Raw genomic sequence first — 60,948 nt, 5'->3', positions numbered from 1 at the left:
TATGCTGAAACTATGAGTAACTTAGATAATTCTCAGGAGATTCGATGATAAAACAATGGAAAAGACTCTTTACAGTTGCTGGCATTATTTGGAATACAACATTGTTTTACTCTCTTGTGACTGGAAATAGACAATCAAGAGAATTGGATGCTATCATTTCAAACTACCTTTTAAAAGTAGCTGAATTTATGTGTATACATATATTTATTCAAAAATATTCAGCTAGAATATATATATGTGTGTGTGTGTGTATGTATTATGTCTGGGGGTGGGGTGTGTATGTGTGTATATTGTGTGTATATGTTCTAAACAACAAACATGTGTGTGGTGTGTATATAAATAATTTTAAGGGATATATATGAAACCATAAAAGACCTCCCAATAGCCAAAACAATCCTGAAAATAGAACTATGCTTAAGAATTTATAATCCCAGATCTTAAACTATAGTAATAGCTATAGTAATAAAAACAATATGGTTCTGACCCAAAAATAAATGTGTAGATAGATAGAACAAAATTGAAGACCCAAACATGAATATAGACAATTTTGGCCATTTAATATTTGACAAAGTTGCTGTGGTAGTTTGAATGTAATTGACCTCCAAACTCATAAGGAATGGCACTATTGGGAGTTGTGACTTTGTTGGAGTAGGTACAGCCTTGTTGGGGGAAGTATGTCACTCTGGGGATGGATTTTGAGGTCTCATATATGCCCAAGCCACACCTAGTACCTGTTGCTTTCTGATCAAGATGTAACCAGTACCATGTCTGCCTGCATGCCACCATGTCCCACCATGATGATAATGAACTGATCCTCTGGGACTGTGAGTGAGTCATCCCAATTAAATATTTTTCTTATAAGTGCTGCCATGGTTGTGGTATCTCTCCACAGCAATAGAAACACTAACTAAGACAGAAGTTGGTACCAAGGACTGGGGTATTGCTGTGATAGGCCAGATGATGTTTTCGTTTGGAGTAAAATGGACTTTGGTACTTTGGGATGCTTTAAGCACTGCAAATGAGCCAGGTGTGGTGGGGCATACCTTTAATCTCAGCACTCAGAAGGCAGAGGCTGGCAGATCTCATAGTTTGAGGTCAGCCTAGTCTACAGAGCAAGTTTCAGGACAGCCAAGCTTGGGCAATGAAGGACAGAAAACTGGTGAAGATGGAATTGAATGAGGAGATTATATTCCAGCCCCAGAAAGTAGCAAAACTTGGCATCTTTGGCCATGTGGTTCTGACTTTAGAGTCAAAGATAAAAGAAACAAGTTATGAAATTTGCCTCTATGCCTAAGGAAAGCTGCTGATGCCAGGAATGTGGCAGGGTGTCCCTGAATAGAGGCCTAGAGAGGCCATTTCATGAAGCTGTGAAATTGAAGCCTGGGTCACTTTGGAGATGCCAAGATGTTAGAGATGCACAACGTGTAGGTTGAAGCATCAGAGACTAAAGGAGAAACAGCGTGGAGAAACAGGTTACTAATCCTCAGCAAAACCACCCTGCTCATCACAGACACTCAGTATCACAGGCTGTGAGAGATCCCTCTTAAACACAGGTGAGGAGGACAAAGATTGCACCTCCATATTCTTCAGTTTAGGGTAAACTCTTAAAAAGGAACTGAGCTGTGATATAATCATTTAATCTGATAATCGTGAGTATGGATATATGCATACATTTAAACATTCATGCAATTTTTTTGGTTTTTTTAATTTAACGTAATTTCTTTATTGATTCTTTGGGAATTTCATATCATGTACCCTAATTCCACTCACCTCCCAGTACCCTCATATCTTCCCCTCAGCCCTGCAGCAATCCACCCCAAAAATCTTTAAAAATCAAACCAAACCAAACACACAGACAAAAAAAAAAATACCCTCTTCAGTACTTCATCTTTCCCACCTCTCTAACACCTTTTCATTAGCTGTGGTAGCATTGGGAGCCATGGTGAGTCACACAGTATACACTTTTGTCCAATCAGCTTTACTTGCAAATGTTCATTGCAATGAATCACTGATTTGTTTCAAGGCCTCTGGTGTCTGACACACCATCTTCACTGGGTCCTCTCTGGAACTCCTCCGGGATATCCCACAGCTGCCCTGAGACATGGAGATTCTGCAGGTATTGTTCCACAGGACCAGTCCTTTCACAAGCTCCAGAAGGTACCAAATGGGGTAGATGTTAGAGTGGGCCAGCCCCAGACCCAGCTGTGGGCCTAATCCATAACTGAGCTGGTCAGTCCAGGCTCTCCAGACCTCCCAAGTCATGCCAGGGGTGGAGACAGCTCTCCTACACCCATATCAATAAGGTCAGTTTTCCCTTGCCTGTGGTGAGGGGTGGAGCCATCTCTCCTGAGTGCAGGAACCAGATCTCCCATGAGGGTCGACACCAGCTTTCTTGCTACAGTGTCCATCAAAAGGCAGGATCAGCTTTCCCAGGGCCAGCAAAGGGTGGGGTTGGCTCAACATGGTCCTCTGTTTTCATCATGCATGGTTCCTATGAGACCCCTGAGGTGACACAGGCCACAGACACAAATACAGATCTCATTTGCTGCTGAACCATGGACCCAAACATGACCCTCTACAGCAACCTGGGCCTGGACAGCATTGGCTCCAGGTAGAAGAACAGGCCATTAAGATCAGGATGTCTCTGGCAGCAGTGTGTTCCCCAGCCATCAACAAGACTACAGGTTGCAACCCCAACCCTGGGCTTCTGTATGACCTTTGGTGGCAACATGGACCTTGGACTTCAACAAACACCCCAGCAGTGTAGCAACTACAGTAGGACCATGGACACAGACATGGTCCTTGGCAGTGGTTAGATATGAATCTCACCATGGCCCCAGGCAGCAGATTGGCATGGCCCCCATAGCAGTATGGTCCTCAGACACTAGCATAGCCCCAGACGTCAAACATCCTCATGGCCTTCAATGATAACAGGAGTCTTGGACATCATCACAGACCCAGTCTGCAATAGGACCACAAACCCAGACATCCTCCACCAGCTACAGCCCTGGCATGGAGTCACCATGACATTGGATATGTACCACTCATATCTGTATGGCCCTGGATGTAGCACGGTTCTTGGACACCAACATGGATTCAGGTGACTGATCTGACCTCAAGATTCCCACATGACCCTTGGGGGAAACAAAAGCCAAGGACATCAACTTAGACCTTGGCTGCTATAGAGCCAAGGACACAGACATGACCCTCGGCAGCAGCCAGGACCCTGACGACCAATGGAATCATAGGCCATATATATCTGTGTGGCCCTGGCTGTAGCATTATTCCCAAACTCCAACAGGGCCACAGGTTGGAACCCAGACTCTGGACCTCTACATGGGTCTAGCTGCGAGTGGGACAACAGAATTCATACTTTGTATAGGACCTGAGTAATTATCAGAATTTGGGGATAAGTAGCTAGCACCTGCCTGCATTCTTGCAGTCTTATCCTGAAATTTTTGACAATTGCTCCTAGGTCCATACAAAATATGAATTCTTATATCAATGATTTATTTCCCCACTGTAACTTGTGTCCTCCACTTAAAATTTCTCATTTTCTCCAGAGATTCTTCATGGCATTTTTCACTTCTACATTTCTCAGAGTGTAAATGAGGGGGTTGAACATGGGTGTCAAAATGCAATAAAACACAGCTACAATTTTGTCTATGGACAGAGTAGATGACGGCCTCATGTAAATAAATATACAGGGCACAAAGAACAAAGCAACAACAGTGAAGTGGGCCCCACAGGTAGACAGAGCTTTCCGTCTACCCTCTGCACTGTGGGACCTCAAGGAGCGCAAGATGACAATGTACGAGGCAGCCAGCATGAGGAAGTTCAGCAGGCAGATCACACCACTGTTGGCCACCACCAGCAGGCCAATGACATATGTATTGGTGCAGGCCAGCTCCAGTAAAGGGTACAAGTCACACACAAAGTGATTGATTACATTGGGTCCACAGAAGGGCAATTGAAGAACCAGAAAGAGCTGAACCAATGAATGCAGGAAACCACCCAGCCAAGCCACTGCCACCAGCACCACACAGAGGTGCTTGGTCATGGTGGTTGTATAGTGTAGGGGCTTGCAGATGGCTACATAGCGGTCAAAGGCCATCACTGTGAGCAGAATGATCTCAGTTCCTCCCAATAAATGAGCCACAAAGAACTGGGCCAAGCAGCCCTCAAAAGAGATGGCTCTTCCCTCATGCAGGGAGTCAGCAATGAGTTTGGGTGTCATACAAGAGGAATAACAAGTATCAATAAAGGACAAATATGAAAGGAAAAAATACATAGGGGAGCCCAGGGTGGGGCTGAAAATGATAGTGATAATTATAAGTAGGTTGCCTCCAATAGAGACCAAATAGACAAACAGAAAAAGCACAAACAACATCCTCTGCACCTGGGGGTTCTGGGAGAGTCCCAGCATGAAAAATTCTGTGATGTTGCGTGGATTATCCATGAAGTCCCAGCAGCATCCAGAGATTTACCTGGGAAGTTCAGCTACTGTCTCTTTGAAACATTTCAAGAGATTGGGGGCTGGAGGAAAACAGTTTGTATGGAAGATAATTAATCTAAATTCTAGATCCCTAAGTAAAGACCCATTAGTAATGTAAATCAAGTTATTTCCAGCTAGTTATTTTAAGTAAGTGTAAAGTAAAATAAATACCTGTCAAACTACTGCAATTTTTGTTTTGGGGCATGTAAGAAACAGTTCTTTTTAGCGTGTGTCTCTGTGTGTGTGTGTGTGTGTGAGAGAGAGAGAGAGAGAGAGAGAGAGAGAGAGACAGAGAGAGAGAGAGACAGAGAGAGAGAGAGAGAGAGACAGAGAGAGAGAGAGAGATGCATGCATATATGGTTGTTCACCTGTGTGTGTGCAGAGGTTGACATCAGGTGTCTTTCTCAGTCGCTCCCCATCTTATGTTGAGACAAAGTCTCTCTCATTTGAACCCAAAGCTTTCAGAGTCAGCTAACCTAGTTAGAAAGCTTGCCCTAATGGCACTGAGCTCTCTTTCTCCTGCATGCTGTGGCAACACCTGTCAGCTTTTACTAAAGTGATAGGAATCTGAATTCTGGTCCTCACACTCACACAGGAAGCACATTTCTTGCTGGGTCATCACCTCAGTTCTCATTTTTTTTATTTTAATGGGGTTTTGTTTGTTTGTTTGTTTGGTTGGTTGGTTGGTCTAGGGTTTTTTTTTTTATAGACAGGGTTACTCTGTATAGACCTGGTATAATAGGTATAAAATATTCTGGTACACACTGTTGAGTTGAAAGTCAATGAAATCATAGAATATTTAGACCTTTTCATAACCAGGTATTTTTTCATTTTAAATAAAGCAAATTTCTTCTTAGAATAGTTTTGAAAGACAGAGGAGGGTAAGATACCAGAGTTTGGCCTGAGTTCAGTGTTACTTGGATTGTAAGACATTTTATCCTTAAAAAAAGCACTGAACAAAATTATAATTATAACTCCACTGAAAGAAGAACACAGCTTTAAGTAGGTCAAAGACAAGTACGAGAAAATTTAAACCTGCTGTCTTAGTAAAGATAGTCCTACTGATAGATTTATGAAATAATTCAAATCTTACAAAGCCAAATCCATTCTTTCTCTTTTTCCTTAAAAGCTGGTAGAGTGGGCAGTATTATTACTGATTCACACCAGGAAAGGTATCTCTAGTCACTCACTAAGATGTTATTCTGCCACCTTGAGAAGAGATGGGAAACCTGCGGTCTACATGATTCAAGAATGAGCACACATAGTATTCTGCCTCCAAATCTTTTCGACATTTGCGTGTTAATCCTTTAATATATGTCATTAACATAGCATAAATCATGTGTCTCAAAAGCAAGAGATAAAACTATATATGAATTAAAGATATCTATGAGATCCTTGTTAAACGTGCCTAGATAGACTGCATGCATCTCATTTCTCAGTGTTAGAATAAGGATAAATTTTAATTTTAATATAATGGAGAAATTAATCTTTATATCAGGAGTGAGGATGTCTTGCTATTTAAACAGTTGAATATTTTATAAAGTTAAGAATTTTGTACTGTATATTAAACAATTACATTGTATTCACAGAAATATATTTGAAATTTTAGTATTAAAAATATTTTTTCTATGAGGAAGAGAGGATGTCTTCATGGAGGTTTTGTAAAGGTATCCTGCAGTACAGTGCTGGCACTATACTTCATGACTATATATGAAATATATAGTCTATTATATATTTTATGAAGATCCAGATGAAAGGAGTTTGAAGGTTCAAAACACAAAGAAAATTTAAAGAGAAGGAAAGCATCATCACCTTTGTGTGATCAGTGCATGCTATACACTTCTGTTGAAATATCACACCACATTCTGCTGATGTAAACTATTATCACATACTCAGCAAAATTTGAATATGGTAGGGAAAACCACATTATATACCATAAAAATATTATGATTCAGGCAGTGGTGGTGCACACCTTTAATCCCAGCACTTGAGAGGTAGAGGTGGGTAGAGCTCTGTAAGTCTGAGGTCAGCCTGGTCTACAAGAGCTAGTTTCAGAACAGACTCCAAGACTATAGAAAAACCCTGTCTCAAAAAAAAACAAATAAATAGAGAATTTATTATGCAATATGTTGTAAACAATAGTCAGCTTAATAATAAATTAAATCCAAACTTTCATTAAAAATAACTAGCTGTAGACATTTTCTCTACTTTCTTTTGTAGTGTGACCTCTAACTCACAACTCCTCTTTCCAATTCAAATGGACATTTCCTCAGTTTGAACTTATTCAACCCTATCTCTACTTACTCTCCAAGTTTCATGTACTATCTCCCAAAAGCCTATAACCCACCCTTACCTATCTCATAACTTGATCACCACATCTAATCAAATTTTGTTCCTATTAGAGGTTGGAGATATTGCTCAGTGGGTTAGAGAACTTACTGTTCAAGCCTGAGGACCTAAGTGCAGATTCCTAGCACCCAGGTAAAAAGAAAGACATTGCCAGGCATTTTTGTAACCTCCAGCTCTGTGGAAGTTAAAGGAAAGAGGGTAACTGCAACTTTCTAGCTACCAACTTAACTCCAGGTTCAGTGAGAAACCTTTCTCATGGGGAAAAAAGTGGAGATTGGTAGATTACACCTGGCATTCTTCTCTTGCCTCTACACACCTACACATACATGTATGAATACACCATACTCATACATATGCGAACATGCACACATGTGCATGCACAAGGAGAGAATCCCTTCATTATTCTTTCATTTATTCTTGTATTTATTCTAAAACTTTCCACAAACCACTACCAAGGAACAACTATCCTCAATTTTTGGTGAAGGTCAATTCTTGAAATGAGCTGATGCTCCAGTATTATCATAGACAGTCTCTTCTACCTTATCACTCACTCAAATACTGGCTCAGCCATAAACATTGTAGTCTTAGTGACATTTGTCAGTCATCCAATCATATCATTACCCATTTTAATTGCCTAAAGCTCTCTTTACCATTGAAATAAAATTTCAACATTTTGGCCACATCACTAGGTTGTTGTTGGTGGTGGTGGTGTGCCCATATTATTCTTTAGCTTCTATTCTTGAATATTGCCATGTGCTATGGTCATGCCACACTGCTCTAAACTCCCTCACTAAGCTATGATCAGTCATAATTTTCCAAATACAATATCTGAGAAATGACCCTGGCCTTATAACCATTCTATTCCAGTAGATTCCTTTAAAACTGGGTGCTAATACCATTCATCTCTGTAAGAAATTTAATCTCTTCCCCTATATTATAAAACCACTAATGCTCATTTAGTAGTCAGATGTATCTCCATTCTAGCTATTTGTATCCTGTGTCTCATTAAAGCACAAAAAATTATTTTCATTAAAATATCTATATTGCCAGACCTCCAATGGTTCATAATGAAATGGATGCTGAATGATTGAAAACGAAAACCAAAAGATTTAGGAAACTTAATAAAATCAAAAGTTAAGCAGTTTAGACCTTCTTAGCAAAATTCTTTTACATCTTGACATAGCAAGTGACAAAATAAAATGGATTCCTTCCACATCATCTGGTCTTTCTTCTCCTGTACTGAATGTTGCAGTCATTAAATGCCTATCTGGGATTAATGAAAATTCCCACAAGGAGAGAAACTCAATGAGAAGTTACAGTTTATTATTTTCTTTTCTAGTTTGGAAATCTATCATAGTCTAAGCAACCTTTTTCACAAACCAAAAAAAAAAAAAAAAGAATTTCATCCATGTTTGAGCTGCAGGATACCACTTAGATTGTCACGTCCCAGTTTTTTCCTTCAAAAGTTCATAAAGGAAAGGATTTTTAGGATTGTGATGGCCATTTTTGTTTGTCAACTTGACTATATCTGGAATTAGCTAAAACCCAGATGGCTGGGCACAGCTGTAAGGGGTTTTTTTCTTAACTAAAATCATTTGAAATGGGTAAACTCACTTCTAATCCAGATCTTTGAGTTGGGAAGATTAAACAGATCTTTTGGGGCAGGAAGATCCACATAGAAGAGGTAATCTCACTCTCTCTTTGCCTGATTACTCTTGCTCTCACTGGCAATTCTATTTCTTCACTGGCATTTTAGAGCCACCTTCTTCAGAATTCCAGAATATACTGAAACCAACTGACACATCCAACCTTGTGGACTGAACAATTGCTGGGTTCTTGGACTTTCCATCAATACACAGGCATTGTTGACTAGCTGGACGACAGTGTGTAAACCATTCTAATACCTCATGTATATGGGGATATTAGAATTGTATATATATGCATGTATGTATAGTTATGTGTGCATATGTACACACACATATACACAAACAGAGACAGAAAGAGAGAGAGAGAAAAATAGAGAGAGAGAGAGAGAGAGAGAGAGAGAGATTCATTCATTCTGTAAGTTTTATTCCTCTAGAGCAGTGGTTTTCAATCTTCCTAACGCTGCAACCCTTTAATAAATTTAAGTTTCTCATGCTGTGGTGACACCCAACCATAAAATTATTTTTGTTATTATTTTATAACTGTGATTTTGTTATTGTTATGAATCATAATACAAATGTCTGATATGCAGGATATCTGATACGCAGTCACAAAGGGGTTACAACCCACAGACTGAGAACCACTGTTCCAGAGAACATTGATTAAGATAATGGTTATCTTACCTAACCCTTTTGATTCTTAAAGGTTAAAAATTTGACTCAGAATGACTAAGTAGCCATTTCAAGTTATTTGCCCCAGACAGTTTTGAAGGGTCACATAAGAAAATATATGAGCACACTGTGGCCACCAAAAACCTTCCAAACAAAATCAAGTTGTTAAACTAGACTGTCTCATTTCTAAGTTCAAACTTTTATATCAAGTATAAAAGAGAATTTCAGAAACATCATTGAAATTTCAGAGAGAAAAGTAAACTTAGAGTTATTTTAATAGCCAAAGAGGGGAGTGAACTCAGTCAGTAAAATGCTTGTAGTGCAAGCAAAGGGACCTAAGCTCAGCTCTCTGCCATTCATGTTAAAAGATAAACAGCACACATCTGCAGCTCCAACACTGGGAATAATTCTAACATTAACCTCTGCCTTCCACAAGAACATGTATTCATGCGAGTGCACATGCACACACACACACACACACACGAACATAGTCAACACATATATACCACACACACAATTTTCAAATAGACTATGTTGTTGCATTATAATATAAAAACAAACATAAAATAGAACTAAGCAAAAAGTTAACAACACAGGAAAACTTACTTGTGGTGAAAATTGAAAGTCTTAACTAATAATTTTATCCTCGTGCTGAAGGTTTGAAATTTTCTGAAGTTTCAGTTGTAATTTTGGGCTCTGACTATAAAAGTAGTTCCCAACATGCTTCATGTTACAACACAGCCTCATCTTGCCTACAGGTGCCCTAAACCCTGGACTGTGCTTTTCCGGCTCTCTGAAGCCAGGAGTAAGAAGAGAATTGGGGAAATAGATGGCTGTTTTTCCTCTCTAAAGATCTCAGCCCTGAAGCCCGATGTTTGACATCTTGGATGAAGTTACTGATAGATGATCAGCCAGAGTAGGAACGGTGTCACTCTGTTTTCATTCCTGTTCTGAAAACCAGAGTAAGTTGAAGATGTCTTCGCTAGGTGTCTGAAATGAAGATCCAACTCTTAAAAGAAAACAGTCTCTTCCACATCCCAAGCTGGAAAAAGTTGGCACTAAACCAGTAATTTAAGTATGATAGTCCTTCGAGGCCCTGTCTTGGCCAACGCCCAGGTGTGATATTATAGAGAGGTGGACAAAGTCTGAAAGAACTTGTGACCCCAGATTTTCCAGCTTTGCAAAGTCACACTTTACCATCCAAATAAAAGTTCAGTGCCCAGTCTTAGATGCCTGTGGGTTTATTCTCACCCAGATCTTCATTCCTAGCTTTTCTATTTGGGCAAATGATTCAATTTGCAAGCTTGTGTCTTGAAGCAAGTCCTGAAGAGACACCTACTTTTCTGCTGCCTTCACTTTGAGCTGGCAAAACAATAAGAAATGAATATTTGTGGTTGAGCTATTTCAAATTAGTATTCTTATTGTAGCCTCTCAGGTAAACTAAGAATGTACATTGCATGAATGCCTGAAACTACCAAAAGATGTCATGGTGATACACATGTTGGCAAGGGTGTATAGCAATAGGATCTCTTAAATCATTGCTAGTTGTAGTGAATATTGATCTAACCACTTTTAGAAGCAATTGAGCATTAACTTTAACAACAATTTTACACCTAACTACATATGCCAGAGAAACCTTTCCAAACTTAAGATAAGGTATACAACAGCACCTATATATGAAAAGTTATAAGCTTACATGTGTCTTGTTGAACCAAGACACACTTACAAGAAAATAGTAAAATAATTATAATACACTCATTCATTAAGTTATTGTATAATAGTAAGTGGTAAAATATATGCGTGGCTCTTTGAAATATGTTAAGAGAAAATCACAAGTCATAATACTATTTGTATATGTTACTCTTTAAGAAAATCAGGGACAAGAGAAGCCAATGTGTTAGTGAGTAACACACACACACACAATATATAACAAAGTTTTAAAAATTAAAATTATATATGTGTGTGTGTGTGTGTGTGTGTGTGTGTGTGTGTACGCACACACGCAGAAAGCAGAAAACTAGTAAGGGACAATGCAGTGCATGGAAAGTGAACAAAAAGAGATAAAAAGCATATTATGGGAAAAAGAACAATAGAGCAGGAAGGATTACATGAGAAGAAGATAGGAGGGCAGACTAGAGGACAGAGTATGGAGAAGTAAGACTTAACATGAAAGACATTTGAAAATGGTTTACGGAAAGCTTCTTAACATACATACATCATGGCAGTCTCCGCCAGCCTTCAGGAAGTGAGATACCTGTCTTCAGGCTGTGCCCCACCATCACCATGCACTGAACTCGGTCCCTCCAAAACCCACTCTGACACCCAAACCCCATGCATCTGAACATCCTCCATGTGGTCAGTCTTCCACCACAACCCTAACAGACTACATAGGAACAGGCACAAACCTCACCCATTGGAAAAACAGCAGACTACATGGGCACAGGTGTAAACTACAGTAGCTGGAAGAATAGGCACAGGTATAAGCCATACCAGATGGAAGAAAAAGTAAGTAAATGCCAGTGTAACAATACATTCAAGCACTGAAAGTGCAGTATGGCACCACCAGAACCCAGTGATCCTGGGTTCAGCGAGACCTGAACATTCCAACGCAACTGAAACACAAGCAAATGAACTTAAAAGTATTTTATGAAAATGATAGGCTCTGAAATAGGAAATGAAAAGTTCCCTTAGGGAAGTTGAGGAAAAGAAACAAAAGAATAGAAGAAATCAATAAATTCCTTAAAGAAATAAAAAAAAAACAAGAAAAACCAATAAAACAGATGAAGTAAACAGTTAAATACTTGAAAATTGAAATAAAAACAGTAAAGAAAACACAAATCCAGGGAGTTCTGGAAAAGGAGAATCTGGGGAAGTGAATAGGAACTACAGATGTATTCATTACCAATAGAATACAAGAGATGAAAGTGAAGATTTCAAGCATTGAAGATACAATAGAGGAAATAGATTCAGCAGTCAAAGAAAATGTTAAATCCCATAAGTTCCTAACACAAAACATTCAGGAAATCTGAGACTCCATGAAAAAAACCTAAGAATAATATGGATAGAAGAAAGAGAAGAATTCCAACTTAAAAGCACAGAAAACATATTCAACAAAATCACAGAAGAAAACTTCCCCAACCTAAAGAAGGACATGCCTATAAATGTACAAGAAGCTTACATAACACCAACTAGAATGAACCAAAGGAAAGAAAAGTTCTCTCACCATATAATAATTAAAACATTAAACATACAGAATAGGAAAAGAATTTTGAGAGCTTCAAAGGAAAAAAGTCAAGTAACAAATTAAAGCAGACCTACCAGAATTACATCCAACTACTCAATGGAGATTCTAAAAGCCAGAAGGACCTGGAAAGACATTCTACAGACAATAAGGGGCAATGGATGCCAACCCAGACTACTATACACAACAAAATTTTCAATCAACAAAGATAGAGAAAACAAGACTCTTTTATAACAAAACCAGATTTAAATGATACCTATCCAAAAATACAGCACTGCAGAAAGTACTAGAAGGAACTCAGTTACATTCACAAAAAAACCCACAGGCAATAGATAATTTCACAACAGCAAAATTCAAAGAAGTGAAACATACACACTACTACCACCACCACCAAAACCAAAAAATTAGCAGGAATTAACAATCACTGGTCAAGAACATCTATTAATATCAATGGACTCAATTTGCCAATAAAAGGACAGGCTGACAAAATGGATATGAAAACAGGATTCATCCTTCTGCTGCACACAAGAAATACACCATAACTTCTAAGACACAAATCCTCAGAGTAAAGGGTTGGAAAAAATTTTTCCATCAAATGGACCTAAGATACAAGCCAGTGTACCTATCGTATATCTATACGATAACGTATAACAAAAGGTACTTCAAATTAAATTAACCAAAAGAGATGAAGAAGGACATTTCATATTTCATCAAAGGAAAAAAATTCATCAGGATGAAGTCTCAATTCTGAACATCTATGCCCCACATACAAAGGTGTAAAAGAAACATTTCAAAAGTTTAAATCACACATCAAACTCCCACATGTTAATAGTGTGAGACTTTAACCAACACCCCACTTTCACCAACAGACAGGTATTCCAGACAGAAACTTAACAGAGAAACAATGGAACTAACAGATGTTATGACTCAAATGATCCTAATAGACATCTACAGAATATTTCACCCCAACACAAAAGAATATACCTTCTTCTCAGCATCTCATAGAACATTCTCTGGAACTGACCACATATCAGTCACAAAACAAATCTAAACAGATACTAAAAATTTGAAATAACTCCTTGTATATTATCAGACCACTATGGGCTAAAGTTAGAGATCAACAACAACACAAGCTACAAGAAGCCTACAAACTCATGAAAACAGAACAACTCTCAACTGAACCACCACTGGGTCAAGGAAAAAATAAAGAAATTAAAAACTTTCTAGAATTCAATAAAAATGAATTTAAAACATACACAAACTTATGGGGCATAAGGAAAGCAGTGCTAAGAGGAAAGTTCATAGCACTAAGTTTTTACATAATTAGGAGAAATTTCACACAAGTGACTTAACAACACACCTGAAAGCTCTAGAACAAAAAGAAGCAAACTCATGCAGAAAGACTAGATGACAGGAAATAAACTCAGGGCTGAAATCAATAAAGTCGAAATAAATAGAACAATACAAAGAATCAATGAAACAAACAGTTGGTTCTTTGAGAAAACCAACAAGATACACAAATCTTTATCCAAACTAGCCAAAAGGCAGACAGAGAATATCCAAATTAAGAAAATCAGAAATGAAAAGGAGGACATAACAACAGACTCTGAGGAAAAACAGAAAATCATTAGTTCATACTTCAAGAACCTGTACTCCACAAAATTGGAAAATCTTAAAGAAATGGAAAACTTTCTTGAGAGATACACATACCAAACTTAAATCAAGTTCAGATAAACAGCTTAAACAGACTTGTAACCCCCAAGAAAACAGAAACAGTTATTAAAAGTCTCCCAACCAAAAAGAACTCAGGGCCAGATGGTTTCAGCCAGATGGTTTCTATCAGAATTTCAAAGAACAGCTAATACAAAATCTCCTCAAATTGTTCCACACAATAGAAACAGAAAGAATATGACCAAATTTATTTTATGAGTACACAGTTACCCTGATACTGAAACCAAGCAAAGATGTACAAAAGAAAGAGAATTATAGACCAATCTACTTCATGAACATTGATGCAAAAGTACTCAAAACAATACTAGCAAACTGAATCTAAGAACACATAAAAAAAATCATCCACCATTATCAAGTTGACTTCATCCCAGAGATGCAGGATGTTTCAACATAGGAAAATTTGTCAATGTAATCTACCATATAAACAAACTGAAAAAAAAACACATATTTATTTCATTAGAATCTGCAAAGCCTTAGCTCTAACTTCTTATTGGCTAACTCTTACATCTTAATTTAACCCATCTCTGTTAATCTGTGCATCATCATGAGGTCATGGCCTACCAGCAAAATTTTGCTGTGTCTATCTTTGGCGGTGGCACCAAGACTTCACCCTAACTCCACCTTCTTCCTCCCAGAATTCAATTTAGTTTTTCTTGCCTAGCTAAGTTCTGCCTTGTTATAGGTCCAAAGCAGTTTCTTTATTTACTAATGGTAATCAAAGCATACAGAGGGGAATTGCACATCACAATAACAACTAGTCTGGCAAGGTTTGCCCAGTAGTGCAATAGTGGCATCAATATTATGACAGTAACCAACCACCTGCTTAGATTTCAGACCTACTTCATGAGACAGAACTCATTTGTGTTATGACCAACATAGCAAAGAACACATTGCTAGGTATATCATAGGCACATCTGCAACACAAGTCCTGTACCTAAGGTTCAGAGATCATTGTAGAAGAGGGACCCCATAAGAGCCAGAGAAGCAAGGCGTTTGCTGTGAGGTTGTCTCCTAGAAATGTCAGAAATTACAACCATCAAGTCTCACCCTTCATGGCTGCCTTAACAAAGCTGAACAAAGATGACACCAATGGACATGCTAGCATGGAAGAGGGAAAGCTCACTAGGCTTCAACCCTAGACAAAGAACTGCTGGCAACTGAGGCATGCTGAGAGTGGGAGAAGTAGTCTTTGCTTGGGAAGAGCACACCAACTGGTTATCCAAAACCAAATGGTCAGCCCTGAAAACATAAAAATACAATTAACATTTATACAGGCTGAATGGGCTGTGTTTATTTATTTTAAATACATACACACATACACACACACACACACACACACACACACACATATATATATATATACATATATATTAAAGAAAAAGAGGACATAAATTTTACAGGAAGTGGGGTAGGATGCTACATGGGATGGTTGGAAGGGAGGAGATGAAAGGGGAAATTATTTTCAAAAGCAGTACTTAGGTGCTGTTAATGCAGGATTTTAGTTGCTTTTTCTCAACCTTCTACCAATCTGCCCTTGACATTGGACTTACAATAATTCTACTACTCCAGGTACTGGTGCACTCTTAAAAAAAAATTCTGATTTTTAGTTATTGATTCATACACCCAGAAGAAACTCAGTTTTTGGGTCAAGGATTCATGTTCTCTGTCTCTGTCTCTGTCTCTCTCTCTCTCCCACACACACACACACATTTTATCACTACAATATTCAAGGTGCAGGGAAGCATTTGATATGATTCTGAATAGTTTTGGTGAATCTAATATAATTTAATTATATTTGTTTATTTACAGTTACTTTGAATCTATGACATTTGTTTGTTCTTTCATATATTCATTCATTTACAATAGCTTTGTTATTTTCTCAGAGTTTTGAATTCTGTTTGTATTGTGTTACTACACAGCTTCTAAGTCCCAAGATAAGAAAATATATTTCTGTAACATCTTTTAGTTGCTTTCATTGTTTTCATTTTCCATAACTAGTATATATTCATTCACTCATTTGATCAGTTAATATTAATGGAATACCAACAAAGTGCCAAAAAATGTAGCAGATACTTGAGATACATCGGAAAACAAAACTATGAACACTGGCTCTTCATTTTCCTCTTTTTTTGTCTCCTTCCTCAATCTTCCCAGACTGGCTTGGGATACTGAAGAAGTTCACATTTCCAGACTTGCCAATCTACCTCAAGGCCATTCTGGCACTAGAATATCCCTCTTACTCCACTCTAGATATCTTCACTGTTTTCTATGGACATAAATATGAGGGAATGTAAATTTCAATAAGACCATTGTCAAACAAGGCAGAGATCTAGGGAGACCTGAGCTACCCCCCAACTTCCCATCTACTGTCCCTGTTTTGCCCAAATTTTCTACTTTTCTTCCCAAGTCGTCTTCCTCCATGCAAGTCTCTTCATGGCATTTTTTACCTCAGAGTTCCTGAAAGAGTAAATAATGGGGTTCAAGAGAGGTGTGACAACTGTATAAAACACAGCCACGATCTTGTCCACAGGGAAGGTGATGCAGGGTCTCATATAGACAAAAGAACAGGGTATGAAGAACAGACCCACCACAGCAAGGTGAGAGGCACAGGTAGAGAGTGCCCTACGCCGTCCTTCTGCCGTGTGGCTCCTCAGGGAATGCAGGATGACCACATAAGAAGCCAGAAGCACTGCAAAGCTGATCACTGAGATGGAGCCACCATTGATGATGATTAGCAGACTAATGAGGAAGGTGTCTGAGCAAGCCAACTTCAACATTGGGTGGACGTCACAGAAGTAGTGGTCAATGATGTTGGGACCACAAAAGGGCAGTTGGAAAATGAGGAACGCTTGTCCAGCAGAATGCAACAAGCCCCCACTCCATGCTGCCCCTACCAGTAGGCCACATACTCTTCGATTCATGATGGTGACATAGTGCAAAGGCTTGCAGATGGCCACATAGCGGTCATAGGCCATCACTGTCAAAAGAAAGATTTCAGTGCCACCAAAGAAATGGAGGAAAAATATCTGTGTGATGCAGCCCTGAAGGGAAATGACTTTCCTTTTGAGCAAAGAGTCAAAGATGAGCTTGGGGGCTGTGACAGAACAGTAACAGAGCTCTACCAATGACAAGTAGCTGAGGAAGAAATACATAGGGGAAGAGAGTCCTTTGCTGGTCATAACAGTTACCACAATGAGGCCATTGCCCAGCACAATGGCTACATATATCAGGAGAAACATCACAAAAATAACCTTCTGTACATGCTGACTCTGGGAAAACCCCAGAAAAATTATTTCTGTTATATTGCTTGTAACTGCCATGTTTTAAAGCACTGTTTCTGAGAACCTAGAATCACAGAAATTAGAATCAGAATTCACCAGAAATGAGAGGCATTCTCTTGGCTTTCTGGTCTGGTCTCTCTTCTCCCTCCCTCCCTCCCTCTCTTTCTTTCTCCCTGTTTCCCTCCATCTGTCTCTTCTTCCCTCCCTTGTTCCTTTCCTCCCTACCTCCCTGTTTGATTTGGGTTTTTTCAAAGTAAAGATTCCATGACACAGTGATTAAAATAGCAATTACCAACTGCTGGATATTAGTCTCAGGTTGAAATTTGACTTTGTAATTCTCTTCATACATAGGAATTACCTGACTATCCTCAAAAATGGAGGGAAGATATGCATGATCCAGCTCAAATCTTGAATCTCTGACTCGTAGTGACTTAACTGATGACACAGTCCTGCCCAACAACAGAACAGGATCACATTCTACAAGGAGTGATTTCTCAACTCTAATTATTCTGCAGTTGGCAAAACTTACCAGCCTCCAGAATTTATATATGCTAAAGTCAAATTATATTGTATCAAAGCATAATTGAGTATACTTCAATCTACATTATCTTAAAGTACTCTTGCAGTGTAGGCATGCATAACATTACATTTAGAAATGTTCAGTGTTCCAGGATTCTGATACAGGAATCTTCCACCCAACACATGCACAGAAATGATGTGTATAGAGGCCAGAGGTAACTCTCAGGTGAAATTCCTCAGAAGTGCCATTCACATTATTTTTTGAGACAGTGTTTCTCACTGGATCATGGGTCTTGCGCATTCTGCTAGATTAGCTGGCCAGTAAACCTGAAATATCCACCTGTCTCTGCCTCCTCAGCACTGAGATTATAAATAAGTACCATCACATCTTGTTTTTTACCTGGTTGTTCGGAATCAAATTCAGGTCCTCATTCTTTCATGGCGAGCACTTTCCCAACTGACCTATCTCCTATCCCTGATTTCATTTGGATTGGGCTGGACTGGGCTGGTTTGGCTTAGTTTGAGTTTAAGATTATTGATATGTAATATATCTTTATAATACAAATATCTTAAAAAGCTATAAATTAAATGCATTTGGGTGGGACAACAATAAAGGAGCCAACATCTAAGAGGAACTAAAAACGTGTTTGAGGGAATTTCATAAAGGGTCATCAGCCAAGTTAAACATGGACAAAAATGATGACATATCACCTATGGGGTATAAATAATTTTAATTATAATTTCTTATTTATTGGAGACAAAGTAAAAGACTGAAAGATAAGTGAACATTCTTATCAGGCAGAAAGCTAACTGGATACTTCTAGGATTTGTAGCTAATGAAACTTTAAACAGAATTGAACATAGAAGCTTAAATTAAATTCACCCAATAAACAATTTCCTTGAGAACCTTTCAGATCTTTCTAATGAATCCAACACCTACTTTGTGACTTCCTGCCTGACACTTCTTATCTTAGAATCTCATGTTCTGTGCTGTTCTGAAAGATGAAATTGACCCAGCTGCCCGTGTCCAGTATTCCCTCTCTCCAACTTTTTCTCCAAAGACATATCAATGAGGTGTAGATAAATAAAACACAGGGACCTCTTCCTCCATTTTATTTTGCTCAATAATCATAAACTGTGCTGCACTAGCACTCAATCACTGAATACCATCTCCAGACCCAAAATTCAGGTTTCTGCATAGGCTGAGCTCCATTCAGGCTCAGATGACGTTAATACCTTTGTGTCCTCTAGAAAATGTCAGTCTTAGCCAAGGTGCTTAAATTTCTCAAAAGAATATTTTTTAAAAAAAAATGTAGCAGCAATTATTTATAAAACTATCATTGCAAATTATTCAACCAGAATCTTGTTTTAAAAAAAAACTAACTCTATCATCTGCTCTAAATCAAGCTGCAAGCTTTTTAGTCAGACGACAAGACTCTGACAAAATGATACATAAGGCGATCTCATCTGCTAATAGAGAGCAATTCTGAGACAGGCTTTCCGTTTATGAAAGCTTGTGAAGCAGGGATATCAACAATGAAATAAGCCAGTGAAGGGATTAGGTGTGCTGTGCAGCTGGTAGAGTGCTTACCTAGCATGTAGAAAGCTCCAGCATCACATAAAACTGGATGTGATGGTTCATTCCCATAATCCCAGCACTTGGAGGTGAAGTCAAGAAGATCAGAAGTTCAAGATGATCCTCGGCTACCTAGAAAGTACAAGGCCAACCTGGGATATGTGAGACCTTGTTAAAGACTGAAGGAGATAGGGAAATAAGAAGGAAGGGGTAGAAGAAATGTGCCAGTGTTTGAAAGGCCCCACCCTAGTGTCTGTTCATCCTCGGAAGAGCTCAGTGAATGCAAGACTTGAAATCTGCTCCACCCAAAGAGACTCACCAGTTGTCATTAATGCTGATACCCCTGTGTGTCAACTCTAACACTTAATGACCTCATTCGGAAAATGACAGGGAAATACAATGGGACAATTCTACCCTAAAGCCTATGAAAAGGAAGTTAGAAATGTTTGCTGGACCAAAAGTCCTGAACCATTTAGGTGTGAGGGATGAAGAATTTAAATCAGAGAGCTGAATTTCCTGAGCATAGCATGCCCAGGGAGTTCCTAACAACAGCAAAAGCCAAGTTCATATTTACTTCATTCAGAGTTAAGAGAGCTCTCTCTAATTAATCCAATTAGAAAGCCAAGATTTCTACTTGCCCCTTATGATTGGCCCCGGCTGATCTGGCCCCAAAGGTCCTCCATTCTGTATTCTGAGGTGAGTGACAGAGAAGGATCCACCATCTCAGCCCACTAGGACATCCTTGTGGGGGCTCCAGGTGGCCTCTGCTACCCTCTCACACCTCATTGTACCCATGATGTCAACAATTGCCAAGAAAACTTCAGACAAAGAAATCCAGGCTACCTCACACACATACTTTAAACAACACAGACATAGAATGATCTCTGAGATCATCTACTCAATCATTGTGAAGATGAGAGAGTAACCAATGTGGACATAGTAGCACAGCTACGCCAACTGTCTCTTAATAACTGTTGTAAGAGTCTTACAATTATATATTTTTACAATTATAAGCATTTGCCAGCAAATTCCCAAACATGGTGGAGGGGCATCAGAAAGAGTAGAGTTTCTTTACTACAAGGTGTAATTTCCAAAGCAACAGCACACTGAATTTGCATTTCTGTATCTTTCTACTTTTCTAATGTCTCATATAGGGAAAGTGACAACAACGGGCATTCCCAATTGATAGATTGAGCAAAGAGAGCTCAGAAAGGTAAGGAAAATTGTTCAAACCTATAAAACTCATAAATGATTCTATTGAATCAGAAAGAGGAGGAAGAGGAGAAAGAGAAGGAGAAGAAGAAGGAGAAGAAGAAAGGAATGTAGAATAATTAGAACAAGAATGAACTGGAACAGAAATTTGTAACAGAGAATTGGAATTGAAACAGAATAAGAGCTAAAAATCTGTAGACAATTAGGACAAGAAAATAATAATTTAAAAAAAAACAGTGAACAAACCTGACTGGAACTACAAGCATGTGAGCTCATTCCATTTCCTCTTAGGCTAGAAATTTTCTAAGTTCCTTTCACTACACTGAGGCAACCTAACCAAATCCCGGGAGAAAGTCAGCAGAGCTGGACTCTGGTGGCTTTTGATAAATAAAAATATTCACAGCAAAATAAAAATAAAGGTTAGAGATAACCTTAATTTTCTTCATTGTACTGAAACTTTCATTGGGCATAAATACATTAAAAGAGTGTGTTGAATACCTTAAGCAAATATGATTGAAATGATGCTTCATTTTTATTTAAGAGTTATTTATATTTTCTGGGAATTTTATACATGAGCACATTGCATCTTTATCACCCCTTCTCCTTCTTTTACACCAAGTCCTCCACACCCCTTCCCAAATCATAATCTCTTTTTAAATTGTTCCAGTTATATACACATGCATAAGTGTGTGTACACACACACACACACACATATATATACATATATATGTATATATATATATATATATATATATTCACACCTGTATATATAACCTACTGAGTTCATTTAGCTTTGCTCATATGTTGTGTTCCCAACCATGACCACTTTGAATTGGACAACCTATGTGGAAATTTGTGCCTGAAGACAATTGACCCTTAGCAAATAATAACTTCATACACCTCTTCATCTAGGAGTAGAACCATGTGGAATTTTCCCCAGCTTCATTGGCACATCAACAAAAAAATAATTCAAAATAAATAAAATCTGTCCCTACTATATACAAGGCTCTGAGTTAAAATTCAGGTTCCTATCTCTAACTCACCAATAATAAAATAATTAAGCACATGACTTTCACAAACCTATATTTATACCCAAAATACCTTGAATACTTTATATGTTCAATTAGAAAGTTCCATATTTTAGGACTTTATAGTCTACATACGGTTTTAAAGAGTTTAGTAATTGTGCTGGCAAAAGGGCAAGTGTGATAAACAGAAGCACCACAAAAGTATTTATTATTCAATATTTAAAGTAGATTGCTTAAAATACTAATAGTATAGGTTTCAAATATTGATTTTGAAATCTTCAAGCAAATACAACAAATGTATACAATCAGAAGAGTTCATCTGTTTTAATTTTGCTTAATCATTCAGTTATGCTTACTCACAAGATTATAATTTGTGTTCAGTTCTAAAGATTTAATGTTTCTGTCATGAATAAGATATCATATATACAACATGTATATTATATTATTAAAGTATTTAATGTCATTGTCAATTATGCCTAATATAAAGAAAAGTAGTTCGTTTCACAGCTCTTAAAATAAAGAATCCAATTATCACAGCACATCTCCAAACATTTTATTGGGTTTATTTATTTTTTTTTAATTAAAAATTTCCACCTCCTCCCCTTCTCCCTATTCCCTCTCCCACTCCATCTCCCCCTCCCTCTACAGTCCTAAGAGCAGTCAGAGTTCCCTGCCTTGTGGGAAATCCAAGGTCCTTCCCCCTCCATCCAGGTCTAGGAAGGCGAGCATCCAGACAGACTAGGCTCCCACCAAGCCAGTACATGCAGTAGAATCAGAATGCAGAGTCATTGTCCTTGGCTTCTCAGTCAGCCCTCATTGCCAGCCACATTCAGAGAGTCCGGTTTGATCACATGCTCCATCAGTCCCAGTCCAGCTGGGACTCCCATTAGATCAGTTCCACCATCTCAGTGGGTGGACGCACCCCTCGTGGTCCTGACTTCCTTGCTCATGTTCTCCCTCCTTCTGCTCCTCATTTGGACCTTGGGAGCTCAGTCCAGTGCTCCAATGTGGGTCTCTGTCTCTATCTCTATCCATCGCCAGATGAAGGTTCTATGGTGATATGCAAGATATTCATCAGTGTGGCTATAGCATAGGGCCAGTTCAGGTGCCCTCTCCTCAGCTGCCTAAGGAACAAGTTGGGAACATCTCCTTGGACACCTGGGAACCCCTCTGGTGTCAAGTCTCTCCAAACATTTTATTGGATTTATTTTAAATCTAATTTTTACATTTCAATGTTTCTGTAATGGTTTATTGTTATCAATATATACTACATAAATCACAACTTTAATTTTTATTAATATCCATCCAGATAGTTATGCAAACCAATCACAGTTACTCTCCCTGCCTGCTCTACTTTATGTTACTAATAAATTGTTGTGACAAATGTATATATTTTAAAATTTTTGAAAACTTCCACACATTGTCTTTCTATCCCTAGCACTTCAGTGAGCAAATCCTAATCCAAAGATGCTCTCTAAGATAGATGGTGTCATTTTCAAGTTAGCAAACTAATATTTACACAATCCCACTGCTTCGTCTAGAAAGTCTGATCCAGAGCATGTATCACATTCAGTTGTCATCAGCTCATAAAGGGAAAAAAGCTCTTTTGTGTGATATAGCATGCCATTTCTTAGCCACTTGTTTCTCTCTTTTTTTCTCTAATAAAAAATAGATGGGAAAGACTCACAAGGTTCAACCTAGAAATCATCATTAGGAATTCTTTTTTTTTTAAAGTGGAAAACAAAAATACATTCATTATGAAGCTTGCATCCCTAAGAGGGAAGCCAGAGTGAACTGCTGGAAACACTGTTGACAGCCCAAAGAGAAGCTGAGGGAAACAGAGAAGACAGAGAATGCTAGAAAGCTGCATAAGCCTATCAGTGCCCCCAATCAGCAGGAAGTAGCCTGGAAAACAATGCTCACATTCCCAAGAAATGGATTATGGATGTTTTTCTTTCTTTAGAGAGTTGATTAGAAGTTGTTAAAAATAATGGTCAGGAAGAAAGCTAAACAAAGGAGACTAGATTCAGAATTTTTTTTTTGAAAAAAAGGGAGAAGTGCTATGGAACAATGGGCTGGAGAGAAACCTCTGTCAACAACTGGGTTTGCACACAGTTCTACATGTGATAAAATGTAACATGTAGCATCTTAGAGACATGTTCACTTAAGCATCTTCGGGGATACAGTTGAGTCCTGCTACTCAATTAACTTCTTCCTGAATAAACAATTTAAAAAGAAACTTCAACTGTAGGCATTTGTTGAAGGATGTTCAGAGGAAACCTAGGCTCCTACATGTGATTTCCTGGAGAGTCTAGACAGGATTTCCACAGCCAGCCATTGCTAACAGCTGGATCTTATTGTGGTCTGCCAAGCAACAAAAGGCATCTTCAATCTCTCATTAGAAAACAAATGTTTCGAAGGAATAAGAATAAAATAAAACAAAACAAAAACTAACACACAGGAATAGAACAAAACAAAGGAAAAGAACCAAAAAAAAAAAAGAAAGAAAGACAAATGACACAGATATGGAAGCAGAGAAACACTCATTAAACACTTAGGAATCCCATAAAAACACTAAACAGGAAGTTTTATATATATGCAAAAGACCTGTGACATTAAAAAGAATATTCATATATACATTTAAAAGAGTGTGTGAATGTGTGTATGTGTGTGTGTGTGTGTGTATGCGTGTGTGTGTGTGTGTGTGTGTGTGTGTGTGTGTGTGTAGACAGGGCTTTTTTGTGTAACAGTCCTGTCCTAGAACTCACCTTGTAGACCAGGCTAGCCTCAAACTCACTGAGATCTGCCTGCCTCTGTCTCCAAGTGCTGGGATTAAAGGCTTGAGCCACCATCACCCAGAGATAAAATTTTTAAAAAGAAAAAAGAAAGCTCTGACACATTATGAGACAAGAAAAGTCCAAAGATCTCACTGAGTTTGCTTTCGGTTGGCCATTTATTTCTGGGCATACAGCCTACCCTTAAGAGTAATTTGAAGGGGAAACAATTTTTCAATCTTTCTTTCTCTCTATTTTTTTTTAATAGTAAATGCCAGCATGCTGCAAAACACCATTGAGTTTGATTTTCTCTATTACAAAATTATACTTAGGTTGCATATTTTGGAAATAATAGCACAGTAATAATGTTGTGTGTCTCTAGAGCACACCATATAATGAGTTGTGCTCCATCAGTTTATCTTGTTACTGGAGTGATGTTCACTTTGGGAAATCGTGTAAGAGATAGTTAAGAAGTTACATGTTTCCTTTTGCAATTAACAAACATCTGTCAAGACAAGGTGAGATAGCTCATCCATTCATTCATTTCTTAGTCAAAAAGGATACTATTCTGTTAAGCGAAGTGTTTTTTTTTCTATCACGCTTACATTCGTAAGACAATTTGCTCAAAGTAACCGACCTTGTGAAGCAAAGGTATTTCTGTCCTGTGTCACAGTAAAATTACAATAGGAAGTGAATCTAAACTAAAATAAGTATAATCTATTATTCTGCTACAAATATTTGCTACAGTATTATGGAGAGTGATAGGAATGTAACAATCTAAAATAGTTATGTAAAGGTATTTCCATAAAAGGAACTAATTTACAAGTATTTTCTAAGATGCCAATTCTTCCAATCACAGGGCCCCATCAATTTGGACTCAGCACCATTACAATACTGATAACCAATATCCAGACTATTTCTCATCTACTTTGATTGTCCTGATCCATAGCATCTTCATGGCTTTCTTCACTTCCGCATTTCTCAGGGAGTAGATGACAGGGTTGAGGAGGGGAGTTATCACTGTGTAGAACACAGCTACCATCTTGTCTATTGGCAGTGTAGCAGAAGGTCTCATGTAGATGAAAACACAGGGACCAAAGAACAATATAACTACAGTGATATGGGACCCACAGGTGGAAAGGGCTTTGCACCGTCCCTCAGAGCTTTGAGTCCTCAGATGAAACAAGATAACCACATAGGATGCTAAAAGAACCACAAAACTGACCACAGACAGTGTTCCCCCATTGACAACAATTAGCAGACCAATGAGGAAAGTGTCTGAGCAGGCAAGTTTAAGCACAGGAAGCAAGTCACAAAAATAATGGTCAATGACATTGGGGCCACAGAAGGGTAAGTGGAAGATAAGAAGGATCTGGGCAAAGGAGTGCACAAAGCCTCCCATCCATGCTGTTCCCACAAGGACAGCACACACCTGTCTGTTCATGATGCTGGTGTAGTGCAGGGGCTTGCAGATGGCCACATAGCGGTCATAGGCCATCACCGTGAGCAGGAAAATCTCAGCACCACCAAAAAAATGCATGAAGAAAAGCTGTGTCATGCAGCCCCATACAGATATGGATTTCTTCTGAGCTAGGAGATCAAAGATGAGTTTGGGCACTGTTGTAGAGGAGTAGCAGATCTCCACAAAGGAGAGGCAGCCAAGGAAGAAGTACATGGGGGATTCAAGACTTCTGCTGGCTGCAACAGTGACCACCATGAGAAGATTCCCCAGAACAATGGCTGTGTACAAGAGCAGAAATATCACAAAGCAAACTCTCTGCACCTCTTGATTAGGAGAGAGTCCCAGAAAAATGAACTCAGTTACATTGTGTATGTTAGCCATGAGGGAGCAAGTTGGGTGGTATGATCTGAAATGATAGAAAAGACATCATAGAATAAGTAAATTTTTAATAAAATTCTTTGCAGGAAACCTGTGAACTAAGTATTTAAAATTGAGTAGGAGTTAATAATGAAAAGAAGAGTGCACCAAACAGATAAAGTGTTAATGCATTGTGTATGACTGGAATTCTGGAGAGAATAGCTAAATGTAAAACTGTGAGAAAAGAGCACCCCTGACATATGAAGGGGTGCATTGACTTCAGACTTTACCTATACAACAAGCAATCATCAAGGATGTGTCAGCTGAGGAGCATAGACTTGTTTCCAGACAGTGGAGTCAAAGAGGGATGACCAATTAAAAACTCAATAAATCCACTTATTGTTCAACATAGGGCATCTAGGATAGTATTGTCACATCCAAGTTAGATGCTTTTCTAGTACTTTTGAACATCTTTACTGTGCTTTCCCATACAGATTTCCTTCTTTGCCTTTCTCCAACCTCATTTTCATTTCTTGGTTTACAGGGGGGCTGGTATTCAATGTCTCACATACTCATTAGTGTCTTCAGAAGACATGTCCATGTTGTACCTCCTTGACACACCACACCCCTTAGAGAGACCTCAAGCCTGTACACAGTCATAGTCTGTGATCTTCATTCTGCTTCTCATTCGAATTCTCACTTTATATAGTTGTCTACTTGATGACATCATCATAGTTAAATCCATGCACAATTCTCTTCTTTGCTGGCATGCTCATTTCCTCCAAATCTGTGCCCCCATGTTAGTAGCCTGACATCGTTTATTAGTGTCAGCTGATGCTCTGGGGCATCATTTCCTAGAGACAGCTATCTATCCCCTCAGGAAATCACCCAGACTGCCACTAACTGACTTGAAACTATCCTGGTACTTGCTAGACTTTGTCCAAAGTAGTTGAGGACTGTATGTATCCACAGAGTCTCTCCTACAGCAAAATCCAGGGTACCTGACAGTAGGAGACAGATAACTTCGAATCATATCACAAAGCTTCCCCTCCTTCAGGAATCAAACTGGTGGTATGATTTAGTTCCCTACAGGCCCAAAGAGACATACTGGTACAAACACAGTAAAAGAGGGTGAAGACCAAAAAGTCCATTCATGGTAGAAGGCACTGATCATAAGATGGACTCACACATTTACGTTTTCTCAGGTGTCAATTGTGTGATATCTAGGAAGTTCTTTAACTTCTTAGAGGCTCAAATGTCAAACAATACCATGCAGAAAACACATGCTTCAGGGATTGAGAGCATAGATAAGTGCCACTCCCAATCTTCTGGTACAAATTAAGCTATCATCATATGACTTCTTGTGCCACATCCATAGGTTCTTACAGAGAATGATCTTTCTTATCTCATAACATTTTGAAATGATAGCACTTATCACACTGAATCATAATTATTTATGCAGTCATTTATCTAGCTATAGTGTGAGCTTCCTTAAGGTAGAGACTATTTCTTTCTCACTACTTCATTGCTAGTATGTTATGTATTGCATGGCACCACTCCCTTTACTTTCAAAGAACACTAAGTAATCACACATGAAAGAAACCCATGAACAAAAAACTAAAGTCACACCAGAGTTCTTCTGAGTTTACTGCTCTGAATATACATATGCAAAAGTCTCTGAATTCACACTGTTTCTTGGTAAGCCAACAGATAAACACTAAGCCAATTATAACCTAACCCTACCTCCCTGAAATAGCAGGATACATATGCTCCTCTTTCAGCTTTAGACTTGGAAATATAAAGAATATATATAGTTAAGGACTCAACTCTACCTGATTTTTAAGTAAAAGAAAAGTAGACTTACCTCCCAGATGTTCCATAGAAAACTGATCAATCAGACAGCCCAGCATTAAGTTCATGTTGCCTAGATGACACCAAGGGATAAGGCATGCTCAGGTGAGAGGAAGGAGCTCCCCAGAGATCTGTAGTCTCTTCCCTTCCAAATAAGACAGAATGCCTCATGGGAAGCAGAACCTCAAAAACCTCTATAGAAAACATTATATCGAGGGAAATACAAAGTAGTTGAATTTATCCAGTGTTCACAGAACACTGACCCATGAGGGTCTGTTAACAGTTGAGAATTTTTATACCCATCATAAATTTAATCTGGTGTCTTTGAATAAAATGACACTAATGATTAGGAAATATACATGTCAGTAAATTTAAAAAGGACATCTTGTCTGTGGTGGGAAAAAAATGAACAAACTGATGGAGGAGGGTTAACTGTCTATGTGCTACTTTCATTGGTTAATAAAGAAACTGCCTTGGCTTTTGATAGGACAGCAGCTTAGATAGGTGGAGTAGACAGAACAGGATGCTGGGAGGAAGAAGGCAATGAGGCAGTCGCCATGACTCTCCTCTCCTAGACAGCTGCAGGTTAGAATCCTCCTGGTAAGCCACCACCTCGTGATGCTACACAGATTATTAGAAATGGGTTAGATCAATATGTAAGAGTTAGCTAATAAGAGGCTACAGATAATGGGCCAAGCAGTGTTTAAAAGAATACAGTTTCTGTGTAATTATTTCAGGTGTAAAGCTAGCTGGGAGGCGGGCGTCGGGAAGTGGCCCACCGCTCCTTCTACAGAGTGGCGCCCAACGTGGTAACTAAATCCACTTAAAAAACCCGAGAGAGCTTAAAAATAAGGAAAAGAGAGTTTAACACAGAATTTGCTGTTTGCTAGGGCGTGTTGTAGAGAGATTTCCTGATTCAGCATTAGCGGCAGAAAAAAAGCTGCGCCATTTTAAACCGCGGCTTCCTAGGCCCTGTCGCCAGTGCAAACTCCAGCTATGGAGCATTTCTGGGCCCAGATGTTTGTGTTCCCACTCCGGCTCGGGACCAGGAGGAAAATACTCTGAGACCATGCCTGCTCTCCCTACCTGGGCAGACAGTGGGACCAGGCTTAGGCAGACGGGAGAGCATGGACGATTTCTGCGGCCATACAGAAAGGTGTTTGCAGGCTGTGCATTGCTCTGCGCATCAGATTTGGCTGTTACTTGGATGAAAAGAGTTTCTGTGCTGCACGCTCAGTCTCAGAATTAAACTGTTGAGTGCAGCTCCAATGTGGACCTGCTGTGTGCCTGGAACTGTGCTCGGCTCTGAGGCTGGAGTGGCTCTGGCTCCACTCCACCAGGCTAAACTGTGCTGACCTCAGGCATGGCTCTGGCTCCACTCCACCAGGCTAAACTGTGCTGACCTCAGGCAGGAACGATCGTAATTATCATAATAAAAGCACAGTTAAGGTTTAGACTGGAAATAGACAGTACCTTATTACCTCTACATGGTAGAACTTAAGTTTTTAAGAACTGCTTAGCATATTAAGAAGTGCTCCTGGATACTAAAAATATTACAGATTCACAATAGAACAGATTCAGACATACAAGACCTATAAATGGGTCACAGTGTTGGATGACTGTTCGTAGGCTTGGGAGAGAGAACAGAAAGAATATAGAGAATAAAGTTAATGCCTTAAAAAAAAGGTAAAGTCTTTAAAGAGACAGAGTACAGATAGTTATAGATTAAAAGAAATAAATAAAAATAAGCCACGTAAAAATGGAAAATTCACAGAGAGTCTGGATTCTGTACATTGTGTTTTCTTTAAAATTTTTGACTGTGAAGGAGCTAAGTACAGAGAGACATTTCATTATATGGGCTGCCAAGCTAAACCAGAATGGATATCATAAGGGTATAATGACTTTCAAATTTGGGTCAAAGGATATGATGCTTTGGAGAGGGTCTTCTTTTGTTTTCACAGAGGAGGAGACCCTGTGGATTGTTTCTATCCCAATATGGTATGATAGACCACATCCTCCTGAAAGGTTGCTGTGAACACCTTCAAGAAATTACTTCATTCAACTGCCAACTGAGATGAACCTAGCACACAGGTTATCATGAAAGACCTGATTAACAGCGCCCCCATACAGCAGGAAGAAGTTTGGAGAGAAATAACTGTGCCCATATTCCCAAATATTGCTTATAAATGTTCTTTTACATTTAAAGGGGGATATGATATAGATATTAATAATTTGCATTGGTATGGAATTAAGGTCAATTTTGTTATATATATATGTATTTCTGATCTTGATTAAGGTATTGTGATTGTGTAGTTCATTTAAAAATGTAATATAGGTTGTTAATGGATAATTATCGATAATAGTCAATCTTGTAGTCATGTTAGTTAGATTTTCTAGATATATAGAGATATATTTCAATTAGATAGGCATTCTTTATATCTTTCAAAGACTTCAGAATATGGCATTTAATGTTTTAATAACTTAGAACTTTTCATGACAATGAGACATGTCTGCTCCTGGCAGCACAAATCTACTTCAAGAGGAAGATAGACATTGAAGAGGCTCCTTAAGGAGTTTGATAGTCATTTGGGCAAGAAACTGCTCTTGCCTGGACTGATGCATAGACTGGATACAAAGAATCCACCGAGAGAGGACTACTGAACTTGTCTAAAGGTGAGATGGTCTTTCGGGGTTCCTGATTCATGAAAGAGTCTGTGAGACATTCTGCAGGACACAGCAGATAGTGACTGAACTGCCTTTGAAATTTCCTGCTTCATGGAAATTCTTCTGGAAATTATGGGCCTGAAGTCTGAAGATGGATGCCTCAACGGTACAAAAGAACTTTGGGTGACTGTCCAGGCAGCGAGATGTCTCTGTCATTTCTAGAGTTGGAAGTTGCTTATTTCTTGTTTGCTTAGGTAATATTATATCCTTCTGGAGCCTGTGATGGAGTTGAAGAATGATTAGTTATAGTTTTCCTTAGTTATGATAAAAGATAAAGTAGATATAAATATTGTAACTGTAATTCTTGCTTGATAATTGTTTTGTTATATGCAATTTTACTATGTTAAAGTTAAAGCCTTTCTTTTTTGTTTAAACAGAAAAAGGGGAAATGATGGAGGAGGGTTAACTGTCTATGTGTTACTTTCATTGGTTAATAAAGAAACTGCCTTGGCTTTTGATAGGACAGCAGCTTAGGTATATGGAGTAGACAGAACAGAATGCTGGGAGGAAGAAGGCAATGAGGCAGTCACCATGACTCTCCTCTCTGAGACAGCTGTAGGTTAGAATCCTCCTGGTAAGCCACCACCTCGTGGTGCTACACAGATTATTAGAAATGGGTTAGATCAATATGTAAGAGTTAGCTAATAAGAGGCTACAGATAATGGGCCAAGCAGTGTTTAAAAGAATACAGTTTCTGTGTAATTATTTCAGGTGTAAAGCTAGCTGGGAGGCGGGCGGCAAGAAGCGGCCCACCGCTCCTTCTACAACAAACAAAATGCTACAGAACAGACTCTCTGCCAGGATGGCTTTGCCTCAGAGGAGGTTTGACTCTGACTAAAAGTACTTTAGCATCACCCAATCTAGTTGAGAAGAGAAAATACTAATGACATTAATAAAGGAAGCAGAGAAACATCATTACAAGGAATAAGACATTCCCATATAACAAAGAATAGCCATAAAAAAAGTGAAGAGGCCATAGACCTGCCCTTGAGATATCATGGCATAGAGAAAATTAATTTGCCCTGATATGATAACCGTTAGAGTTGTTATGTGGTATTTATACTGCTTTGAGTGTGACTGTATAGACTTTAGGTTCCTGCAATAAAACATCTTAGAGATGACATAAACCATTTTTAAAGAAAATATCCTTTGTGTCAGTATAACTCATAAAAACTCAATCTTGAATAAAGATTAAGCAAAATACAGTAAATTTAAACAAATCAATAAGACAACCATAACACTTATTAATATTTAAGAACAAGTTCTTTTAGTATATTCAACTCCTGAATCAAATATTATCCTTTAGAACTAAGAAATCACTAGATGGATAGATAGATAGATAGATAGATAGATAGATAGATAGATAGATAGATAGATAGATATAGATAGATAGAAAGAAAGAAATAGATATATGAATAAGTCAATAAATAAATAAACATGAATAATTAGGGCTGGAGGAATAGATACATAGTCTAGTAAAAAGCACTGACTGTTCTTCCAGGAGACCCAGATTTGATTCCTGGAACATATATGGTAGCTAACAACCATCTTTAACTACAGTTCCAGGAAATCTGATACACCTCTACCAATCTTTTATTTTGGTTTGGTTAGGTTGGGTTGATTTGGAGTTTGGGGTTTTGGGTTTTTACAGGGTCTTTCAATTCTAGAATTTAATATGTAGACAAGGCTGCCCTGAATTCACAGAGATTCATCTGCCTCTGCCTTCAGAGTTTGGAATTAAAGGTGTACACCAACACTTTATAGGTGTAGCTTCTGACATGACTACTTGACACAGTTTCATGGAAAACTCCCTGATCTTCTAGCTCTAACAATCTTTCAAACCCCTCTTCTGCAATGTTCCTTGAACCTTAGATGCAGAAGTTTTTAATAGATAAGCCTATTGGAATTAGGTGCCATGACTACATTTTGGTTGGTTGTGATTTTCTTTAGTATTCTGTCTGTTCAAAAGAGAAGTATCCATCATGATGGGTCAAGACTATATTTATTTATGAGTGTAAGGGCCAATGTTTTTAGATTTCTGGGAGGGATTATGCTCGTTTAGCAAGTTAGTGTCTGTAGACTCTCCTTGAGTAATCATTATTGCAACAAAGGTACATTTCTTGTAAGCAATAGATTAATGAATTTTGTTTCTTGATTCATCCAGACTGTCTTTTTATTACAGAATTGAAGCCACTGATATTTGTGATGTTTGAATGAGAATTTCCCCCATAGGCTCATACATTTGAATGTTTAGTCACCAAGGAGAACTGTTTGAGAAGGACTAAGAGGTGTGGCCTTGTTGGAGGAGGTGTGTCACTGGGAGTGGGCTTTGAGATTTCAAAAGCCAACACCATGCCCAGTCTCTCTCTCTCTCTCTCTCTCTCTCTCTCTCTCTCTCTCTGTCTCTCTCTCTGTCTCTCTTTCCTTCCCTCCCTCCATCCCTCTCTCTGTCTGCTGCCTACAAATCATATGGTGTAGAATGTCCTTCTGTATAGGTGTTGCTTTTATTGGTTAATAAAGAAACTGCTTTCATCCAATGAATTAACAGAATATAGCTAGACTGGAAGAGAGAGAGAGAGAGAGAGAGAGAGAGAGAGAGAGAGAGAGAGAGAGAGAGAGAGAATAGGTAGAATCAGGGAGAAGTCATATAGCCACCCTCAGGAGACAGATACACCAGAACCTTGCTGGTAAACCACAGCTATGTGATACACAGATTATTATAAATGGGTTTATTTATGATGTAAGAGCTAGCTAGAAATATGCTTAAGCTGTTGGCCAAACAGTATTGCAAATAATATAGTTTCTGAGTGATTATTTTGGGTCAGGCTGGTTAGGAAATGAATTAATGGCCTCCCTTTACATCACAGTGTAAATCTCTCAGCTATTGCCTCTTTGTCATACTTTTCTGCTTCCTGCCGTGATGACCATGGACTACTCCCTAAAACTTTAGGCAGTCTCCCAAATTAAAGGCTGTCTTTTATAAAAGTTGCCTTAGTTGTAGTATTTCTTCACAGTAATAAAACACTAATTAAGGCAATATTTAAAGTTATTATTTAAATGTGTGTTAGTTGTAGTTATGTTGTTGATTTTGGGAATTGTGTTCTCAGTGGTATTTTTTGTCACCATCTAAGGTTTTGTTTAAATGAATTATTAGGTCACAATCATACTGGTGGTAGGGAAACCACCATAGGGTTGGGGCAGGCTTTTATTTTTGTTGTTTTAGGAAAATAATCATCTTGAAAAAGTCCAGAGACCCTGGACATTTAGCTGCCTAAAGAGGAAAAGATAACTATCCAGAAAATATCACTGAGCAAAGAGAAATATGACTTATGAGGATAAATCATCTACAGGGTAAAATTTCATTACCTGAACATGTACATATCTCTACTCAAAAATCAAAGCTGGCTTTGGAGTTGGACAGTGGCTGTCCTTCTCTAAATCCAAGCATGTTCTTAAAAAAATCAGAATTTCTGTCTCATATCAGGAGCCATCTGGTATGGGAGTGAAAAAAAGAAAGAATTTAGGAAAAATTTTACCTCTTTCCATACCTATTTTCTCTATCATACCTTCCATTGAGTTTATGTCTATATGAATAATGTTTAACTTTTCCACAATGAACAATGAATTTTCCTGTAGTATTCTTTTAAGTTTCTAAGAAGATGAGGCCCCACAACATTGATTACACCTGGTTGATATGACATCATGATGCTGATAGCACTATATTTAGAACTTCAAATAAGATCTTAAGAAAAACCCTATTGACTACTCAGAGACTACTTGCAATCATACCAGAGAGGAATATTGAAGCTTCACCATCTTTTTATTTTTACATGATCCCATAGAAAAAACAGCTGGAAGCATTCTAGAAGATGGCATCCCTTCTCCCAACAAAATTTGTCATCAGAGTTAGGGACATCAATTAGGGGTTTATTATAACTGGTATAGGATGGGGGTTGGAGTAGATATTATGTAGAATCAAGAATCTCTTTGAAAAAACGGAAATTGAATGGGATAGTAGGTAGATTAGTGTGAGCTTACTTACACTAATAATAATAGTGAGTAATAAAGTAAATACTTGTGAGCTATTATTTATAGACAATTTACATTGGTATAGATTCTTATATATTGATACAAGTTCAAGTAATATTTATTATATTGAATATGTTCCTATTTCTGTTTATAACATTTGTACACCTAGGCAAAGTTATTTTGTCATATTGTATACATGTACACTTCTACTTCTGCTTAAGACATTTTTATATTGACACAGTTTTAAGATATATTTATCATATTGCACTATATATATATATATCTATCTCTGATCAAAATACTTATACATTGTTCACATTTTGAGGTCATTGACATCATTTACTGCACAGTTGTTTAAAGATTGTCTAATATTCTAATATAAAGTCTTAATCTTTAAGTTATATAGGTATCAAGAATTACAAGTCAATTGTATTCCAAGTTTGTCACACTTTTAGTTAGACTAATCAGGTTCTTTAGATATATAGAGACTGTATTCCGCATAGATAGGTAATCTTCAGTCTCTTCAAAGATCTGTAGAATATGGCACTTAAATAACTTAGGGTTCTGTTGACATGAGACACAATTACTCCTGGCATCATCAATCTATTCCTGAGAGAATGTTGGGCACTGAAGACAATCTACTTGAAGCTTGTTTTCTTCTTGGCAAAACTGGCCTTTTGGCAAAGAACTACCACTGACCACTGACAAAATTCATGGTGTCATAACAGGACAAGCAAGATATAAGAAAAAAGACTTCCAAAACTTGCCAAGACAGGGTAAGACGGTTCTGAAATATTTCCTGCCTCTGAAAATGGTCTGTTAGTTACTCTAGGCCGTAGCCAAAGCTGGTTGCTCCAACATTGCAAATGAGACTTTGGGTGATTGCCCAGGTAGTCAGTTGTCTCTGTCATTTATTGCACATTTTGGAAGTTGCTTGATTGTATTTCCTGTTTACTCAAATAATATTATTTCCCTTCTTGGGTCTTTGATGGGGTTGAAGACTAGATAGATGTAGTTACTTTGCTCTCATGACTTGGCCAAGCCATTTTCTAACACAAGACTTAGACTCCTTAAGATATGATAATTATTGAAATATTTAGCATATGTTTCTTGCTTGATATTGTCTATTCTGGTTGTAATTCTGATTTTTTACTTGGTATTTGTTCTTATTGTATATAATTTTGTGTCAGGCTTAGGACTTTCTTATTTAAACTAAAGGGGAAGGTGCTGTTGGAACTCTTTCAGCCAATAGCCTTTAAGATATAAGCCCACTTGATCATGGTCTTTTACACTATAAATGCAGTTGTAAAGCTTGTGTGCCCTCTCTCTCTTTCTCTCTAGGCTGCTCTATTTAGTTCCTATTCTCCACTCATGCAGAGAACTATAATCTGCAAGGTTACCCCTAAATAAAGCACCATTTATTATACTCAATTTTGAGCTAGGGTGGGACTACTTTATAGCATGTATTTTCACCAACCCTTCTCTGTCTTATGTGTTAGAAATATGCCCAATGTCCGGCAATGAAAGACCTTTTATTTACTGTGATGTACTGATGCAGTAGCACACCACTCAATAATTACAAAAATTATTGTAATCCATAGTACAAATAAGTTTCAAAGACATTAAAATCAGTGAAAGAGGTCCAATATAAAGAGAGAAACCACCATGCTAGTATTTCTAAGTACACAACAAGATTCTAAACTAACACCTGATGATAGAAATTAGAACAGCCACTGTAGTTGGGTGAGGAGGAGGTGGTATACATGAAAGGACACAAGATAATCACACGTCTTCTCTTAAATATCAGGAAAACAGTGTATAAATTTGTCAATAATCAATGGATTGCATTCTTAAGATCTTTAAATTTCACTGGATATAAATTTTGTATCCATTGAATATTACCATTGTGCATGAAACTTCAGCACTCATCTCAGGACAGGAGGTAAACTTGGAAAAGGCAGGGCTTGATGATGAGAGAATGTTTCTACACTGAATTGTTTACTTCTTCACAACTCTCTTATTTTAGATTCTGTTCCTTGCAACCAAACCCAAATCTAAATGACATTTAAATATCTGAATCTGTACTTTCACAATGATTAACTACTATTCCATTAACATCATAGAGTTGCTTTGAAGATTGCAAAAGCTATTTACTCAAATAGAATTCATATCAATCACTCAAGTAGAGACTTGGAACATTCCCACGAAGTTCATAAAGTTGATTATCTTTTAATTGTAAGATATTATATAAATGCCATTTTAATAGCTATAGTTCAAGTAAAGTAACTGCTATAAAAATTCTTCCTTGATTTCTGGTATTCTCATATCTGACCCAATGACTCTTCCAAATGATAAATACTATTAGCATCACCTTGATGTCTTTATTCATCATATAGCTTAGTTGCTGCTATATATGACTTGCCATGTAAGGTTACCTGGAAAGAACACAGATGTAGAGTGTGAGGAACAGGTTGATAATTCAGTATTGTCAGCCTAGGAAAGAAATGTGGAGAATCAGGAAAGGTACCCTAGGAGTACCTCCAAAATTGCAAGGAAACAAGGCAAACGTGAACTTTTGTCATTAGATGCCAAGATCCTTTCATATACCACAGTATGCTAACATTAGGGAGAAGTGAATAAAGTCAAGGTCACAGAGATGGTAGGTGGCAGGGTAGGATTCCATTTGTAAATTAAGATTCCCAGAGAAAAGCTACACATGTGTTTAAGATTCTAAGAAACTGACTGATAAATTACGGTTTTATAATTATGGATTACTGGGATGTTAGACTCATGCCAAATTATCATGAGCTAGCTTTAGAGTCATTAATAGTCATCCTTTGCCCATCTCTGTGGCTAATCTAATGTACTTGTGACTATCACATGAATCTTTGAGGTATTTATTAACTTAAAAGACCACCAACATCACCAACTCAAAACCTAAAAATGCCGGCATACACTCTCTGAAGCCTATAGTAGAGATTTCAAGCACACACTGTTCCATAATCAATCAACCTGAAGTTCTCACCAATGTATTTGAAAAGTGTCTTGATGTAAGACTTTGTGTTCTATGAACCTGTCACCACAGTGAAACCTGGTGTTTCATGTAACCTGAGTCTATGTTCTCACTTACTTCATGTTGGCTCAAGAAAAAACTGTTTTGTTACTTTTGATGTGAGAGCTATATTTTGCATACACACATTACAGAAGTTCTATTCATCAGTGTTGCACACTACAGATCACTAGAGAAGAGATATAAAGTAGCCCAGTACTCCAAAATACTGATACCTATGACATGATGAAAGTCAAATAAATAAAAAACATGAACATGTAGATTTTGACTTGTGCTTTCACTAAATATTAAAGTCAGATTCAAGTTCTTGTCGTATTAGGCATGCTGTTTATTATTTTCTGTTTCTAATTTTATTCCACACTGGAGTTCACTTTCTTGCCCCATAACTTCTTCACAGCATTTTTCACCTCTGCATTCCTGAGTGTGTAGATGATGGGGTTCAGCATGGGGGTGATGACAGTGTAGAACACAGCCACAAGCTTGTCTTCAGTGTAGGTAGAGGCAGGTCTTAAGTAGAGAAAAATGGCAGGTCCAAAGAACAAAACAACCACCATGATGTGAGAGGCACAAGTAGATAGGGCCTTGCGCCTCCCCTCAGCAGAATGATTTCTCAAGTTGAACAGGATGACAACATAAGAGGACACCAAGAAAAGGAAGGAAAATACAGAGAACAATCCACTGTTAACAAACATAATAACCCCAACCACAAAGGTGTCAGTGCAGGCCAGCTTAAATAAGGGATGAAGGTCACAGAAGTAGTGGTCAATCACATTGGGACCACAAAATGGCAAGGGGATAGTGATAAAAATCTGAATTATGGAATGAAAAAAGCCCCCCACCCAGGAACCAGTCACCAGATGGTGACACATGCTCCTACTCATGATAGCTGTGTAGTAAAGAGGTTTGCAGATGGCCACATAACGGTCATAGGCCATCACTGTAAGCAAGAGGATCTCAGTGACCCCAAAGAAATGGAAGAAGAAAATCTGAGCCAGACATCCTTTCAGGGAGATGGTTTTAACTTTGGCAAGTAAGTCAGTGATGAACTTAGGGACAACAGTAGAGGAGTAACAGATCTCCACCAGGGACAAGGAGCTGAGGAAGATGTACATGGGGGAACGCAGACTCTTACTGATGTTGACTGTCACAACAATGAGGCCATTGCCCAGCACTGTGGCCAGGTACACAGGAAGGAACAGGACAAAGCATGCCTTCTGCACCTCTGGATCCTGGAAAAGGCCAGTGATGATCAGTTCAGTCACGTTATTTACACTGACCATGGCGTCAGTTCAAGTGTGCCAGAAACCAGTAGCTGAGGGACCTGCAATAAAATAAGCAATAGCTGTGGCATTACCCACAATGTTTATATCACATCAAAGAGTGAAAAACTGCTTACAATATGTGGAATTATGCTTACTGAATATTAAACGTTACCTATCTAACAATTTATTTTAGCTACCTTATTTTTCATTATTAGACAATGAAAATCAGCAGAAAATGAATAGTTAGAGAAATCAATACTGATTTGCCAAAGATCACATAGAATATGGTAAAACTTAAGACTCAGACAAGTGTTTCTGACTGTGAGATTCTCTCTAATCCACGTAAGATACTCAAAAAGCAGTGGAATACTCACGTGAAAAACCTGTTGGTGTCAACTGCATAGCATTTCAATAGATTCCCTCCCACGAGGAACTCTTCTTGGTATATCTATGACTGACCCGTGTTCCTCATCTCTCTTTTTTTGCACCTCAGGAACTTAGTTTCTCACAGATCATTCTCCCTCAAAGTACTCCCTGTACTGTCTTCTTTCCTCGGTTACACACACTCTTTCCTCCTCCAATAATGTAAACAATAATGACCCTGTATACAAGTTTTGAGGGTGTGGTGTCTAGAGACCAGGACATTCTGGCTTTGGTTGCATCTTATTTGGTGCACTTTCAGTGATGTCACCTTGGTTGATTGAAATGGGATCAGGTTGTGGGGACAGTATTTGTACATTGGAAACCAGCAACACTTCAGAGGTGAGTTTTTGTTAAGAAGAAAGAGTTGTTAAAACATTGCTAGAGGTGTGTGGTAGAGCATTTCCTCTGTACCCCTGATGTCTCCTTCCAAGGAGAGGATGCTGTAGAAACATAACTATAACATAGTTAGACATAACCTGACATAGACGTGTGGACTGAATTTAAAAAGAAAAATTGGGTACACCCAGCTGGGCTTTCCCTCTTTTTGTGTGAAATGTTCCAGGATGAACTTCCAATCTACTTCAGGGACAACTTCTGTCTGAGTGCTATAGAGACAGTGTTCCCTTTGATGGGTGTATCCAAAGTTGCCACAGCTGTTTGGGTGTATCCAAAGCTGCCACAGCTGGCTGGGTGTATCCAAAGCTGCCACAGCTGACTGGGTGTATCCAAAGCTGCCACAGCTAGCTGGGTGTATCCAAAGCTGCCACAGCTGGCTGGGTGTATCCAAAGCTGCCACAGCTGTTTGACTGTATCCACAGCTGCTGCAGATAGCTGTATGTCTCCTTCTGTGAAGGTCACTGATAACTAATATAAGACCATATTTGTTGCCATCTTTGTAAGAAACAAAGGCAATGCTTCCTCAAACTCAAATACTATTGTTAAGCCCAACACCCATATAAACAAAATGACAAACCAAATTTATCAGACACCAAAACAGTGTTTCTCATACTTTTTAAAGCAGGAAAAATGCAAATCATTAAATATACATAAAAATGTGAAAGTCTTTGTCTATTCAAACAAGAGTCACAATAATATTTTAGGAAGAATATCTCTGTGTGACAGAAATAAAAGTCAAGGCTTCAGAAGAGAAAGAGAAGTCAGAAATTCATAGAACCAAAAAGAAACTGACTCAATGAGCTAATGCTTTTAAAGAAACCTTATTTAGCTTCAAAATTACATTTAAATTCAAGGACACACAAGGAATATGCTCAAATTCGGTGTGGCATGTGCTATGAAATAAGAACAATAATTTGGTGCAAGGATTTTGAAACACCAAGAATATCCAGTCACCTAAGAAATCAAGTTACTAAATATGGAGACAATGCAGAATCACTTTACCACATTTCCACTCAGAAGCAAAATGATATGGACAGGTTAGGAGGGCAAATGTTGGGACTACATTGTGTTTTCACAGAAGAACTAAGAGCAAGTAGTACCTAGAAAGTGTTCTGATGATCTCATTACCCTCTAAGCTGCCTGATTCTAGAGCTTTGGTGTCAACATGCCATTGGCATGCCTATCTCATTTCCCATATCCAACAAGCATGCCACATTAATTTCACCTATACGCATACCAGATCCCCAGTGTGTTCTTTCCTCCGCCATCTTGATGTCATCTCCTCACACCCAGAAAGCTGAAAACTAAATTACCAAAGTTCTTCACTCCCCAGATGCCCTGCCTCATTCTTCCTGTAATGGAAATCAGAAAATTGCTTTACTACACCCTTCCTTCCTCAGATCACTCTGCTGCTTTGGAATAACCAGAGCAAGCCCGAGACCCTGTGACTAGTGCTTAATGACTTGTCATCTAGTAATAAACAGGACAAGCCTGACTCCCTCTAACTAGTGTTTGATGGCATCACCTAGTAATATCCAGGGCCAGCCTGAGTTCTTCTAACTAGTGTTTGATGACTTGTCACCTAGTAATAACCAGGACAAGCCTGACTCCCTCTAACTAGTGTTTGATGACTTGTCACCTAGTAATATCCAGGGCAAGCCTGACTCCCTCTAACTAGTGTTTGATGACATGTCACCTGGAAATAACCAGGACAAGTATGAGTCCCTCTAACTAGTGTTTAAAGATTTGCCACCTGGAAATAACCAGGGCAAACTTGGGTCCCTCTAACTGACTTTTAATGGCTTTCCAATATGAGCCACCTCAACAATTCTTTCTATTGACCAGCAAACTTCAACTTATGTATTTTGAAGTCAGTGTCCTCTCTGCCTCTATAAACCTATACTGTTCATTATACCAGAAACACCCCCTCCTTGTCCCTTCTGGTCCTCTGCATCTTCTAGGATCAACTGCAGTCCTGTTGGTTCAGTGAGTTTGCATTAATTACACGATCTCATATTATATCTTCTCCTCTCTAAACACTGGGGAAATGCTTCAACCATTTTCCTTACATACAAATCTAACCGCATTTGTTCTCTACTAAATCTTACCAACTATTCCCTACTACCTTCATCATGAGTTTTAATATCTTTAGGGAAAATGTAAGGCCCTTCTTAAGCTGACTGTAAACTCCTTGCACTCTTATTGTCATCTGCTACATAAACACTATGAGTCTTTATTCTAACTTAAAATGCTCTTACCTTTTTCTTTGGTATTCCTTCTAAGTTATACAATGAACATCACTGCTATGAGAATAAAAATCTGTAGAATTCTGTCTCATTATTACCCCACATTTGTTTCAAAGAAATTAATATGATCTTTTGCTATTTCAGCTTCTGCATTTTTATCCCTTACTAAGAAATAGTCTAATGTTGAAATTACAATTATTTTTTGCAATTCTGTGTATCTTGTGTTAGCAGAAAACTTCCTAACATATCACACCTTTATAAGTACTCTGTATGAATTAATATATTTAGCATGTACAACAGACTTGTAAAATTGGTGTGATTATTATCTCTCCCTTTTTACAAATGAAAAAACATAAACACATAGAAGTAAATTAGACTGCCTAGGTTTACACCTCAGTACAGCCAGGATTTGAAAACTGGTAACCAGAGTACAACACCTGTGCTCTTTACCTATGACACTATATATGTTAAGGACATGGCATGTATGTAGCATGTAAGTTAAGAGAAATAAAAATGACCAACTATTAGAAGCAGGACATGTATTCATTTGACAAATCAAACAAATAATTCTTGCCTGATGTTCTGTTTAAATATTCCTGATTCATTATAAAAACAAAGGAAAATTTACTAGAACCATTCTGAGACAATTAGAGATGAGAAAATTCATGTAAGGACCCATGTTTTCAAGCTTTATCAACAAGAGAAAGAATACATTAGTAGCTTTCCTCTATGAAAGGTAACTCTTATTTACCTATCTACCATCTGAGACTTCTTATTTCTTCTCTCTCTAGCCCCCACTTCTTTGTTCCTACTCCCTCCCATAGCAGACAATAAATATATCCTTTCAGTCCACAATGGTGCTTCACCTAGAAATATAGAAGACAAAGTGATCAAGATATGAAAGCACAAATCAGTAGGTGAGACTATAGAAAGCAGAACTTTGTGTGTCAGTTATGCCTGATCACTATGTGAAGCAATGGGACTACTATTTTAATTATAAGCTCCAACTTCCTTAAATTCAAATGGTACCTCACAAGAACCCCCAAATTACAAAGGACTTTAAAAATAGACTCTGTGACACTGAGTAAAATTATCAATTTAAATAACAACTGTCTCCAAATTTTATATCCAAAAGAAACTACCTCATTTAACAAATAAGCTCTGACTCTGGGAGAAGTCATGTCCAGCATCATGTGGTTTCTAGGAAACTTTGCAGTTTTCTTCTAGACAGATCACCTGTCTTTAAGTCAGAAGATCTGCTGTGTGCTTGTTCTGCCTTAGAAAACAAACCGTAGAACAGTAGGGAATTCAAAGACACTCAAGATGCATCCAACATGAAATTTATAATACAGTGAGATGGAGATGACCTCTGTATTCTTCCTTTTAAATCATGTTCTTAGCAAATGAAGTCATTTAACTAAGAGCACCACCCAACAGATATCTCACCAACTGCATGATGCACCAAATCCAGATCAATATCAGATAAAGCTTCTAAGGATGATATGGAAAGAATTCAGGGAGATATTTTACTTCCTATTCATAGATAGAGTGACATAAACTGAGAGAGGTTATGTCCACATTCTAGCTATTTCCAATTACTAGCTCAAAAACCAGTGCTTCTTCATAACATCTGGCTCCTCAAAGGAATTATGTGGTGGGTACAACTATGACTTAAAGATCTGACCTATCCTCAAGGATAAATCACCAGTGGTCTTGGGAGCTTTATAAAATAACAAATAAAACACCTAAGACAAATCACAAAGGAAATTCATGAGGTTAGAATAGACGATAATATTTGAATCAAAGAAATAAGAGCCACAAAAGCACCTGAAATTTTAAGATCCAGTTGCATTGCAGGAATCCTACCTCCTCACTCAGACTCCAAGAGTTCTCATTAAGTGTTCAGAATTTTAAACTATTTAAAATAAATGAAGCTACACTCTGTAGTCAAGAGACCAACTTCCCCATAGAATTCCTGTTCTCTAGAGTAAAAATTTGTCAAATGAAGTATGATGCAAGGACAGGATCAGATGGCTTAATTCCATGCTTATCCATACAATTTTAGTAATGCAATGGAAATGTAATGAAAGAAACAAAATCAATGTATTTCCCCCATACATTTCCACTGAAAATAAATACCAGATTATAAATAAAATAGCCCAAAGACACTAAATCAGGGTAAGCAGTTGATGAACTATGACACTGTACTCATAGCATCTCTCCTCCCTGTTTCTTCTATATGAAATGAAAATGTTGGCTTTGCAGACACCACTCACACCTGTTGATGTTTGCTGTAGCCATGGTAAACTTCACCATGATCGTTGACACTGTGGCTGACAGCAAGCCCTTGGGCCACATCTTCATTGAGCTGTTTGGAGACAGTTCTCCAAAGACAGCAGGAAAATTTTGTGCTTTAAAAACTGGAAAGAAAGGACCACTCCTTTCACAGAATTATTCCAAGATTCTTATTCCAGGTGGACAACTTCACATGTTGTAATATAGCATGTCCATCTACATAAAGAAATTTGAGGATGAGAACTTCAGCCTGAAGCACTGGCATCTTGCCCATGGAAAATGCTAGACCAATCACCAGTTGTTCCTAGTTTCTCAACTGCATTCCAAGACTGAGTGGCTAGATGACAAACAGGTGATCTTAGCAAAAGTGAAAGAAGACATGAGTATTGTGGAAGCTACAGAGAGTTTAGGGTCCAAGAGCGGTAAGACCAGAAAAAAATATCTCCATTGCTGACTATGGAAGACTCCAGTTCTTTTGACTTTCAGACATATTACCCACAAGACCATTCCTTCTGTAGTTCAGGAAAGCACCAATGCCCCATCTACCCACCTACCAGAATTACTACTCTCACTGATATTCTTTAGAATCTTTATTATCCTCAACACTCTCCAAGTCTAGTTGGATTGTGGAGATAATTTTATGAATATTAATCAAAACTAAATAGGAAAATACATATATACATACATATTGAAAGTGTTATCTGTGTTCATCAAGCCGTCTAATTCCATATCCATGTATTTGAGTGTAATATTCATGTAATAAATCACTTAATCAACCTTTGTCTGTGTCAATGAGGACAGTAGTCATGATCATAGACTATGATAAGATTTTTTTCTGAAAGAGACTTGCTCAGTAATTCAGCACATACTGTTTAATCCTATAAAATTTGTCACTATTCTCAGTAATGAAGAATGAACAGAGGAAAAACAAAATACCCAAACTCATGGTAATAAAAACCATCATACCTGTTCCTTGACAGAATGGAAGTAGAGATAAGCATAAACAAATACAATGTGACAAATAATTCACCAATAAGTCTATGAAAGCGAATATTGGTTGTCAGCTTGTCACACCTGAGAAGAGAGAACCACAACTGAAGATTGTCTCCACAAATTTGGCCTTTGGGAGTATTTTCTTGATTGGTAATTGATGTAGGAGGCTCAGCCTTCTGAGGGCAGCACCAATCCTAGACAGGAGGGTCTGGGATGCTTAAGAAAGATGTTTAAATGTGAGCTTGTGAGAAGCCAGGAAGCAGCATTCCTCCAGGATGACTGATTAGTTCCTTCTTCCAGGTTCCTACTTTGGAATCCAGCTTTAAATTTCCTCAGGGCTATTGTAAGATTCCTTTCCTCCTCAAATTGCTTTTAGTGAGGGTATTTTATCACAGCCACAGAAAAGTAAAAATAAAATAAAACCAAAAGTAACTAGAAAAATAAAACGGATTAAAAGTGACAGGAAATTCTAGTAGATACTATTTTAGACAGAGTCACAAAGAAAATTAATCTCATGCCATAGTCCCTCCCAAGAATAATCAACAATAGCTGTAAACACAAGAAATAGTTAGATCATACCAATCAATGTCAAGGAGAAATATATCTTGATACACTATGGCACTAATGAAGATTTTAAGAAACGATCAGAATCTGGGCATGTTTTGAAGGCAGAACTAACAATATCTTCTGATGTTTTGGCTAAAATGAAGATAGAACATACTCAAACCTAAGGGACACTATGAAAGCAGTGTTAAGAGGAAAGTTCATAGCATTAAGTGCCCACATAAAGAAAATGGAAAAAGCTCACATTAGAGACTTAACAGCATACCTGAAAGCTCTAGAAAAAAAGAAGCAGATTCACCCAGGATAAGTAGAAGACTGAAAATAATTAAGCTGAGGGCTGAAATCAGCAAAATAGAAACACAGAAAACAATCCAAAGATTCAATGAAACAAAGAGCTAGTTCTTTGAGAAAATCAACAAGATTGACAAACCCTTATCAAAACTAATCAAAAGGCCGAGAGAGAAAACTCAAATTAACAAGATCAGAAACAAAAAGGAGGACATACAACAGACACTGAGGAAATTCAGAGAATCATTAGGTCTTACTACAAAAGCCTGTACTCCACAAAATTGGAAAATGTAAAAGAAATGGACAATGTTTTAGATAAATACCATATACCAAAATTAAATTAGGACCAGGTGAACAATTTAAATAGACCTATAAGTTGTGAGGAAATAGAAGTTGTCATCAAAAACCTCCCAACCAAAAAATCCCAGGGACAGGCACTTTTAGTACAGAATTCTATCAGACCTTCCAAGAAGAGCTACCTATTATCCTTAATGTGTTCCACATAATAGAAACAGAAGAATCATTGCCAAACTCTTTTTATGAAGCTACAGTTACCCTGATACCAAAACCACATGAAGATTCGACCAAGAAAGAGAATTACAGAACAATCTCACTCATGAACAATGATGCAAAAATTCTCAACAAAATACTGGCAAACTGAATCCAAGAACACATCAAAAAATCATCCATTATGATCAAGTACACTTCATCCCAGATATTCAGGGCTGGTTCAACACACAAAAATCTATCAATGTAATCCAGCATACAAATGAACTGAAAGAAAAAAAAATATGATCATTTCATTAGATGCCATAAAAGCATTGGACAAAATTCAACACCCCTTTACAATAAAGGTCTTGAAGAGATTAAGGATACAAAGACCATATCTAAATATAATAAAAGCAATATACAGCAAGCTGACAGCTAACATCAAATTAAGTAGAGAGAAACTCAAAGAAATTCCACTAACATCAGGAACAAGACAAGGCTGTCCACTCTCTCCGTATCTCTTCAACATTGTGCTTGAAGTTCTAGCAATAGCAATAAGAAAACATAAGGAAATCAAGGGGATTTGAATTGGAAAAGAAGAAGTCAAACTTTCATTATTTGCAGGTGATATGATAGTGTACATAAGTGATCCCAAAAACTGTACCAGAGAACTCCTACAGCTGATAATCACCTTCAGTGATAAGGCAGGATTCAAGAACAACTTAAAAAAATCAGTAGCCCTCCTAGACAGAAAGGATAAAGAAGCTGAGAGGAAAATCAGAGAAACATCACCTTTCACTATAACCACAAATAACATAAAGTATCTTGGGGTAACACTAACCAAGGAAGTGAAAGATCTACTTGACAAGAACTTTAAGTCATTGAAGAAAGAAATTGAAGAGGATACCAGAAAATGAAAAGATCTCCCATGCTCATGGATTGGTAGGATCAACATACTAAAAATGGCAATCCTACCAAAGGCAATCTATAGATTCAATGCAAGCCCCATCAAAATCCGAACAAAAGTTTTCACAAACCTTTAGAGAAAAATAATCAACTTCTTATGGAAAAACAAAAGACCCAGGATAACCAACACCATTCTATACAATAAAGGAACTTCTGGAGGCGTTACTATTCCTGACTTCAAGCTCTATTACAGAGCTACAGTAATGAAAACATCTTGGTATTGGCATAAAAACAGAGACGTTGACCAGTGGAATAGAATTGAAGACCCGGGTATTAATCCACAAACCTATGAACACCTGATTTTTGACAAAGAAGCTAAAATTATACGATGGAATAAAGAAGCATCTTTAACAAATGGTGCTGGAATAACTAGATGTCAACCTGTAGAAGAATGAAAATAGATCAATATTTATCACCATGCACAAAATCAAGTGCAAATGGATTAAAGACCTCAATATAAATCTGTACACACTGAACCTGATAGAAGAGAAAGTGGGAAGTAGCCTGCAATTCATGGGCACAGGAGACCAATTCCTACATATAACTCCAGTAGCACAGACAATAAGAGCAACAATGAATAAATGGGACCTCTTAAAACTGAGAAGCTTCTGTAAAGCAAAGGACACAGTCATTAAGACAAAAAGGCAACCTACTGAATGGGAGAAGATCTTCACCAACCTCACATCAGACAAAGGTCTGATCTCCAAAATATATAAATAACTCAAGAAACTAGACATTAAAATTCTAAATAACCCAATTAAACAATGGGGTACTGAACTGAACAGAAAATTCTCAATAGAGGAATTCCAAATGGCCAAAAGATACTTAAGAACATGCTCAACTTCCTAAGCAATAGAGGAAAAGGTGCCTGAACTGGCCTTGTACTATAGTCAGACTAATGAATATCTCAAATATCACCATAGAACCTTCATCCAGCAACTGATGGAGACAGCAGAGCACTGGACTGAGCTTCCAAAGCCCAGCTGAAAAGTAGGAGGAGTGAGAATATGACCAAAGAAGTCAAGACCATGATGTAGACACCTGCAGTTTACCTGAGCTAATGGGAGCTCACCAACTCCAGCCAGAGTGGGAAGGAACCAGCATAGGATCAAACTAGACCCTCTGAATGTGGGTGACAGTTGCATGGCTGGGGCAGATTGCTGGGTCACTGGCAATGGCACCAGAATTTGTCCATGCTGCTTGTACTGGCTTTTTGGAACCCATTCTCTTTAGATGGATACATTACTCAGTCTAGATATAGTAAGGAGGCCTTGAATCTTTTTCAAAGCAATGTTTCTTACCCTCTCTGAGGAGTAGATGGGGGTGAGGGGGAAGGTAGAGGGAATGGGAGGAGGGGAGGGAGTGGAAACTGGGATTGGTATGTAAAATGAAAAAAGATAGTTTGGGTTTTTTAAATAAAATAAGAATTTATTTTCAACTAAAAATACTAAAAACGGACCCAGATTTACCATCCCTGGGTATTTACTGAAAGACTCCAATTCACTGTATTACAAAGATACTTGTAAATCAATCTTCATTTTGCACTTTTCACAATAGTTAAAGTTGAACATATGAATTAAGATTCCAGCACAAGGTCTGGGTAGAACTAACAGTTTGAGAATCATTAACACATGACATATTGAAAGATACATCACTTGCATGTATTCATGTGTAATAGTCATATACTACTGAGAGATAGGACAGTGACCACCTTGGCATCTCTGTCAGCATATGGGATGATAAGACAGTTCATAGGTAAAGCTGAGTTAACAGAAACTGGTAAATGAAAAGTCTGAAATTAGGGGATGCTCTCCACTGAGCCACCCTGGAACTCTACAACCCGGACCAGGAGAATTAGTAACAGGTCTGAAGCAGAAGTAAACATGAAGGCCAGTAGACTTCTGCTATCCATTTGACATCCATCAGTATGTAGCTAAAAATACCTTTAATTGAAACATAATTTAACAAGGTAAAAAAGAATGCCATTTCAGGTGTTCAGTAGCCCTGTGGCATGGGCCTTGATGAATTAGTAAAGATAAATATCTCTGCCATCAGACAAACTATTAAAAGTAATCTTCACCCAGATGGACTACAGCAGCTTTGAAGCAAAAGTTTTGCCCGGGCTGTGAGCTCCACAACGAGATGCCCTCAGGCTGTGTGTCATCATGTTACTGTCTCTTAGAACTAAGCTTCACACAAAATACATATTCAATTGATTTTGGTGAATAAATTATTAAATTAATCCAAGTCCATAAAATTAATCATTGGTTAAGAAAATTATGTTGTGAATCATATTTGGGAGGAGAATGTTGCATGAGAAAATGCAATACATTTGATGTTAGATGAAAACACTTTGATCTACTCTCCTTTTCCTCTTTGGGATTGGGGAACCGAGATAGGAATAGAACAAAATTAAATTCAGATTTTTAGATGAACACAAAATGAAATACTCCAATTGACAACCTCATTTGTTATTAATGGTGACCATGTGAGTATTTTCTCAGATAATATGAAAATAAGAGTGTTGTGTGGCATAGTTGAAGAATCTCCTAAAAGCAAAAAAGGATCCTTCCCTCTCTTACTGCTTTCTTATCACATAATGATTTTAAAATGTTATGGTCCCATAAGTCAACCCACAACATCAAGTAATTGATAAAATTTAAACTTTTTGTTTTCTTTTATTTTGTTTTGCAATACAGGGTTTTTCTGTGTAACAGTCCTAACAGTCCTGGAACTAGCTCTTGTATACCAGGCTGGCCTCAAACTCAGAGAGATTCACCTGCCTCTGCCTCCTGAGTGTTGGAATTAAAAGCATGTGCCTCCACCACCCAGCCCAAATTTAAACTTTTTAAAATTAAATTTAGAATTCAATTCCTCCATCTTTCATTTTTACAATGATCACCACCACATTAGGTTATCTCCAGTCAGTGCGGTATTTTCCACCCACATACTTTGTAACTCCAGACCACTAGTTTTCTCTTTTCTCTGTTAATATTCAGTCCAAACTGAAGGATCTAGTCATCTAATAGGAAAAGAACATAAGACTATATGTTCAGTATTCTTCAGTTTCTCTTGCAAAAACAATTATGTGGTGTTTAGTACCTAAATTATATTTTAATGTGACTGATCAGGAAAGATTACATATTCTTCAATGTTGGAGTGATATAATTAGACTGTCACTTGTACTGAGAAACTTTGTTTTTTGATCTTTTTAATTTTCACAAGGTTTTTATTATTTAACAAATCATCAGCTCTGAAAACATACATGCAAGTAACGTTATACTGAGCATATTATATTTAGGAATATTTATATTTATATGTACATACATACATATATATATGAATGTAACAACAATTAATAAAAAAGAGGTAATAAATTTGAAAGAGAGGAGGATGGGTATATAAGAGGATTTGGAGGGAGGAAAGAGAAGTAGAAAATGAGATAATTATATTACAATCTCAAAAATAAAAGAAGTAATTGAAAAACAATGGGAAAATATTTTCCTTTAATCTCCACAGTTTCTTCCAGTGAGAATAGAACAGAGTGAGTAATTAGCTCTCAACAGACCCACCATGTCTCAACCCTCAGTAGGTGAGGTAATATCTGAAAATGTTGGTAGTTTTTTAGAGTAGACCTTATCAACCTGTGCAGTACCCAGACTCTTAGATGTCACTGATGAAATCCTGTCAGCTTTAGCTGACGAAATCAAACCTGCAGAAGAATGGGAAACTCTTTCACTATCAACTTCCTACAGTCCTAACATGCTATAATGCAAGCAATGGACCAAGAAAAGGGGCATATCCCCACCTGTCTAGTTCTGAGCCAAACTGTTAGTGTGCATTAAGAAAATGTGGAAAGGATTTAGCATAATATACAACGGAGGCCATTACAGCAAAAAATTTACTATAAAATATTAATTGATACCTATGATATGCCAGGTACATCATTATGCATTAAAAACAATGCAAAATAAAAAAGATATGACTTTGAAGAACCGTAAAACCATAAAAGGCCTTGAACTGTCAATTAGAGTGCTGAAGCTGCAGGAATCATGCATGAGAAGATCTAGAGAACAGAAAGACAAACATGCAGACATGGCTACAGTCATCACACAAAATTAATGTCTAGCGCTAATGATCATATACTGGTTGTGATGTTAAACTTTTTAAGTGACCTGTTCTCTGTATCATGTTCTTGTATAAATGTCTTGCTCTGCCACATCTGGGTTCATGTCCTGAAATGGGAAAGGGACACGGAAGTGAAGAAGTATCTGACAACCAGATGAAGTTCACAAGTAGCCGGCCTGAAATAGCTTGAGCCGTCTTTAATATACTTCAAAAAGGATCATGTTTTCCCACCTTCCAGCATTAACTCTGGAAAAAAATAATACAATTTTTCTTTTGCATCAATACAACTTTTAAACCAAAAACAATGCTCAGCATTTTGTTATCTTGGCTAAATATCAAGTCAGGAACTTGGACTTCCCACAGGACAGGGAACCCTGACTGCTCTTTGGACTGGAGAGGGAGAGGGAGGGGAGGGAGAAGGAGGAGGGAAATGGGATGAGGGGAGGAGGTGAAAATTTTAATAATAATAAAAAATAAAGACACTATTCGCCTACAGCTTCAACCAACACATACAAAAAAGAAAAAGAGGAAAATTCTTAAGACTTAGTGACACCAAAGATGCTCCATCTCTCTACTAAGAAAGAATTTTTTTTAGTTCCATCCATCCAATTACCTTCAAATTTCATGATTTTATTTTTTAACAGTCAAGTGATATTTCATTGTAAATATGTCACATTTTCTTGCTCCATTCTTCTGTTAAGGGACATCTAGGTTCTTTCCAGTTTCTAGGTATTATGAGTAGAACAGCAATGAACATGTCTTAGCAAATTTCCTTGTGGTACAATGGAGTATCTTTTGGGTATATGCCCAAGAATGGTTTAGTTAGATCTTGAGGTAAATTGTTTCCTATTTTTCTGCGTAATTATCATACTGATTTCCATGGTGGCTGTACAAGTTTTTACTCCTATCAGCAATAGATAAATGCTCCCCTTATTTCACATGCTTTTCAGCATTGTGTTATTGACCTTATCCGTTTTGACAGGTATAAGATGAAATCTTAATATGCTTTTGATTTACATTTCCCTTATAGCTAAGGATGTTGAACATTTATTAAATATTTCTCAACTTCTTATACTTCTTCTATTGAAAATTCTCTGATTAGGTCTATACCCCATTTTCAATTGAATTATTTGGGTTTTGGATATCTTAGCTTCTTGAGTTCTTTATATATTTTGGATATCAGTCCTCTCTCAGACGTGGAGTTAGTAAAAATCTTTTTCCATTCTGAGGATGACTCTTAGTTCTCATGATATGTTCTTTGTCTTGCAAAAACTTTTCATTATTATGAGGACCTGATTTTTAATTACTGATCTTAGTGCCTGTATTGACAGTGTTCTGTTCAGAAAGCCATCTCCTGTGCCAATATGTTCAAGGCTGTTCCCCATTTTCTTTCCTATCAGGTTCAGTGTATCTGGTTTTATGTTGAGGTCTTTGATCCACATAGGGTTGAGTTTTGTCCAGGGTGCTGAGTATGGATCTATTTGAAATCTTCGACATATGGACATAAATTCACATACCTATAGATACCTTATTTTTATAACAAGAACAGAAATTGACACTGGAAAAAAGACATCATCTTCAACAAATGGTGCTGATCAAATTGGAATGTGTATGTTATTTTTAGTATCACCTTCATTTATAAATTTTGGCCATTGTAAGATGCCCTAAAGGAATTTCTTAAATGCCAAAATGTCACAAGAACTGAAATTGTTCACAGGAATTGTCTAGTGATCATAATTGGTATCATACAAGATCTTAAGAAGCAATCAGAATAACAGAAAAATCCTTGGATGCAGTTTAAATGATACATTTTCCCCATATGAAGGGATAATCAGATTGTTAGCCTTATCCCCCAATATCTCCTGATTAATTCCTCTGGATCGTTCCCTTTCTAAGTTAAATGTAAAGAACTTCCTTTTTAAGTTGTTATCCTGAGGTATTTAAATAACTAAAGCAAAGAGTAAATTTACTCAAAGAGTATTTATAAAAATATTTACCTTATACTGGGTGCAGCTGGGTTAAGGAATTTCTCCTAATGATTTCCATTGCTTCATAATAATTACAAGTGTCAACAATAATTAAATGTTCAAAATAGTAGAAATAATGAAGAATTTTTCCAACATGAGAAATGCTAAGTAATTAAGGTGATACACGTGACAGTTTATCTGATCAGATAGATTACATTTCATACATGTATTGAGATTATTATACTCTACCCCATAAATTTGTTACTGTTTCATTTAAAACCACGTTTTCTATTTTGGAGAAAAAGTACATTTTTTATTCTTTTAATTACAATATTTCTCCTTTCCCTTTCCTCCCACCAAATCCTCCAATTTACCTTTCTCCCTCTCTCCTTCAAATTCATAGCCTCTTTTTTCACTAATCATTATTGTATGCACATGTGTTTATATACATATATATTCCTAAATATAACCCATTCAGTCTGTAAAATGTTACTTGTATCTATGCTTTCAGGGCTGACCCAAACCTACAAATTTTTAATGGGCTTTACATTTTTACTTGGCTTGAATATTCACATCACTCAAGGCATGATAAAAGCAGTTATCAGGAAGATAATCAAGTTCCATAAATTTCCAGAGAGGCAGATCAGCATTGTGTTTGCATGTGACACTAGGTTACCATGGAGTTTGGACCTATTTATAAGAATCACAGAAGGAGCAATGTGATATCCTTATGTCTATGACCACCATTTTCTAATATCTCACAGAAAATAGATTCATGCCAATGATAAGTTACACATTTTAAAATAAATTCCTTCCTTTAGCTGTCTTTCACTCCATCCCTAGAGGGTTTTTTAGTTGTTTATTTGTTATATACCAATTCCAGTTCTCCCTCCCTCTTCTTCTCCCATTCCTCTCTTTTTGCCCCAGTCTGACCTCCAATCTTCCCCTCAGAGCAGTTAAGGCCTCTCCTGTGAAGTCAACTAGGACGGTCCTGTTCTCTCATTGAGGCAGGGCTAAGCCCATTCCCCTTCCCCATGACTAGCATCCCTATGTTTTTCTGACCCACAACTTTCTCATGGCATTTTTCACCTCTGAATTTCTGAGTGTGTAGATGATGGGGTTTAGCATGGGGGTGATGACTGTGTAGAAAACAGCCACAAGTTTGTCTTCAGTAAAAGTAGAGGAAGGCCGCATGTAGAGGAATATGGCAGGTCCAAAGAACAAGATGACCACAGTGATGTGAGAGGCACAGGTGGAAAGGGCCTTGCGCCTCCCCTCTGCAGAATGATTTCTCAAGTTGACAAGGATAATGACATAGGAAGACACCAAGACAAGGAAGGAACACAGAGCAATTAAGCCACTATTAGCCATTACAGTGACACTCTCCACAAAGGTATCGGTGCAAGCCAGCTTGAATAGCGGCTGGAGATCACAAAAGTAGTGATCAATCACATTGGGACCACAGAAGGGCAACTGAATAGTGATAAGAACCTGAATTAGAGAATGTAAAAAGCCCCCCAGCCACGAAACACCCACCAGCATGCAACACACTTGATGACTCATGATGTTCATGTGATGAAGAGGTTTGCAGATGGCCACATAGCGATCATAGGCCATCACCACAAGCAAAAATATCTCAGCAACTCCCCAAAAATGGAAGAAGAATATCTGAGTCAGACAGCCCTTCAGGGAGATGGTTTTAACTTTGGCAAGTAAGTCAGTGATGAACTTAGGGACAACAGTAGAGGAGTAACAGATCTCTACTAATGACAAAGAGCTGAGGAATATGTACATGGGGGAACGCAGACTCTTACTGACACTGACTATTGTGACAATGAGGCCATTGCCCAGCACTGTGGCCAGATACACGGGAAGGAACAGCACAAAGCACACCTTCTGCACCTCTGGATCCTGGAAAAGGCCAGTGATGATCAGTTCAGTCACATTGTTTGCCTTGCCCATGTTTTCAGTTCAGGAGTAGTGGACATCAGGCAGGGACGAGCCTGAAATTAAAAAAAAAATGTAGCACCAGTTAACACCATTTACAGGATCTCAGAGGAAGTAAACCACTTACTAATCATTCCTTAGCCCAATAGATCTTAATTCAGAATTCAACATGGCACTCTAACATTTTATATTACACTTTACTTAGTTTTATCACTGGAAAACAGAAATTAAGAGGAATGATTGCTTGCTCATGACCACACAGGCAAAGGTCACTTCTGGGTCCAGGACCATTCTTTCTAGCTTCAGGTACATATTTATGACAACGTATTCTGAATTTGGGCAGTCATTCATGCTAAGATCCTGCATTTGTACTCCTTTACTGTATTCTGATACCTCTTCTTCTTCTTGAGGAATTAGCATATTTCTTCCCCTCTATTCTTTGTTTCTTCCTTCTCTTTCTCAAGAAGTATCCATTTCCTGTTGTACTAATGCATTAATGCATGTGAAAATATCTCACAGTTATCAAGTAAATTCCAATAAAATATAAAAAGAAATACGCACTGTAAAAATCGATCAACAGTTTTTTACTGGGAAAGATGATTAGCAAACAAGAGATAGCAAGTACTAATCTGGAAGTTATGGTTGGCCTCATGTTTAGTTGTTGACTTGAAGACCAGAGAACAAACTACTGTCAAATGGATACACAGGCACTTCCACAAGTGAACTGCAAAGAATTCTAACCCAACACAAGTATTGGGGGCAGTGTATCACAACCATTCAAAAAATCTTTCCCAAGCTCCACATTCAAGAGCACCACCTTGATATCCTTATGTCAGTCAAAGCCACAGTATTTACATATTGTAAATCACCAAACACAACAAATCATTTTATTTTTGTTAAGAAGACTCATTTTCAATCACACAACTTGGTAAAGACTATCGAAGAGAGATTTTTCTTCCCTGTTAGAGTAAAAATACACTTCAGCCACACCCTGTAGGAGAGCTGAGTGGACTTAGAAGAAGAGACTAGGCACAAAGTAGGTTCTTACTTGCTCCTCCTCCTCAAGAGTAATTCAGATAGCATGCTTTTTCCTTGGAGCATCTCTCTCTGTGTTTGTGTATATCCAATGCTGCCATGCCTGTGTGCATATGTTGTTCAAACTCACAAGTAAACTACACAACAGCTCTTTGGACAGATGTAAACCACCATCTCCCTTATCATCTTCATCAACAACAAGGCAATGCTTTCTGCTCACTCAAGTGCCTCCCTTCTGAATTACTTCAGCTTTCTTGGGGGCGGGAGCTGTTATACTAAGTTTCCCATAAACATAGAATGTGTGAACTAATGCCACTTTACAACAGGATAAATTAAATCATCTAAGTACATAGCAAACCTATGGTGGGAATGTATATCTACCCAAATAGGAACCATACTCTCTTAACTTTATTGAGTAAGCAAGCAATGTGACCAAAAGAAGAAATGAGACAGTCATTCATTAACAGAATCCATAGACAAAGGTATAAGAGAAGAGTTCAAATTAAATATGACCACTGTTAGAAATTTTAGGTATATTTACCTAAATAAACACATAACTCTTCTGTGAGCTTAAACACAATTTAATCTTGATCTATTACAGAGATTAAGATAAATTTACTAGAACAAATATAAGACATCACTCGATGATAGAAGAATTGTGGAGCTCCACAGTATTCCAGGCTTCATCCATAACTCCCTTGGGAATGACCCTTGCCTCTGAAAATGACTCTCTCTCTCTCTCTCTCTCTCTCTCTCTCTCTCTCTCTCTCTCTCTCTCTCTCCTATCTGTTCTTCTTCTTCCTCTCCCTGTCCCCACTCACCCATTCAAATTCCCTCTGCCACTGAGATGGTAAGAAATATCTCCTGCTTTGCTTCATACTAGAACAAATGAGAGAATATAGACCATAACTAATGAAAAATATGAGATCCCTTGATGTACTAATGTGACTGACCTTGGAGTGAAGTAAAAAACCTCTACCAATAAAGGCCCCAACTTGGCAATCCCCAAATAGTACATTATAGTATACATAACTGTAAAGGAATTTCAGTATCATCACATTTCATGCTATGGATTTTATATCCATAAGAAAAGTTAGTTCATTATTCTCTACTCAACCATCTCTTCATCTGGAAAGTGAATTCTTATGGCTCTAATAAAAAAAAATTAACTAGCCCAAAATCCTATGTCAGCTGGGAAACTCTGCACCTTGCTTCTAGTCACACCACCTACCTTTATATCAGAACAACTGATATGCTCTTATACATTCTTGGAACAACAAATAAAAATGAATAGCATGAATTTCAAATACACTCAGTGTGCCTCCAAGTCAGCATGATGTTAGGTACCCTGCTGGAACACATCACTACTCACGGTTTGTTCGAACTTAGGAAAATTGGAGTGAGAAGATAACTGGATTTCTTGCCTGAAAATGCTGGTCCTGGAGCAAGCAAGATCTGTTGGCTATTATCACCCAGCTGATTGAAGACCCTCTGTTCATACTCAACTAAGCTACTCTGGGGGTAGTGTTGAAAAGAATTTAAAGAAAGATTGTTCCAACTCCTTCTTTTTGTATATGAGGTGGCACCGGATAAGAGGAGACAAATGTCTTTCCAACACACTCTAATAATTTCTGGGTACTGTGTTAGAAATTATCATTCTGTCAAAAAGTACTAGGCTATCATTGGTGATATGAGGTGATTATTGTTACTGTAGTTAAGAAATCAGCTTTGTCTCCTAGAACACATCATCAAAAGGATCCTGGCAGCTTTTCAAAAGAAAGCACAGTAGGCAGAGTCTAATTTAAATCACAAAAGGGGAAAATACACAGCACCTGCATTTAGATTTGTAATTTTGAAGAAACAAAATCCTTAAGAATAGTAAACTCAGAGTCTCTGGATCCTGTTTCAATAAATAACTACCCACCCACACCAAGTGCAAGCATTGCAATTGAATTCCCACATACTAGAACTGTTTTTAGTAAATCAGCCCTCATGTTATAACCAAGAGACCAACTTCTCCATGGAATTTCTTTTCCCTAGAGTAAAACCTGCCAAATACACTTGAAGAAAGTTTCAAAATCTATTCCAATTATTTTTCTGTCACTTTCATGTTGTTTTGCACACACTAGAGAGAAAGAACACACTAGAGAGAAAGAGTTGAAAGCAAGGCATACAGGGGCCATTTGACTAAACTTTCCAACTGAAAATTAATTCCAGATGAATAAGGAAAGAAAAGTTCACTGGACACTGGGGCTCACCATCCACCTAGAGCTATGCCATTCCACTTCCCCATCTCATTTTCTTTTATTTAAATTTCTCATTATCATAAGAGTCTACCAAGCCTATCATTGCCAAAACCTTCCCTCAAACTCCACCTCCATGCCTTTGTGTGTATTCTGTGTATAAAAGCATTTAGTCTCTTTGTAGCTCTTTCCGTCTGTCAACAACAGTTGTCCAGTCATGAAATATAGCACAAACTTCTTCTGAAACAAAGGTGGTTTGTTGATCCGTTCATTCATCCATTAATTAATACAATACTGAATTCTATGATGCTCTAAATTCTGCTATAGGTGCTAAACAATACACTGCATAAAAATAAAGTCACTAAACCTCATGAATGCAGCATCCTTAATTTTCATTTTAGGATATAACTGAGTTAGAGAGGCAATGAAAAAAAAATGATTCCAGACAGTCAACTCAATCCTTTCAAGGGCAGAAAAAATAAATAAATATGACAAAAATACTAGTGGAGAAAAGGACATGGTAAGACCTTATTGTGGAAGACATCACACAGTTTTGCTCAACAACATAGATAAATGAATCTCAAGCCCACTTGGAATCTTCTTCCCTACAGCACAGCTTCCTTGATTCCAGAAAGTGCTATGCAGGCTGTTGGAGGGAAAAAGCATCAGTTATCTTACCCAGCGCTGGGACATACATGCTACAATACTGGCATACCAGGGACAACGTGACAAATAGTGCAATAGTGACATGATGGCTATAGAATAACCACCTAGTCTCTGGATAGATTTGAGACCTGTTCCACTGCAGGGAATTCACGCCTGATCAAAAGCCCATAGCTGGGAGGGTCATAGACCCTAAGGTAAAAATTATTGTTGTCATTGTTGTTGTTCTTGCTAAATGGTCATGTCAAAGTACCTTCTAAATATTATGTTTGTGTTTATACCCACTGTGATGGCTATTCTTGGTTGTCAGCTTGACTGTATCTGGATTAAACTAAAACCCAAAAGTGGCCGGCATACAAGTGATCCAAACCTTGAGGCAGGAAGACAATATACCTTTGATCAGGATCTTAAAGCAGGAAGGGATACCTTTAATTTGGGCTACACCTTCTGTTATATATGAGGAAACCTATACATAAGGAAGCTTATATAAGAACAATGTAAAAAGAAAGGGTTCATTCATTCTTGGCCTGCTTGTCCTTACTTTGTCAGCATATCCATTGCTTCCCTGGCACTGGAGCCTACTTCTTCAGGATTCCAGCATACACAGAAGACCAGCTGAGACATCCAGCCTCATGAGACTGAGAAACTACTGGATTTGTAAACTTTCCTTTCACAACACTTAGCCATGTTGAACTGCAGCTCTTAAGCCATCTCCAATAAATTCCCGTGTGTGTGTGTGTGTGTGTGTGTGTGTGTATGCGTATGTATGTATGTATGTGTGTATGTATGGAGAGAGAGAGAGAGAGAGAGAGAGAGAGAGAGAGAGAGAGAGAGAGAGGAAAGAGATTCATTCTATAAGTTCTGTGACTCTAGAGAACCCTGACTAATATAAACATAGACCTGGGCTACTCTCAACCCTAGTCATAAAATCTTTCTGCAGTGGGTAACATTCAGTGAAGAGATTCATAACAAGTCAAAGTGCTGAGAATAGGTGACTGTGAATATTAAACCCTTAAAGGGATCTTTTTA

At 37.8% G+C, this 60,948-nt stretch overlaps 5 protein-coding genes across 5 annotated transcripts; all 5 read right to left on the bottom strand.

Annotated features, from left to right (window-relative positions):
• Nucleotides 1-3,550: 3,550 nt before the first annotated feature.
• On the bottom strand, nucleotides 3,551-4,459 carry LOC148117800 (olfactory receptor 4C3D). Its single transcript, XM_087902135.1, has one exon. The coding sequence runs from the start codon at nucleotides 4,457-4,459 to the stop codon at nucleotides 3,551-3,553; it is 909 nt and encodes a 302-aa protein (XP_087758261.1).
• Nucleotides 4,460-16,521: 12,062 nt separating this feature from the next.
• On the bottom strand, nucleotides 16,522-17,451 carry LOC148117799 (olfactory receptor 4X1-like). The gene has a single exon (XM_087901901.1). The coding sequence runs from the start codon at nucleotides 17,449-17,451 to the stop codon at nucleotides 16,522-16,524; it is 930 nt and encodes a 309-aa protein (XP_087758027.1).
• Nucleotides 17,452-25,434: 7,983 nt separating this feature from the next.
• LOC125400874 (olfactory receptor 4X2) lies at nucleotides 25,435-26,364 on the bottom strand. The gene has a single exon (XM_087902166.1). The coding sequence runs from the start codon at nucleotides 26,362-26,364 to the stop codon at nucleotides 25,435-25,437; it is 930 nt and encodes a 309-aa protein (XP_087758292.1).
• Nucleotides 26,365-38,364: 12,000 nt separating this feature from the next.
• Nucleotides 38,365-39,294, bottom strand: LOC125400875 (olfactory receptor 4B1-like). Its single transcript, XM_048435003.2, has one exon. It carries the CDS (start codon nucleotides 39,292-39,294, stop codon nucleotides 38,365-38,367), a length of 930 nt encoding a protein of 309 aa, XP_048290960.1.
• A 15,784-nt stretch (nucleotides 39,295-55,078) lies between these two features.
• On the bottom strand, nucleotides 55,079-55,993 carry LOC125400883 (olfactory receptor 4B1-like). The gene has a single exon (XM_085683105.2). The coding sequence runs from the start codon at nucleotides 55,991-55,993 to the stop codon at nucleotides 55,079-55,081; it is 915 nt and encodes a 304-aa protein (XP_085539231.2).
• Between the last annotated feature and the right edge of the window lie 4,955 nt (nucleotides 55,994-60,948).

Source organism: Myodes glareolus, chromosome 26 (genome assembly GCF_982192425.1).
Source record: "Myodes glareolus chromosome 26, mMyoGla1.1, whole genome shotgun sequence".
In the NCBI taxonomy this organism is placed as follows: Eukaryota; Metazoa; Chordata; class Mammalia; order Rodentia; family Cricetidae; genus Myodes; species Myodes glareolus.
The sequence above is the reverse complement of the archived record's forward strand: the minus strand, read 5'-3'. Positions and strand labels throughout refer to the sequence as shown.

What these genes read in the sequence shown, in the direction of transcription:
- LOC148117800 (XM_087902135.1), bottom strand. Translation starts at nt 4,459, where the DNA reads ATGGATAATCCACGCAACATCACAGAATTTTTCATGCTGGGACTCTCC.
- LOC125400883 (XM_085683105.2), bottom strand. Translation starts at nt 55,993, where the DNA reads ATGGGCAAGGCAAACAATGTGACTGAACTGATCATCACTGGCCTTTTC.
- LOC125400874 (XM_087902166.1), bottom strand. Translation starts at nt 26,364, where the DNA reads ATGGCTAACATACACAATGTAACTGAGTTCATTTTTCTGGGACTCTCT.
- LOC125400875 (XM_048435003.2), bottom strand. Translation starts at nt 39,294, where the DNA reads ATGGTCAGTGTAAATAACGTGACTGAACTGATCATCACTGGCCTTTTC.
- LOC148117799 (XM_087901901.1), bottom strand. Translation starts at nt 17,451, where the DNA reads ATGGCAGTTACAAGCAATATAACAGAAATAATTTTTCTGGGGTTTTCC.